Source organism: Capricornis sumatraensis, chromosome X (assembly GCF_032405125.1).
Source record: "Capricornis sumatraensis isolate serow.1 chromosome X, serow.2, whole genome shotgun sequence".
NCBI classification, from domain to species: Eukaryota; Metazoa; Chordata; class Mammalia; order Artiodactyla; family Bovidae; genus Capricornis; species Capricornis sumatraensis.
The window spans coordinates 32297987-32370075 of NC_091092.1; the positions used below are offsets into that span (position 1 = coordinate 32297987).

The 72089-nt window shown below is 36.1% G+C and overlaps 1 pseudogene; it reads left to right on the plus strand.

The window, feature by feature from the left end:
- The first annotated feature begins 51642 nt into the window (after window positions 1-51642).
- LOC138071624 (putative divalent cation/proton antiporter TMEM165 pseudogene) lies at window positions 51643-52768 on the plus strand (annotated as a pseudogene).
- Window positions 52769-72089: the final 19321 nt, after the last annotated feature.

Here is a 72089-nt window from a genome sequence, read left to right on the forward strand (position 1 = left end):
CATGTGGTTTGTTCCCCATGTGTTTGTGTTTCTTACAGTTTTTGTTTTTTTCTTGTACTTGATATCTAGTCTCATAGTGTTGTGGTTGGAAAAGATGCTTGATATAATTTCAATTTTCTTAAATTTACTGGGGTTTGGTTTGTGACCCAAGATGTGGTCTATCCTGGAGAATGTTCCATGTGCCCTTGAGAAGAAGGTATATTCTTCTACACTTGGATGGAATGTCCAGAAGATATCAATGAGATCCATCTCATCTAATGTATCATTTAAGACTTGCATTTCCTTATTAATTTTCTGTTTTTATGATCTGTCCGTTGGTGTGAGTGGGGTATTAAAGTCTCCTACTCTTATTCTGTTACTGTCAATTTCTCCTTTTATGTCTATTAGTGTTTGTCTTATGTATTGGGGTACTCCTAGGATGGATGCATAGATATTTACAATTGTTATGTTTTCTTCTTGGATTGATCCCATGATCATTATGTAGTGTCTTTCCTTACCTCTTGTAAACTTCTTTATTTTCAGGTCTATTTTGTCTGATATGAGGATTGCTACTCCAGCTTTCTTTTGCTCCCCATTTGCATGGAATATATTTTTTCCATCCTCTCACTTTCAATCTATATGTGTCTTGAGGTCTGAAGCAGGTTTCTTGTAGACAGCGTATATATGGGTCTTGTTTGTGTATCCATTCAACCAGTCTGTGTCTTTCGGTTGGAGAATTTAATCCACTTACACTTAAAGTAATTATTGATATATATGTTTTTATTGCCATTTTCTTAATTGTTTGTGGTTGATTTTGTAGATCTTTTTTTCTTCTCATGTATTTCTTGACTATATAAGCCCCTTTAACATTCGTTGTTGGAGAAGGAAATGGCAACCCACTCCACTATTCTTGCCTAGAGAATCCTGTGGATGGAGGAGCCTGGTAGGCTGCCATCTATGAGGTCACATGGAGTCGGACATGACTGAAGCAACTTAGCAGCAGCAGCAGCAACAACATTCATTGTAAAGCTGGTTTGGTGGTACTGAATTCCTTTAACTTTTTCTTTTCTGAAAAGATTTTATTTCTCCATCAATTTTGAATGAGATCCTTGCCAGGTACTGTAATCTTGGTTGTAGATTTTTTTTTTCCCTTTCAATACTTTAAATATATCCTGCCATTCCCTTCTGGCCTGCAGAGTTTCTGCTGAAAGATCAGCTGTTAAGCATATGGAGTTTCCCTTGTATGTTACTTGTTGCTTCTCCCTTGCTGCTTTTAATATTCTTTCTTTGTGCTATTTTTTGTTAGTTTGATTAGTATGCATCTTAGCGTGTTTCTCCTTGGGTTTATCCTGTATGGGACTCTTTGTGCCTCTTGGACTTGATTGACTATTTCCATGTTGGGGAAATTTTCAACTATAATCTCTTCAAAAGTTTTCTCATACCCTTTCTTTTTCTATTCTTCTTCTGGGGCCCCTATAATTCGAATGTTGGTGCAATTGATATTGTCCCAAAGTCTCTGAGTCTATCCTCAATTCTTTTCATTCTTTTTACTTTATTCTGCTCTTCAGAAGTTATTTCCATCATTTTATCTTTCAGCTCACTGATTTGTTCTTCTGCTTCAGATATTCTCCTATTGATTCCTTTTAGAGTATTTTTAATTTCAGTAATTGTATTGTTTGTCACTGTATGTTTACTCTTTAATTCCTCAAGGTCTTTGTTAATTGACCCTTGCATTTTCTCCATTTTGTTTTCAAGGTTTTTGATTATCTCTACTATTATTATTCTGAATTCTTTTTCAGGTAGTTTGTCTATTTCCTCTTGATTCTTTTGCACTTTTGTGTTTCGAGTTTGTTCCTTAATTTGTGTAGTATTTCTCTGCCTTTTCATTATTATTATTATTTTTTTTAACTTATTGTGTTTGAGGGCTCCTTTTCTCAGGCTTCAAGGTTGAATTACTTTTTTTAAATTTAAATTTATTTATTTTAATTGGAGGCTAATTACTTCTTTTTGATTTCTGCCCTCCTAAGGTTGATCCAGTGGTTTGTGTAAACTTTGTATAGGGTGAGATTTATGCTGAGTTTTTGTTTGTTTCTTTGAGCCACTTTTTAGGGGTCCGTTGCGGGGGGGGGGGATGGTGTTAATAGTATGGGAGTGGGTTGCCATTCCCTTCTCCAGGAGACCTTCCCCACCCAGGGATTGAACCCGAGTCTCCCACATTGCAGGCAGATGCTTTAGCGTCTGAACCACCAGGGTGGCTCACGGTAAAGCATCTGCCTACAATGTGAGAGACCTGGCTTCGATCCCTGGTTTGGGAAGATTCACTGGAGAAGGAAATGGCAACCCACTCCAGTACTCTTGCCTTGAAAATCCCATGGAAGGAGGAGCTTGGTGCAGGCTACTATCCATGGGGTCGCAAAGAGTCGGGCATGACTGAGCGACTTTCTTTGTTTTCCTCTGATGGGCAAGGCTGAGTGAGGTGATAATCTTGTCTGCTGCTGATTGGGTTTGTATTTTTGTTTGTTGTTTAGATGCACAGGGTGCTACTGGTGGTTGGGTGATGCCAGGTTTTGTATTCAAGTGGTTTCCTTTGTGTGAGTTCTCACTATTTGATATTCCCCAGGGTTAGTTCTCTGTTTGTCTAGGGTCTTGGAGTCAGTGCTCCCACTCCAAAGGCTCAGGGCTTGATATATCTCCAAAGACCAGCCTAGGTCCAATCTACCAAGAGGAATTTCACCCAAAATGAAAGGGCCTTTACTTGAGGTCCAAAAGCCAGTGCACAAGAACACAACAGAGATCTCTGACTCAGCGGAAACTCAGTATTGCTTTCTACCTGGACAGGCCTCCTTGGATTGCAACAGATGTCTAGAGGGTCTGACCTTCACAGTGGTCAGCAGTACTCTGCCATGACTTCTTAGTGAACCTTTAATGGTTAAGGTGATCATCACATTTTTAAAAAACGTTTAACATCTATAAACCATAGTTAAGCTATTTTACAACTTTATTTTTGCCAGAAATATGTTTTAAACAAGTAAGTCTTTAGATATCAGTATCTATCTTTTCCCATTTTAGGGAATTGGGTTTGAGCTGTCTCTGACATCTATTTTCCAGGATTTCTCCATTATTGATCCTGACCTTATAATTATATCCAAGCATGATAGAAATAGTTTCTTCCTCAAAGCAGCTTACTCAGGTTAAGTTTAAACAAGATGAATGTTGTCCAGAGTTGAAAATCCCCAGTAGAGTTTCTGGGCCATTTTCAAAGCCTCTGGCAAAAATGTTAAAGCTTTTACAATTTCTTTTTTTTTTTTTTTTGGCTATGCCATGTGATCTGAGTCCCCTGACTAGGAATTGAACTTGTGTCCCCTGCAATGGGAGCTCAGAGTCTTAACCATTGGATCACCAGGGAAATTTCTTAAGTTTGTACTATTTTAACAAGCATCTTTTATTTATGTTTAAGCAACTTTAGTGAAGGGAAATGTGTGGGTCATTAAATTATAACTGCATTACAGGTATGTTTTCAAAAGATTCTTGGCTTTTTATTCAGTAATCAAATTAAATAGCAGATTTATGATTGGATCCAAAATCATTAAAATCATGCGGTTTCTTCCAGACTAATAAATTATATAGACTATCGTACATAAAAATGGTTTATTATGCACACATATATTCCTTAATGTGACTTTTGGTGAGAGAAAACTGGTATTTTTTTCATAGGTGGTTTTTCCTCAAAGATGATTCTTACCTACTTTCAGGTGAAAATTGCTAGATGAACTTGCATAATCTGTTTTAAATCAGACTGGCTACACTTCATTTTTGAAACATTCTCTGCAGGGGTCCCCCAAATCTCCTGAATAAGTCCTATTTTCTTTTTCTTGGCATTTTACTTCATTAGTTAAAATGATAATATCTTCCTAAAGTATGAGTGATTACAATTGGTGTCATTTTGGTGAAGATTTGTGTCCTACTTTGTATCTGGGAGCATTATTCTGAATACATTTATTACACACCAGTATTGTCCCTTCTAGGATCTCCAGGCATTTTTCCCTTTACACATTTGCATACTAAAAAGTTTAATTATGATAATAAAAAATTACATTATTACCTTTTGGAATAACAGTGCAATTTTTTCCTTTGATGGAGTAAGAATAGTCGACCAACTCTTCCACCTTATCACATTTTAAGAATCATTCCTCTGTATTCTTTTTGCTTCACTGAAGTTGTAATAGATGTTAGATATAAATACATATGCAAAATCTGTGTCTATTTTTGACAGATTACCTTTTACAAAACGTACATGCTCACAAATCATGTGGTACATTGGAACTTTAATGATATACTGATATACTATATGCTTCTTTATATATTTATATTCAGTTTCAGTAGATTTGAGGAATGTGTCACATTGTGGCAATTACGATCCTTGATTAAAAAAATCTACAGCAAATAACATTAAGATGTCAAGATGTCTGTTAATGAGTAAGTCACATGCAAGCAGCTGTTACATTGGTTACAGAATCCTGTTAGGTTTGATGCATGTTTGCTATCCTAAAATACACTTTCCACCATTCATGAGAGACATCCAGGCCAGTATTTCACAGGTATTCATTAATTATTCCGTGTATATCAGTATTATTTTAATGTGAGAGAAACATTTTTTTGAAGTAATACATTGGAGTCCATGAATCCTAAAGTCATTGTTTTCTGTAGTATGCTTTACAAGATTATTTACAGTTTTGATTCTTTGTTTCATATGTTTAGGGAAACTGTCCCCTACATTAGTTGGAAAAATAAAGATTGAAACTTGCTCTGTCACTTACTGTTCTCTATGGGGAGATTTTTCTTTTTCTTTCAATTTCATCCACTGATAGGATAGTGTCAGAACGTTGGGTCTATGCACTATGTGAGGGTTTCTCATCAGACCTCCCCCCATCTTCTCTTAAATCTACCCCATTAAAACCCAGTCTCTAGGCAAATGACAGTCTTCATGCACCCTCAGGGTAAACACTTGTTCTAGAGTTTGACTGTCTCTATGTATTAGAACTATTTTGCCATTTCTAGCTTTCTTAAACTTAGCTATGCTGTTTAATAAAAAGAAACCATCTACAAACACACATAGAGAACATTTTAAAGTATTCTATACTAGAAAGGATATCTCTGAACATCCATCCTATATTGATAGAAATCAAAATTATTTTTAAATTTAAAAAATCCTTTATCCATGACACATATGATCAACATTTTGAGTTAGCAGGGACAATCAATAATCTTGGGGCATGTGTTATCCTCTCATACTGAGCAATATCACTACAATATTATTAACATTTGTGTTTAAGTATACTCTCAGATTATTAAATAAGCAGCTGAAAATATAAGTACCAAATATTATATATATCTAGATTTCCTGTGAAAATCTCCCATATCAACTGAAAATGGCCCATGCAATTATATCATAAGGAAGACTGTGCAAAATGAACTAGAAGAAATAAACAGCTGTGTGTTTTTAAAGTAAATAAACAGTATTCATAAATCTAACTTCCTAGTCATTGAAACATTAGGAAGCAAGCTCATGCATATGTCTTTGCATAAAACCTTGTATAATACTATTTTGTAACTATCCAAGTCACTAGTCTTCTGTTTATCAAAGATGATACTTGCTTAAAGGTTGACTTTCAGAGGCACGATACTGTGTTACACAGAATGTATGCAGTGGTTAATGGCGGATTAGCATTCATTAAATGTAAAAATTGGTGAATGAAAAAGACAAAAGACCTATGCTTGAGAAAATTCTTTAGTCACTATTATATGGCTATAGTTTCCATGAGGAAAAAGACAATGATTAGCAAAGCACTGACTATTTACAAAACACCTGCAGTCTGTTATGGTGAGGAAATGTATTTTTAAAGATATGTTCTTCATAAAAGCATTTGAAGTTTTGTAATTTGTTATAAACTCTGGTGAAAGTGCAAAAATATAGAAGGGAAAAGAATGACATTATTCTTACCCATTTTATTGTAGTATAATATATACTTCATGCATAAATATATATATATATACACAAAAGTACATGCAATATAAGCATGCATCTTGCTTAATTTTCACAAACTTGACACAGTTATGTAAGTAGCATGGAGATTAAGAAACAGAAAATTACTAGCTCCCCACAAAATGACCAATTCTCTTCTAGCTACCAACCTCCTAGAGAAACTTCTAATTTGACTTTTAATAGAATAGGCTAGTAGAGAAGAGATCTTCTTGAATTAGAGATACCAAGGAAGCATTTCATGCAAAGACAGGCACAATAAAGGACAGAAATGGTATGAACCTAATAGAAGCAGAAGGTATTAAGAAGAGGTGGCAAGAATACACAGAAGAACTGTACAAAACAGATCTTAATAACCCGGATAACACAATGGTTTGATCACTCACGTAGAGCTAGACAGCCTGGAGTGTGAAGTCAAGTGGGCCTTAGGAAGCATCACTATGAAAAAAAGTTAGTGGAGGTGATAGAATACCAGCTGAGCTATTTCAAATTCTAAAAGATGATGCTGTTAAAGTTCTGCACTCATTATTTCAGCAAATTTGGAAAACTCCTTGGCAGTGGCCACAGGATCAGAAAAGGTCAGTTTTCATTTCAATCCCAAAGAAGGGCAGTGCCAACTACCAGACACTGCACTCATCTCATGTGTACACAAAGTAATGTTCAAAATCCTTGAAGCTAGGCTTCAATATTATGTGAACAGAGAAATTCCAGAAGTAGAAGCTGGATTTAAAAAAGGCAGAGGAACCAGAGATCAAATTGCCAACTTCCACTGGATCATGGAAAAGGCTAGAGAATTCCAGAAAAACATCTACTCCTGCTTCATTGACTGCATAAAAGCCTTTGACTGTGTAGTTCACAACAAACTGTGGAAAATTCTTAACAAGATAGGAATATGAGATGACATCTTCTGCCTCCCGAGAAAACTGTATGTAGGTCAAGAAGCAACAGTTAGAAATGAACATGGAACAGACTGGTTCCAAATTGGGAAAGGAGTATGTCAAGGCTGTATATTGTAACCCTACTTATTTATATCATATGCAGAGTACATCATGCAAAATACCAGACTGGATGCAGCACAAGCTGGAGTAAAGCTTGTGGGGAGAAATATCAATAACCTCAGATATGCAGATAGCACCACCCTTAAGGCATAAAGTGAAGAGGAATTAAAGAGTCTCTTGATGAAGGTGAAAGAAGAGAGTGAGTTTTAAGTGAGTTTTAAACTCAACGGTCAAAAAATGAAGATCATGGCATCCAGTCCCATCACTTCCTGACAAATAGATGGGGAAATACTGGAAACAGTGACAGACTTTATTTTCTTGGACTCCAAAATCATTGTGGATGGTGACTCTAGCCATGAAATTAAAAGATGTTCCTTGGAAGAAAACCAATGACAAACCTAGACAGCATATTAAAAAGCAGAGATGTTACTTTGCCGACAAAGGTCCGTCTAGTCAAATCTCTAGGGTTTTTTCAGTAGTCATGTACGAATGTGAGAGCTGGACAATAAAAAAAGGCTGAGCACAGAAAAATTGATGCCTTGGAACTGTGGTGTTGGAGAAGACTCTTGAGAGTCCCTTGGACAGCCAGGAGATCAAACCAGTCAATCCTAAAGGAAATCAACCATGAATATTCATTGGAAGGACTGAAACTGAAGCTCCAATAATTTGGCCACCTGATATGAAGAACCAATTGATTGGAAAAGACCATGATTGCTGGGAAAAATTGAAGGCAGAATGAGAAGGGATTGACAGAGGATGAGATGGTTGGATGGCATCACCATCTCAAAGGACATGAGTTTGAGCAAACTCCGGCAGATGATAAAGGACAGGGAAGTCTGGTGTACTGACATCCATGGGGTTGCAAAGAGTCAGACATGACTGAGTGACTGAGCAAAAAGAATAGACTAGCATTGCCTATTTTGGTGTGTGTGCTAAGTTGATTAAGTCCTCTCTGACTCTGCAACCCTCAGACTGTAGCTCACAAGGCTCTTCTGTCCATGGGATTCTCCAGGAAAGAATACTGGAGTGGGTTGCCATTTCCTCTTCCAAAGTATCTTCTTGATTCAGAGATCAAACCCATGTCTCTTAAGTCTCTTGCATTGGCAAGCAGGTTCTTTACCACTAGCACCACCTGGGAAGCTGCCTAGTTTTGTACTTTATATTAATCATAAAGTATGAACTCTTTTTTTGCTATAAATTATTTTCTTCAACAATATTATTGAGACATTTCCCCATATTATTCAGTTTTGTTGTACATTGTTCATTTTCATTGCTATATAGTATTCCACCATGTAAAAATACCACACTTTACCCATTCTACTCTTTAAGAACATTTGAGTGGTTTCCAGACTGGGGGCTTTTGTGAATAATGTTGCTATAAGCATCCCAGTACATGACTTTTAGTAAGCAAATACCCACCTCTCTTTTGGGTATATACTTGGAGTGAAATTTTTGGGAAATGGAACTTATATATGTTCTACAAGTAGATCATGTCAAACAGATTTCCAAATTGATCATACCAATTTCCGCTTCACCACCAGCAATTTACAGGGTTTCAATTGTTCAACATCAATATCATAACTTGGTATTTTTAATCTTTTCTGTTTTAATGCCTATTAACATTCACATTTAGATTTGCAATCGACCTGGACTTGATATTTGGATATAGTATGAGGTAGGATTGAGATACATTGAATTTTTTATGGGTTTTTAATAGAACAAACCATTTATTGAAAAGACCATTTCCCCCCTCCCCATTTCACAAAATTGTCACCTTTGTCATAATATATATGTGTGCCTATAAAGTATGTGGCTACATAACTGAACACAGTTATGTAAGTAGGACCCAGATTAAGAAACAGAAAATTCTCTGCTGGCTCAGCAGTAGAGAATCTGCCTGTAATGCAGGAGATGCGACTTCAATACTTGGGTCAGGAAGATCCCCTGGAGAAGGAAATGGCAACCCACTCCAGTATTCTCGCCTGGAAAATCCCATGGGCAGAGGAGCCTGGCAGGCTACAGTCCATGGGGTTGCAAAAGAGTCAGACACAATTAAAAAACAACAGCAAAAACAGTATAGTATGTAAGTACGTAACATAGCACATATGTGTGTCCCTTACTGAACTCTCTATCCTATTTCATCATTCATTTTTTCTATCATCAGACTAATACTAATTACTATTTTCTTAATTTCTGCCCTCTCTCCACTTTTGTCCCTTGCTATCTGATGATCTTTTGAAAATTTCAGAAATATGTTCTTTAATAAATGAAAATAGAGATTGTCCAAAATTATAATTTTTAAAGAGGTCTTAATTAAGGATTACTCATAAGTACTGTGCTTAAAACTAACCTACTGCCTTCATTCCCACATTCACCCTACTATATTTAGTTTTATGATGTAAGAGCTATGATTCTGCAATTTATATTCACCATTTGTCAGCTGATTCACTGTTAAATTCAAAGAATGGAGTTGAAGGCTGACAGGCTATTAGAGAGAGACTGGAAAACAAGAGATGGGTAAAGGGGGCTTGAACATTCTTGTTTTCTTTGCTGTTTCATGCTATGGAAATAGAGCCTCACCATGACAGCAGTTATTTCTTCTAGTATCTAACTACTTTTTGGCACTTCCAGATCTCAGTTTTTTTTTTTTTTTTTTCCCAGACATCAGGTAGCTCTAACTAAACAGCAGCCACTCACCAGAACTCCAAATCAGTTCTGAGAGCCCTTTCTCCAAGCTTCTAAATTCTAATAAACTAGCCTCTTCCCTTCTTTCTTAGAAATGGCAGCTACTTCCTGCATTTATTATATCTGTGTTAGCTCAGTGTTACCTTTTTGCCCACTAAGTCCTCCAATACCTGTGTATCAACCTCCCATATTAAATTATAAATGTTGAAATCCTTACTGTGATTTTGTTTTTCTGACAGGACTTGAATACAAATATAGGTATCCCATGATATAAAACATACTTGGTAGCTGGGCCATAGTTTTTTAAGTTTAACTGTCTTATGTTAAACCTTTATTTCCCATCTCCACAATATTATAAATTGCATTCTAATACTGAAAATAAAATATCATACTATGGAATATAAAATTAATTATGAATATAATTTAAATAAACCTAGCACACAGAAAGTATTAATAATAAAAAATGTTGCTTAAGATAATCCTTTTGGAAAGGACAGCTTGCATAGTAAATGTCACTTAATTGGCTTGGTTGTCAAATGTCTGATCCTGATATTACATATCAGCATAGTTATCATGTTTGATTTGTTTGGATTAAGGTTGTAAGAAGCAAAAGTAAAGCAGTATGTCAGGATTGACCTACACTGTTGAATAGTAACTTAAAAGAAACTGACTATATTCATAGGTAGACTTGAAGATCAACTTTTAAGTATGAATGGAAAAGCAGGAATATGTCAGTCTTAAAATCTTCAATTGTATCCACTCTTAAAGCTTCATCATTAGAAATGAATGCCTCTGTTTTAAAGTGTTACCCCTGTTCAATGACAGATGACCTTGTGATGAGAAAATAGTTTAGTGAGCAGAAATAGTTATTTAATCTCACTGGACTCAGTTTCTCATCCATAAGACAAGGATAATTGGTACTTATAGAGCTGTTTTAAGGATTAAATTGGAAAATTGGAAAAGTGCTCTGTATAGTAGTTTATAGACATGAAACACTCATTAAATCTCAGATACTATGATAGCTATGATTTTCAGCCATTAACTCCTTAAATATAAGATCTGACTTCAACTTTGGAATTACCAGTGCAAATATTCTGATCACTAGAGCACAAGTGAGAGGATAGCTCATCTGGTAAAGAATCTGCCTGCAATGCAGGAAACCTCAGTTCGATTCCGGGGTCAGGAAGATCCCCTGGAGAAGGGATATGCTACCCACTCCCGTATTCTTGGGCTTCCCTTGTGGCTCAGCTAGTAAAGATTCTGCCTGCAATGTGAGATACCTGGGTTTAATCCCTGGGTTGGGAAGATCCCCTGGGGAAGGGAAAGGCTCCCCATCCAGTATTCTGGCATGGAGAATTCCATGGACTACAGTCCATGGGATCACAAAGAGTCAGACACGACTGAACAAATTTCACAAGTGATGGGACGTTACAGATGGGATTGCACTGTTTAAACTTCTTCAAATCACTGCTGTGGGTAAGTGAGGAGGTTCTCAGAGAGGATCAGATGAGTGTTTGGATGAGGCTGTATAGGTTAACAATAACCTATTCATGAAGGTTCCTGTTGGTAAGTCTGTAGTTTTCCTGTAGGTAATGAGGAACTTTTGACAAATTTAGATCAGTGTGTATGATCAAATTGACACTTTAGAAATATCACTTTGATAGTTATATGAATGATACTATAACAAGGTTTGAGAATAAGGCCTGACTATTACATAACTCATTTTACATATTAATAGATTCCTAATAGATCCTATTAATAAATTTAAGTAATAGGTTACTGTTAACCTATACAGCCTCATCCAAACACTCATCTGATCCTCTCTGAGAACCTCCTCACTCATTTTACATGTTAATAGATTCCTACATAACTTATAGGAATCTATTAATATGTAAAATTGAAATTACATGATAGATTGAACCAAGAAGTTATGCTTAGGGCTTATTCATAACAAAACTGGAAAGTAGAAAGTGCTGAATAAATTTCTGTAATGAATTTTATATTTTTTATTGTTTTCAGAGCTTTATGCCATTTGCAAATCCAGTTAACATGCTATTACATAGTCTAGGAGTTATGTAATAATGTTTTTGGATGCTCTAAACTCATTTCCATTTCCCTAAACCTTACCATTATGTATTCTAGGCTCCTTATCAATTATAGTACAGTAAATTCTCAAAGATATCATTTTCACATCATTATAGTTCAAGTAATAATTCTTAAAAATAAATTGAGGCGCTAAAACATCATATAAATTTCAAATAAAAATACTACATTACATAAAATAGTTTTCAAACTAAATGCTTGTTTTATATTACAATTTTTAAAACTTGAAAAATATACTATGTTTTATTTAATCACTAGAGTACTATCTAACTTGGTTACCTTGGAAAGTTATTTAACTTTTCTGATTTTCATTTTCCTGAAATATAAAAAGAAGGAAATGAACACTCTATTACCTAATCATAGCAAATAGCCATAATCAAGCTATATGACTTGGGGTCATATTTTAATCATCTCTGTATCCTAAGTAACAAACTATGTGGAATATAATCATACACAGATGAAAAAGCAGCTTACTGAATGGGAACAGTTATCTGCAAATGATATTCTGATATGTGGTTAATGTCTAAAATACATAGATAACTCAAATAACTTAATATAAAAATAATCCAATTGAAAAATGAGCAAAGGATCTGCATAGGCATGTTTCCAAAGAAGACATACAGATGGCCAGCAGACACATGAAAAGTGCTCAACATTAGTAATAGTCAGGGAAATGCAACTCAAAACCACAGTGAGATATCACCTCTCACCTGACAGAATGGCTATCATCAAAAATACAAGAGATAACAAGTGTCATTGAGGATGTAGAGAAAAGGGAACAGCAGTGGCACACTATTGATGGAAAAGCAAATTGGTGTAGCCACGATCGAAAACAGTATGGAAGTTGCTCAAAGAGTAAAAAAAAAAAAAAAAAAGAGAGAGAGAGAGAATGAGAGAGAAGAGAGAAGGCAATGGCACCCACTCCAGTACTCCTGCCTGGAAAATCCCTTGGATGGAGGAGCCTGGTAGGCTGCAGTCCATGGGGTCGCGAAGAGTCAGACACGACTGAGCTACTTCACTTTCACTTTTCATTTTCATGCATTGGAGAAGGAAATGGCAACCCACTCCAGTGTTCTTGCCTAGAGAATCCCAGGGACAGAGGACCCTGGTGGGCTGCCGTCTATGGGGTCACACAGAGTCAGACACGACTGAAGCGACTTAGTAGCACCATACAATCCACCAACTCTACTCCTAGATATTTATCTAAAGAAAATGAAAACTCCAGTTGGAAAACAGACATGCATCCCACTGTTCATAGCAGCATTATTTACATTGGTCAGATATAGATGTTCTAATATGTTCATCAATGTATGAATGGATAATTAAGATATGAGATATATATATATATATTTACACACACATATGTATATACACATACACACACAAATATACTTACACATACACACATACATACACACAATGGAATATTATCCAATCATTCTTGCTATTTGCTTCAACATGGATGGGCCTGGAGGGTATTATGCTTAATTAAATGTCAGACAAAGACAAATATTGTATGTTTTCATTTGTATGTGGAATCTAAAACAGAACAAAAGAGCCAACGTGACAAAACAGAAAGAGAATCACAAAGAAAAATTTAGTAATTGCCAGAGAGTAGATAGGTGGAGGAAGAAGCAAAATAGGTGAAGGGGATTATGAGGTACAAACTATCAGTTATAAAATAAATAAGTCACAGGATGTAATATAGAGCATAAGAAACACAGACAATAATAACAATGTATAGAGAGATTATTGGAGAAGGAAATGGGAACCCACTCCAGTATTCTTACCTGGGAAATCCCATGGACAGAGGAGCCTGGTGGGCTACAGTCCATGGGATCGCAAGAGTCAGACACGACTTAGCAACTCAACAACAACACTGAGAGATTATAGACTATAGGTAATTGAAATAAATGATAGTAAACTCAAAGGAAATGAGAAAGAGGAATTGGGAAAATTCTTTTGTGAGGTAGTTGTAATACCCATAGTGTGGCATAGTGTTATTTGAAAGTGGACGTAGATTAGTAATAAAAGTGTATTGTAAATTTTACAGAAACCACTAATAATTTTAATGATAAGTGTAATTCATATGCTAAGAGAAGAAAACCCTAAAAATCATAAAGTCAAACTATAAAATTGTTCAAGTAAAGCCAGATAAGGCAGAAAAAACAGAGGTGAAAAAATGAAAAATAAATGGAATGGATAGAAAATAAATACAAGTATGCTAGATATTGATCCAACTATATTAATAATTTTAACTGTGAATGTTTTAAATACAATAAAAATACACAGATTTTGGGAATTCATTAAAAAACAATGTCTAACTATAGGCTTTCTGTAAGAAATATACTTTAAATATAAAAACACATATAGGTTAAAAGTGAAAAGATGAATGAAATCATACTTTTTTAATACTAACCAAAAGAAACTGGAGCAATTACTAATAATTTTGGACCAAGCTGACTTCATAAGAAGAATTATTATTAAGGATAAAAAAGGAACACACATAGTGTTAAAGGGATGTAAATCTCCAAGACTATGCAACAATCCGAAGTGTGTAAGCACTTAACAATAGAGTCCCAAACTAGATGAGGCAAAAGACAACAGAACTGAAAGAAAAGATGGAAAAATCCACTATTATAATTGAAGACTTCAACACCCCTCCATAATTAATTGATACATCAAATTGGCACAAAATCAGTAAAGACATAGATGACCAAATAGCAGTACCTATCAAGTCGATCTTAATAACATTTATTGAATACTCCATTCAACAACAGTAGAATACACATTTTTCTTAATCTCGCATGGGACATTCAAGATAAACCACATATTGGGCCATGAAACACACTTTAACAAATTTAACACTTTAACAAATGTTATGAGATCACAATAGAATTAAGTTAGAAATCAATAACAGAAAGTTAGCTGTATAATATACAATTATTTGGTAACAGACACACACACGTACAAGTAATCCATGGGTCAAAGAGGAAATCTCAAGAGAAATTTTTTAAAAATATTTTGAACTAAATCAAAATGAAAACATAACTATTCAAAATTTGTTAGTTTCCATAAAAGCAGAGTTTACAAGAAGTCATAAAATTAATGCATATATGTGAAAAGAAGAAATATCTAAACTTAGTAACCTAAATATACCATTCTAAGAAATGAGACAAGAAAGAGAAATTTAAGTATAAAGTAAGCAGAAGCAAATATATATTAATAATTATAGCAGAAATCCACAAAATTGAAAATAGAAACAATAGAGAAAATCATTGTAAATAAAAGCTGGGTTTTGGAAAAGATCAATAGAATTGATAAGCCTTTAGCCAGGCTAAGATTATAAAAGGGAAAGATACAAATTATTAATATGAGAAATGAAGATAGGTCATCACTACAGATCTCATAAGCATGAAAAACATATTCATGAAGAATATATCATTGTATTATGCTTTCCTTTATTGAGCTTCACAGACACTGTTTTCACAAATTGAAGGCTTTATGGCAACCTGCATCAAAAATATTTATCAGTGCCAGCTTTTCATCTGCATTTGTTACTTGCTGTCTCTGTGTCACATTTTTGGTAATTCTTGCAATATTTCAAACCATCCCCCAGGAAAAAGATTACTACATGTTGAAGGCTCAGTGATGGTTAGCCTATTTGAGTAACAAAGTATTTTTTTAATTAAGGTATGTACATTTAAAAAAAAATAATGCTATTGCACATCTAATAGACTATAGTATGGCATAAACATTAACTTTCACATACACTGGGAAATCAAAAAATTCATGTGATGTGCTTTATTGAGAAATTCGCTTTATTGCAGTGGTCTGGAACCAAACCTGGAATCTCTGAGGCATGTCTATTAAGGAATACTATGAACAATTCTATACCCACAAATTTGATAACTCAGATGAAATAGACCAAATCCTTGAAAGACACAAATCATCAAAATTCATACAAGGAGAAATTGATAATCTGAAGAGTCCTATATCACATAAATAAATTGAATAATTAATTAATAACCTTCTAAAAATAAAGCAACAGGTTCAAATAATTTCACTGGTTAATTCCACCAAACAGTTAAGGAAGAAATGATGGCAACGCTCCAAATCTCTTCCAGAGAGTAGCCTTCTCAGCCCTTTTTTTGTTTGTTTTTTTTTTGGCCCCACGGGATGTGGGATCTTAGCTCCCCAACCAGAGGTGGGACGGGGGTTCATGTTTGGGAACGCATGTACACCCTTGGTGGATTCATGTCAATGTATGGCAAAACCTATACAGTATTGTAAAGTAAAATAAAGTAAAAATAAAAATTAAAAAAAAAAAAAAGAACCTGCATTGGAAGCCTAGAGTCTTAATCAATGGACTGTCAGGAAATACTACAACTCATTTTTTAAGACCAGTATTACCTTATTATCCAAACCAGAAAAAGATAGTACAAGAAATATAATCTTCAGACCTCATGAATCTCTCATGAATTTAGATGTGAAAATCCTCAAAAAAATTGAATCCAATAATATCTGAAAATAAGCATATCCCCAAATCAAGTGGGGTTTATTCAAGGGATCAAAGCTGGTTCACCATTTGAAAATCAACCAATATCCACCATATCAAGAGGTTAAAGAAGAAAAATCATTTGGTCATATAAATTGGTATAGAAAAGGCTTTTGATAGAATCCAAGACCTATTCATGATGAAAACTTCCAGTAAACTGGGAATAGAGAAAACAAGGCTCCAAAGAAGCTCCCGGCTGAGTAGCCTGAGGCCCATATGTCTAAAACCAAGGAAGACTGGCTCCAGGCCAAGGAGCAGGAAATCAAGACCCTGTCCAAGGTAGAGACCAAGAAATAAAGCTCCCCTTTTCCTGTGTGAGCAAGATAGCCTCAGCATTTACACAGATAAATCAACAAAATGAACCCTATCTCCCTGCAACAAACACATGAATTTAAGTAAATCTGAATAACATGTGGACTTTAGTAAATAATGTATTCGTTGTACCAAATGTACCATACTAATGTTATGTTATTAAAGGGAGAAAATGGCAAATGGCTGTGAGATATATGGAGACTCTCCGTACCATAATCACAAATACAAAGTTCAGAGGTAGTTTACTGTGTGCATGCTCAGTCACTAAGTTGTGTCCAACAGTTTGTGACCCCATGGACTGTAGCCTGCCAAGCTGCTCTCTTCATGGGATTTCCCAGGCATGAATACTGGAGTGGGTTGCCATTTCCTTCTCCAAGGGGTAAAAACTATTACTGGTTGAGTTTGTGAACTGGAGTTTTGGTATTTAAAAGCCTGCAATATTCTACAAATCATTTCAATTAATCTTGTTCCTTTTGTTGTATTTTCCTTACCTATTGGGAGTAATACTGAATGACTGCTTCAAAAATAGAATTATCATTTCTATTTCCTTATACTAAATAAAATTATTTTATTTGATTATGCACTGAATAAAATATTGCAGTCATTCAAATAACTTGCTATCGGTATAATACACAAACATGCACACATGTTTATGCCTATTTTTCTCTAGTTTATTGCGGTCAATATCAGTCCATCCTTTTGAGGTTTATTTTTCTAAGTCTATTCTAGCACAGTGATATAGTAAAAAGAAAATTAAACTGGGTGTCAGAAGAATGGGGTCTGAGACTTGGATTTGCCACACTAACTCTATGACATTTGCAATTTGCTTAATCCTATGAGCCTCATATTATTCAAATATAAAATGAGGAGATTAAAGTAGAAGATTTCCAAGGTCCCCTTCTAGATCTAATATTCTATCAGTTGATAATTCTAATATATTTAATAACTATAGATTTATTTGTTACATTTAACTCCTTTATCATATATTTAGAAAGATGGGATAAGAAAGAAAGAGAGCATGAAAATAGGTGCCCTTTTTGATGCACCTTGTCCTGAACAATATGTCATTTAATTGTTACTCCTTTCTACTGTTCACAAAAATGTGATAAAGATATTAATTTCCTGAAGGACCCAGTGTTTGTTGACAGACACCAGAACAATAGGGAGAATGTATACATAAGAAGTTGGTAAAGGAAAGAAACTTAAAAGGGAGATTTGAATTGATACTGATCTATTCAAGTGAAGGACAGGGTCAGCAGTTCAAGCAAGGCGTTCAGATACTGCAGGAGGAGCTTCTTTCAGCAAGCCAAGACAATACATAAGAAGAAACAGATGATGGAACCTATCTTAGGCATTAGTGGGTTCAGGGAAAGGCTTATAAAAATCGAATCCAGAGCAGAAGCTACTTCAGAGTTCCAATAAATGAGGAAATTAGAACAAACCAGTCTGAAAGTGTTATTCATTAGTCCTGTACATTACGTAAAACTAGATTCCAAGTGCAGCTAAGGTCCTAGAATTTATCTGTTTATCCTATAATTTATTTATATATCTTCTAGAATCCTGAAATTCATCATATTCTATGTATCTTATTAAGCCAGGATGATGTCCTACTATGGAAGACCTCACACACACACATTTCCACACATGTCTGCGGTGCCAAGGTCACAGTTTAATTATATTTATTCACCTGGGTGGAGGTGGCAGAAATGATGAAAGCCAAACAGAACTTTTCCCTGAAGCAGTGATTATTTTGCAGTTAGGAAGTGGAATAGAAACCTGTTCTAATATTCTTACTTAGGGACCCATAATTTGAGCACACACCATTACCAGGATCCATTTCCTTGACTTTATAGGAATATATAGTCCACAATATTAAATTATTATCTCCTTTATAGATTTCTAAAATGAGATGACTCAGATGTTACAGGCATAATAACCTACATAACAACATGGGCCATCATTTGTGTTGTTCTTTTCTTCACAATAGGGACATATTAGCAGTTGTGTAACATTTAACCTCCAACTTCTAAAGTATTATTGAATAACACTTCCCATTTCACAGAAAATGTAATTTCAAGCATCCAACAGTGGAAGCTTCCTTGATTCTTTATTTTCACAGAACCTGCACTAAGCCGATCTCCAAATATGTTTACATGGTATTCACTACATCAACAAATTTGCTTTAACACCAATCCTTCCATATTTGTGAACATTGTACATAGCAGACAGAAGTACTTCATACTTTCAACTATGTAATGATTTCTGATGTTACTGGAAAATACTGTATGAAGCATATAGGAACTTATACTAATAGCAATGTGAACACTTATTACATATACATCTAACTAGTGTGTGATTCATAAGTATGTATCCATTAGTCCTCTGGCCTCTGAATTCACACTTTCTTTAATATTCAAATGCAGCAGCTTCGTCATAATACTACTCCCTATGTCTCTAAATTTGCTTGGGCGACCTGGGAAGTGGAAGGCTGATGCTTTTCCTGGGTACATCATATCCTCCTATCCCTGTTTCTTCATTCCCTACATTCAGTCTCAACCAAACAATGCTTATCCAGTGTTTTACATATATCACGTTTATATTGAAGGTTTGTAATAATACAGTGGGATTATCAGTTCAGTTCAGTCGCTCAGTCATGTCCGACTCTTTGCGACCCCATGAATCACAGCACGCCAGGCTTCCCTGTCCACCACCAACTCCTGGAGTTCACTCAGACTCACAGTGGGATTACAGCACAGCAGAAAACAAGCAAGAAATCCAAAATAGAAAGATTATGTGTAAACATATAGCTAATTCACTCTGCTGTACAGCAGAAACAAATACAACAATATTGTAAAGCAACTATACTCCAGTAAAAATAACTCAAGAAAAAGGAATGAGAGATGAAAATAAAACACCTTTTCCTTAAAAATAAAATAGCTATACAAAATTTCAAAAGAAAAAAGAAAACTTAAAATTCAGCATCAAATATCACTGCCTTAAACTTTTACTGGGCCTTCCTTACCACCAAGAGCTTCTTGGTGGCTCTATCCCTTCCTTAGGCTATCACCTTTTCAGGTTTCTTTTTCTCTTTCAAGACTTGTTTTCCTCACTTTCATCTCCACCCTGGTGTCCTTTTGCCCTTTCTTTCAAGCTACATGCATGAACTCACAATGTTTTTTACGCTCTTAGGTAGCACTATAAAGTTGGCTCTCAGTGCTCTGGATTCTAACTTTTTCAACCAATAAGCCTCCTCAAAGTACATTGCAGTTCTTTGGTCCTGAAAAAAAAGAAAAGACAAAGGTGATATTCACCATTAAGGAAATTGTTGACTTTCCTCTAGAATGCAGGAGAAAAGTAGACATTTTGCTTTTTAAATAGCACTTTTCCCATTTGACTACATATAAAGGAAGCCTTTATGGCCCAGAAATTCACAGGTGTACCACAATGCCCCCATCTCCATGGATATGGTATGTCAGACTATTTATCTAGCTTACAAGATTGTAGGGAGTTTCATCCTTAGTGTTCAGTCTCTCCAATTCCTATGAACATCAATAATCCCATGTCTTGTTGCTCACAAAAGGCCCTTCTTTTTCTCCCTGCTGCCCTAGTCATCTACCTTTTCACACCGTTTTTAAAGGATTGCTTTCCACCTTATTCCCTCAGGAACTTCTTGGCTGAGTGGTGATTTTAAATAGGATGCTGTTATCAAGAAAAAGCACATTTAGAAAAAATAGTCAAAAGCTTGTATGTATAACTTTGAATGCTTCAAACTACATAATGAAAAGACAATATACATGAATGTCCCCAAGAAGGAAAAAGAAAGTTTAAACAAAGTACAATTATACCTTACTTCATGTAGTGATTATATTTTGGGACAACTACATGTGAACCGTGGCGGATTCATGTTGATGTATGGAAAACCAATACAATATTGTAAAGTAATTAGCCACCAATTAAAATAAGTAAATTTATAATGAAAAAAATAAAAATAAAGCATATGTGGCAACTCAAGAATAAAGCATTACTTAAATGGGACTCTGTAATAAATTCCTTTAAAAAGTGAACTTTTATTGAAGTACTGACTTGTTTCTATCTGAATATTATAAACTTGGTTATACTTGATTAATATAACAGTCCTGTTGGGAAATTTAACAGACAAACAAGCTTCCTTTGTGAAAGAGGACTCAGTTCAGTTCAGTCACTCAGCCATGTCTGACTCTTTGCAACCCCGTGGGGTGCAGCACACCAGACTTCCCTGTCCATCACCATCTCCTGGAGCTTGCTCAAACTCATGTCCATCGAGTTGGTGATGCCATCCAACCATCTCACCCTCTGTTGTTCCCTTCTCCTCCTGCCTTCCATCTTTCCTAGCATCAGGGTCTTTTCTAATTAGTCAGCTCTTTGCATCAGGTTCAAGTATTGGAGCTTCAGCTTTAGCATCAGTCCTTCCAATGAATATTCAGGACTGGTTTCCTTTAGGATTGACTGGTTTGAGCTCCTTGATATCTAAGGGACTCTCAAGAGTCTTCTCCAACACTACAGCTCAAAAGCATCAATTTTTTGGTGCTCAGCTTTCTTTATGGTCCAACTCTCACATCTGTATATGATTACTGGGAAAACTACAGTTTTGACTATATGGACCCTTGTCGGCAAAGTAATGTCTCTTCTTTTTAATATGCTGTCTAGGCTTAGAAATGGAGAAGGCAATGGCACCCCACTCCAGTACTCTTGACTGGAAAATCCCATGGATGGAGGAGCCTGGTGGGCTGCAGTCCATGGGGCCCCTGGGAATCGGACACGACTGAGCGACTTCACTTTCACTTTTCACTTTCATGTATTGGAGAAGGAAATGGCAACCCACTCCAGTATTCTTGCCTGGAGAATCCCACGGATGGAGGAGCCTAGTGGGCTGCCGCCTATGGGGTCACATAGAGTCGGACACGACTGAAGTGACTTAGCAGCAGCAGCAGGCTTAGAAAGAAGACTATGCTTTGTCAAAAGTCCTTCTCTACCTTGTAATGTAGATGAAGCTTACTTGAATTCATTCTGTTCCACAAATGAAAAGGAGAAGAGGGTGAAAATTCTCTGAGAAAGATTTCTGTATTGATTCCCCAGTCTTACTTGATTAGTTTACAGATGGAACTAAATTTAAGAAGAAATTTGATTTATAATTTATTAGTATGATACATCAAAAACATACTGTATAGACTTTAAGTGTTCAGGTTTATATTTTCCCAATTATAGTCACAGTCCAACTCTCACATCCATACATGACTACTGGAAAAACCATAGCCTTGACTAGACGGACCTTAGTCGGCAAAGTAATGTCTCTGCTTTTGAATATGCTATCTAGGTTGGTCATAACTTTTCTTTCAAGGAGTAAGCATCTTTTAATTTCATGGCTGCAGTCAGTGAAGAAGGCTGAGCGCTGAAGAATTGATGCTTTTGAACTGTGGTGTTGGAGAAGACTCTTGAGAGTCCCTTGGACTGCAAGGAGATCCAACCAGTCCATTCTGAAGGAGATCAGCCCTGGGATTTCTTTGGAAGGAATGATGCTAAAGCTGAAACTCCAGTACTTTGGCCACCTCATGCGAAGAGTTGACTCATTGGAAAAGACTCTGATGCTGGGAGGGATTGGGGGCAGGAGGAAAAGGGGACGACCGAGGATGAGATGGCTGGATGGCATCACTGACTCGATGGACGTGAGTCTGAGTGAACTCCGGGAGTTGGTGATGGACAGGGAGGCCTGGCGTGCTGCGATTCATGGGGTCGCAAAGACTCGGACACGACTGAGCGACTGGACTGAACTGGACTGAACTGATTTATAGTCACCCATGTCATGAGTATATCTTACTTCGAAACCTGCAGAACAATAGATCTCCCTTAAAAAGTACTATTTCACACTTTTCCTTATCATTGAGGGCAGTAGTAATTGTAGTTAAGATAAGAGTTTGAATCCTAATTCTAACATTTACAAGTTATATGATCTTGGAAAAATTGTTAATGATTTTCTGTATTTCTGTATATGTCATAAAGTACTAATGATAAAGCAAAAATTAAATGAGATAATATACCTAAAGGGTTCCACTCAATGTCCTAGACATAAATATTTGATAGCTATTTGCTATGAGTGCTCTTACTGCTTGTAAAAACCATAATATAAATGCTAAGTTAGAAATGTTCAATATTGTAGACAGACATGCTTTGTGTTAACAAACAGTAAAATATTCATTCTTTGAGTATATTTCAAATCCACTACATTTCATGTGTACTTTATGCTACTATATATCATGATTTATGGTAAAATTCAGCCACCTTGGCAGTTGACACTGAGATAAAGGCAGACTTTCAGAAATTTAGCTCTTCTGAAAAGATAATGGACAGAAGAGATTAAAATGAATAAAGTATACTGTGTCCAATGTATATAGAAAGAAATATCTTGTGTCATGATGATGCACAGTTTGAAGCAGTTAAGATTCACAATAAAATCTGAATGCCAAGACTTGGGTTACTTGAGCAGTTTTGCCTTGGCAGACTTGACTTGTGTAATGTTACTTCCCCCAACTAAATACCTAGACTACTTGAATGTAGAATTCTGGATCACCAGAATAAATTTAACTGATTCTTTATTAAAAAATCAATGTTATATTATTGTTTTTATAAAATGATTCAACAACAGGGAATGGAAGAGAGATTAAAGGAAAAGATAAGTTTAATTCTACTATCAAATCCTCTCCATTTAATCTTTAGAAAATTTAACAATAAAGTTTGTGGTTAAAATTTTAAAATTTAGAATCATTTTCTTTCAGCTTAAAGTATTATATCTGAGATTCTAGTACAGCAAATGCTATTTTTACTACTTTCACAGTATGAATTTTAGTGAACTTTATTACAGCCATTCAAATAAAAAGCTGTCAGGAGAGATAAAAGGATGTAGATCTGGGGTTTAAGGGCCTTTAATTAGATTTAAAGGTCAGCATTGCAGAGAAAAGCAATGTATATAAATAAAGCATAAAATTCTATGAGAGAATATACTAATATTTCATGTAAAGTACTTGTCAGACTGATCATGGCACCTATTCCCAAGAGTTAACTACTTTCTGTGATGTAACTTTAACATGGTAGTCCCTGGTTAATTTGCTTTCCAAGTACATGGTGTTTGCTTGTTTTTACACATGGTTGAGTTTAACTTGTAGATCATTCAATTACACTACATGATGCTTTCCCTCAAAATAAGGACTTTGGCTAGGAATCTTCAGTTCACTATTGTCTTTGTTTTCTTTCCTATACACAGTTAAATATTGATGGGATTTTTAAAAGACAAATGTTTCGGGCATTATAAATTACTCTTTACTACACTTTAATTAGTATACTCCTAGAGATGCTCAATTATAATAGCTGTTAATATTTCTGAAACTTAAATCAAGATTCTACACTGTTAGTGAGCAAACTCATTAAAGACATGAAAGGATGACAAGATGAAAAAGGATTTACATTTGTAGAATCTCCTGTAAAATTATTAGAAGTGACAGGTTCCATTTTTTGATGCTGAAATCAAGGTTGCATGTCTAAACCATAGTGACACCATGGTTACATTTTGCATAGCTGAGAACTAATAGGAAATTAATAGAGTGTAATACAGGCCTATTGAATTTGGTATAACGGTGCTGCTTTGATGCGCAAGAACAGAAGGCATAATTTCAATCTTTGTTTAGTGTCTTGGACAGCCAACCTCAGTAGCATCTAAGTATGGTCAGGATTAAAAATGTGATGGATAGTACCACAGCACCTTCTTGACAGCTTTTCTGTTCAAATACAAATTTCTGTCACAGCTCCAGAAAGTTTGAAGGAGAATTCGGAGATGAAATATCGTAGCTGCAACAAGCCCACTGTGAAGCTATTATGTTTTGAAAGGAAAATAATTACAAATTGTACATCTCCTAGGCACATATCTGTATTAATAATTCAGAGTAATAAATACACTGGAGTATACTAATGAAATGTTATTGAACATTAAAGTTTTGGAAACTATAGGGTTATGAATCTGTCAAGAAAATGTCAATGCATATGTTGTGTTTGGATTTCTGTACCTGTTTTAGGCAAATAAATATTTGGGAGAGTTGTGAAAAACCATGATTTATTCCACCTTTCATACTGCCTCTTCAGTACATTTTTTAAAAGAAATTGAGGTACCTCTAAGCTGTTTAAAATCTAAATGATCAATACATCCATCCCCCATGAAAATTTTATGTTCATCTACCAAAATCATTTTTAACTGCATGAAAGATTATCTTTCTAAGAACTGTGGTTTTCATGAGGTATTATAGCATTGTTCTATCAAATATTTTTCCTTAAAAAAATTGAAGGGATCCTCCTGAAAATAAACATTAAATAACCTACAACCTCAAATCCCACATTTATTTCATAATAGAAATACATTCTGCAACAACTTCGAATTTTTCTATTGTGATATATGTCTTCCTCTATTGTTTCCCCAAGTAAATTTGTTTTCATAGCAATAAATCAAAAGTGTTAGTGTTAGGAGTTTTCAGCACCCTAGAATATTAAGTTCTACTCTGTCTCGAAGAAGGAAATGAGTAGAGTTGAACTGAAATGAGCATAAAATCATTTACAGAATTCTTCTTTTGTGAACCAAGAATAATCTGCCATCCTTCCTGACAAATTGTCTTTCAGTCTGGGAACAAAGCATTGCACAAGGACATTGCATACTACAGATCATTGGTTCATCAAGCATCTATTTTTGATAATTTTTGCAATGAACATTTTCACTGTAATGAAATAGTGGTCCCCTATGTCAGAGTTAACACATAATTAAGATTAATCATTCAATTAATGTGCAATGCTTACTGTGATTAATATAGAAATATGAGTCAAGGTATCTTACACTGGCCTAAAATTTTCTCATAGAAATATAACTCATAAAGATAATAATATGTGCTTGAAAGAGAGTCAGACAGAAAATTTGAAGGCTAAGAAACTAATTTGCTTATTGCTCAATCTATTCTCAATATTTTTGTGTTGGTTTCTAGGGATACTTCTGCATTTATTTACTCAGTATTCAGATTATGTTCATTAAATATCTACGTATGCATGGTACTATGCTGAGGTTTTGAATATGAATATGACACAGACTCTTCCATGAAAAAGCATAGAAAGGAAAAGTTTATAGAGTACACCAAAAACCATAATCTAATATGTAATATGGTAAGTGTCAAGGAAGCTATTTACACCCATGGTGGATTCATGTCAATGTATGGCAAAACCAATACAGTATTGTAAAGTAAAATAAAGTAAAAATAAAATTTTAATAAAAGAAAAAAAAAAATAAAAGGAGGAAAGATTACCAAGAAAGCTTTCATGGAAAAGATGGGCCTAGAAGTATGGCTAGACTATGGACAGGCATGCTTCATCCAGGAGGAGCTCATGCTATTTAGAGATACAATGTGAATTATGTTACAGAAGCAGGCAAGTTCTCATCATGGTCATGGTGCAGTGAGTATTCCAAGTCCTTAAAGAGTAGAAGTGAAGGAGCCAAAGAAATGCTTGTGGGAAAAGTAGGCTGGACACAGTTTACAGAATTTTTCTGAGTGCAGTACTGGTAAGTTTATGCATACTAATAGGGATTGGATAACCATTAATGCTTTCTTAATATTTTTATTTTATCTCTGTTACTTTGAAAATGATGAAAGTTCCTCTTGAAACTGTTTCCTCACCATTAAATGCTGTTTTCTTCTTACCTCTCTGTCTGTTCTTTCTTAGAATTCACAGTCTTTTCCCCATTCACCCCTTAAATGTTGTTGTTGCTTCATATTCTTCGTTGAGCATCTCACTTATTCCTTTATATACAATTACCACCACTATCCTTAGAATTTCACAGTATCCATTTCCAACCCAATTTTCTCTTGAGTTTTATATCTGAAAATCCCATAGTTACTTCACTTGTCCATCTTTCTTACTAGACTATGAGCACTTTGAGTCTTATACATTTTTTATCCTCATTGTCTAGGTAGCCTAATACTTGACAGATATTCAAGACACATTTTGGAAGGCAGGAATGAATGAATGAAGGAATGAATAGTAACACTGTGATCATAATTATATTTTGAGAAAATGAATCTTTTAGTAGTTTCAGAGTGTATCAGAGTTGGCTTGATAAATAGCTTGAACTTTTCTACTATTGTGTTTCATTGTCCATATTACTTGTTCTTAGACCTACACAGAGATAGAACCCTATTAATTTACATACTCTTACAGAGGCACAGATGACATTTACTTACACAAATATGCATTTATGATGCTCATCCATTATAATTATTCTTATGGGTACCTTGAAGAAACTATGCAATTTACAGGCCCTTGCATCATTTCTACTTTTTGCTGTCTTCCACACCCAAGAAAAACTTATTTGCCATGTCTGTGTGTTACTTAATATTCACATGACAACTATCACAATTATAACTCTATTGTCTAAGAAGGTATTTTCTTAAAAGTTAAGTTTTATGTAAGACTCAAGTTGAATGATGACAAACATAGAGGTATATTTTCTGATTTACAGTATCAGAAAAGTTCTAGGATAAGTTTTACATTGGATTGTTTTATCTTTTCCTTTCCTTGGTGCTTTTTGGTTCCAAACTTATTTTATTGAAAAATAAATTTCTGTTGTTTACTACTAAACAACAATCAAGAATGTTACTTTGCAATACATATCTAAAATTGAAGCTCATTGATTCATTTGATAAACATTTATTACACATTTGCTAAGTATAAGATACTGTGCCGTGCTGTTGTGAGGTATAAAGAACTTCCTTAATACAATATACATAGGTCAGATTCCTGGTTCAAGCCTCTGCCCTAAAGTACAAAGATGAAAAATCTTGACATATTTAGCACTGCTCTCATCAATATTATTGTAATTCAACAAGTATTTGAACATCTAGAATGTGCAACACATTGCACTAATAAAGTAGAGAAAGAACAAAGGTAACAAAACCATTTCCCATCCTTTAAGAGCTTAAAACCAAACATATTTATGCTCAGTCACTTCCAATTATTTGCGACCCAATGGACTGTAGCCCTCCAGACTCCTTTGTTCATGGGATTTCCCAGGCAAGAATACTGGAGTGGGTTGTCATTTCCTTCTTCAGGGGACCTTCCTGACCCGGGGATTGAACCCGCGTCTCTTACGTTTCCTGCATTGACAGGCAGGTTCTTTACCACTAGTTCCACCTGGGAAGCCAAGCACATTTTACATTTATTGAGACTTTACTATGCTTCACATACTTTCTGGCACTTAACTTACATTTATTAGCACAACCTACATGAAATAGCAACTTTTTTATCTGTATCAAGACATTTTAGGTGAAGAAACCCAGGCAGAGGTTTCTCATCTGAAGTCGTACACCTAGAGGATCTAGGATGTGCATTCAGGTCTTTCTGACATCAGAGACAGAGTTTTTAATGACTATTACTACACTATATTTCCTGGTTTAAGAAAGAAAGATGCGTATACAAGTAACCATAGTTCAGGAATGATTGTGAGATATCAGTCATAAAGATGTCAACAAAGTACTGTGGAAACAGCGCAAGGATATGGGAAGATTTCATGGAAAAAGGCTTCATTTAAATCAAGTCTGTAATAGCAGTAACAGCTATGACTTTTAGCAAATACAGTTTGCCAGATATTTGTGATGCTCTTGATATACACAACTTATATTCTAACAATAATGCTGTCAAGTTATTTTAGACTTGAAACAAGTGCTCACAGTGACCAAAACCCTAGCCAATGGTCATGCACCTACAAGTAGTAGATCTACCATTAAGAAATTGGCCTGCACAGATTGCCCTTCCCCCTCCCCAACCCCTTCATTTTCACTTCCCTACACTGCTACTCATAAATATAGTTTCAACTTACTTAAGCAGTGGTCATAGGGAAAGGCAGGAAATTGGGGAAATTTAAGGGAATTTTTGGGAACGAAGAGTCACTATTATTTGCAGTATGAAGGAATATTGTGCAGAAGCGTAGAAGAGTAGTAAGGGATATAGCTAAAAGTTCATTTAGATTACATTGTGGCAGGAAGAAAACATCCAAGTTAGAATTTTGCCAGTCAAGATACATTTATAGCCAAGTATTAGATAAGTTGATATATGGACAGAGAGTGATATCTGTAAATATTTTACCATGATAATTCAGGCAAGGGATAAGGAATGCCAGAATTAGGTGATGAAGGTGGGAACCGCAATAAAGAGAACAAAGACATACTGTCAAGAGAGCATTGACAGGATTTGTCTCCAGTAGCTCACCTGGTAAAGAATCCATCTGCAATGTAGGAGATACCAGTCCGATTCCTGGGTCAGGAAGATCCCCTGGAGAAGGGACAGGCTACCCATACCAGTATTCATGGGCTTCCCTGGTAGCTCATTCAGTAAAGCGTATGCCTGAAATGTGGGAGACATGGGCTCGATCCCTGGGCTGGGAAGATCCCCTGGAGGAGGGCATGGCAACCCACTCTAGTATTCTTGCCTGGAGAATCCCTATGGACAAAGAGTCAGACATGACTGATCAACTCAGAACAGCACAACATCCCCTGAAACCCCATGTGTTCAAGTCTTTGCGACTTCATGGACTATACAGTCCATGGAACTCTCCAGGCCAGAATACTGGAGTGGGTAGCCTTTCCCTTCTCTAGGGGATCTTCCCAACCCAGGGACTGAATCCAGGTCTCCTGCATTACCAGTAGATTCTTTACCAGATGAGCCACAAGGGAAGCCCTTTTATAAGATTGAAAAGTGAAAGTGAAAGTGAAGTCACTCAGTCGTATCCTACTCTTTGCGACTGGTGGACTGTAGCCCGCCAGGCTCCTCCATCCATGGGATTCTCCAGGCAAGAATACTGGAGTGGGTTGCCATTTCCTTCTCCAGGGGATCTTCCTGACCCAGGGATCGAACCCAGGTCTCCCACATTGCAGGCTTTAACCTCTGCACCACCAGGGAAGCCCATTGTAAGACTTCCAATTGGTAAGTTTTCTGATAAAAACATTTTCCAGTAGATTGTACCTTCCTCACTATATATTCATGTTTTTTTCTAATCATATGTTATTTTTTGTTGAACTTTGGAATATTTAAGGTAAGGTAACAGATTCTTGTAGTTTTGACTACTTCTAACTTCACCTTTATAATATGTATGAAAGTGCCAATCACTCAGTTGTGTCCAACTCTTTGAGACCCCATGGATTATCACCTGCCAGAATGTTCTGTCCATGGAATTCTCCAGGCAAGAACACTGTAGTTAGTAGCCATTCCCTTCTCCAGGGGATCTTCCTGACTCAGGAATTGAACCCACATCTCCTGCATTGCAGGCAGATTCTTTACCATCTGAGCCACGAGGAAAGCCCCTAAAATATGTATATAAATTCAAATATACATTTAAAATATTAGCTACAATGTTAAAATCACTTTATAATGATTACCTAGATTGATTTAGCACAAATTAATTCTTTCTTACCTTTACCATAAAGAAGTACCATATTTCAAAATTATTTACCTACCTCCACATATCCTCAGCTGTCTCCATTTTTTGATTCCATTCATAAAAAAATTCTCCAGAAGAATCCAATTCAAAAATCTGAAGACAGATTTTTATCCCCATCAGTTAAATAAAGCCATTCTTTTCAAAGTCAACAACTTCCAAATTCCCCAAAACGTGTCAATTCAAATCTTTGTTTTACTAGGTCTATTAATGATATTTGACACAATTGATCACTGACTGCTTTCTTAACTTAAACTCCAGAACATAAAATTTTTCTTGAAGTTTTCCTGTCCTCTTTATCTCATTGGCTGCTCCTTCTCAGTATCATTTGTTCAATTCCCTTCCTCTTCCCAACCTCTAAACATTGAAGTTCTCCAGGAGTGTCATCATGTGTTCTCTTGCTTTCTCTATTTAGACTGCATTCCTTGATGATCTCATACAGTCCTAATGATTTCAAATATCATCTGGATTTTGAAAATTTATGTATTACAGCCATGAGCAATCCATTTAACTCCAGGCTTCTAGATCCAGTTGCCACTTGGATATCTAATAGGTATCTCAACCTTTACATGATGAATAACTAAAGTGTTGATTTCTACTCCCCCATTCTGGAACTTGTTATTCCTGCAATATTTCACATAAGGTTAAAAGCACTCAGTTTCTTAGGCTTAACCTTGGACATAATCCTTGATTTCTCTTTTTTCCTTACATTGTTCCCATTGGATTCCCATCAGTCCTATCTTCAAACTGTACCTAAAGGTCAAAGACACCATCTTTCACCTGAATCACTAGTAATAGCCTTCTGATTACCCTCCCTATCTCTGCCCTCTCTCTGTTATAGTCTTTTTTTCTATACAGCATTCAGAGTTATCCTTTTAAACCTAAGTCATATTGGGCTGATCCCCTGATCAAAACACCCCAATAAATTTGTGTTAGCTTCAAAGCATACTGCAAAATCTTTAACACTTCTCCCATCAAGTAGTCAGATACATGTCTTCTCACTTTGAGTTGGGTTCTGTCTCTTTGATCAGTAGAGTAACTGCAGAATGCTGCTGTGTGACTTCCAAAGGTAGGTCATGAAAGATTATGCAGCTTTCACCTTGTTCACTAGAATAGTTTCTCATAGCTCTGAGCTGCCATGTAAGAAACTCAACTGCCCTGAGTTTGCTGTGCTATGGTTGAAGGTCTCAGCTCAGACTAGCATTCCACTCCTCGCCACTAAGGTGCCAAACGTGACGGAAGCTTTCATGGAACCTTCAAACCATTGCATCTGCCAGCTGAATGCCAACAAGTGACGTTCATCAATGCCACATGGACCAGAAAAATCATTCAGCCAAGCCTCATTTGTGGTCCTGACCCAGAAAATCATAAAATACAGTTAAATGGTTGTTGTTGTAAGTTGCTGTTTGAATATTGATTGTGATGCAGATAGATGGAATATGCTCATCTTATTCAAATTAAAACTGATCTCTTTTCCAACTTAACATGACAAAAACTAAGCTCCATATCAACATCCTTAAGCCTGCTCCTCCATTAGGATTTCCTAACTTTCTTAGTGCTAACTCCATTTTTTAAATCTCTTAACCCCAAAACTTGGAGTTATCCTTGATTCATTTTTCTTCCATATTCCACCTAAGATCTAATAGCAAATATTTTGATTCTACCTTCATATTATGTTCAGAATGTGACCGCTTCTTACCATTTCCAGTGCTACCACTCTGATCCAAGCCAATCATTTACCATCCATATTACCGCTATAGTCTCAACTCAAAGCCATCCCCAATTCTTCTTAATAAAAATCTAAAACATTAGTATTTATTTTGAAAACAATTAAGTTCCAGTTATAATCTACTTCTTTATCTCCAAATTTTACTGGAATTGTATTTTTCTTCAATCATCCTTCACTTCTCTTTCTGAAACCTTTGCAGAGCTGGTAGTATGTATGGCATGCTCAGCTCTGAGACTGGTTCATGCCTAGATATCTCTAGATCACACAAAGACATCTGTTGTTTTCCTCAAGATGAGCATTACATTCAATGGCACTGCTTTAGACTTGATCATGAACAAACTATTGAATGAGGGTGATGATATAGGAACTCTATTAGAATCTCCTGATGAGCCTTTTCAAAGTACACACACACACACACAGTCACTCACTTAGGGGATGATAACTCTGAAGTGTACTCCTTTCCCCAACTTGGCCTCTTTCTAGACGAGAATTGACATTGTAGTATATATAGAGAGTTGAAATCTATATAGAGCGCTTCTTCTGAATAACACAGCATATTTCCCTAGCTAAAATAAAATATTTTGAAGGGAAGTGACCAGGTAAATGATACAGATTGAGTACCCAGAAAAACTAGTAGAAAAAGATGAAATGCAGAGAGTCCCTTGGACTGCAAGGAGATCCAACCAGTCCATTCCGAAGGAGATCAGCCCTGGGATTTCTTTGGAAGGAATGATGCTAAAGCTGAAACTCTGGTACTTTGGCCACCTCATGCGAAGAGTTGACTCATTGGAAAAGACTCTGATGCTGGGAGGGATTGGGGGCAGGAGGAGAAGGGGACGACAGAGGATGAAATGGCTGGATGGCATCACTGACTCGATGGACGTGAGTCTGAGTGAACTCCAGGAGTTGGTGATGGACAGGGAGGCCTGGCGTGCTGCAATTCATGGGGTCACAAAGAGTTGGACACGACTGAGCGACTGAACTGAACTGAACTAGAGAGAATGGCACCCTTGTTCTCTCATGGTCATACTGGACACTGCTGCAATTTAGTCCTTACATTTTCATTTTACTTGAACTGTTTTAGAACACATACAAAAAGAACAAATACTACACAGAATACACACTGAATCTGTTATTTATCTCATATAACTTAGATGCAGTTGCAAATATTGCACTTGAGCATTTCATATAGCATTTCATAAAGAAACAAAACCAAAATCTAACTTCAGGTAGAGCTGACATGATAATTTTATGCCCCAAACAAGATATTTTTATGTGTCTTATTTTGTTTTGCTGCTTTTGGAACATAGATTTGGATAGGGGAAAATCAAGTTGAAGAAAAAGATACAGGAAAGGGCAATGAATGATTCAGAAAATAATTTTAGAAAATAATTGTTGGCATCTACTGGTCCTCGACAATGGGTTAAAGTTAACATTAGTGTTTTTGTTCCCTGAGCTAATTGAGACTGCACTTTAAAAGTCACACTTGATGTAATAAAGAATGAGGTCAAGTTGTGCTATGTCTGGGTGACATACAGCACAATACAATGTCTAGACTGTGGGGTCCTTAGGTCCTTGCGGAACTTTGGAAACTTTATGGAACATGAATAATTTCTATGTACTTTTTGCATTAGGAACAGTTGTACTTCTGCATTTCCAAGTGATCTCTGTCCTTGAATAGCAAATTCTTCATACTTCAGAATATGCTGTTGCCCTCTCTCCTTATGTGTTTCCTGCACTATGAACTTTTTATGTCAACATGATGTATTTTACAAGTAAATAATTTAGGGGGAGTTGGGGAGGAGGAAGAATGGAGGGTTAACTGCTTACAAAAAACTGTGCTCTTGAGGTTTATTATCTATGGACCTTTTAGATAGAATTATAGTCTTATATTCACTGAGTGACCTAAAAAGAATCAGGTGAATACTAAAGGGCTTTTTCTTCATATTCGCAACTATAAAAGTAAATTATATAAAAAATAAAAGAGAAAGACAAGTTTAATCAGATGCCTTCATTGAACATCAAAACATATTCTAATGAAGCCAGTTCATATTATCCTTTTGAGAAAATTGATATTTGTCATCATGATGTGACTTTTTAGTTTCCAAGGCCAGCATACTCCTGAAGCAGTTATTTTATCCCATTAAGCTACTAAGACTACACCTCAGGGGACCTTGTATTCTGAATCTCTAGACTTTCCATAAACTTAACCTGAATCAAAGATTATAGCATGATCCTTCTTTTAATTATGCTTTTCCCAATAAAAAAAGTTGCTAGTGAACAGAACTACTTATAAACATTAAAGAGCTCTATGGATCAAATTGCATACAACTTGGAGTAACATTTAATAAATGCACAGTCAAAATAAAATAAATACAATTAAAATCAAATCACTTTTTTGATTAATATTTATTTATTTATTTATTTTTGGATTTATTTCATCAAGTCTCTTTTGAAAATCTATGTGTTAGTATAATTGCCATTTGGTCTGATTATTGTCATGTTGTCTGGTCTTAGTACAGTGCATAATTTATCGTTGATTTAATTATGACCTACTAAGTTCCTACCATGTGCCATACACTGTTCTAGGAATTGGGATGCAAAGATTATGAAGTTATGTATCAAAACTTCAAAGTGCTAATAGTGCTAACTCAATAAAAAAAGATGAATGTTTAAATATTGGGAGTATGGGCTTCCCTCATGGCTCAATAGTAAAGAATCTGCTTGCCAAAGCAAGAGAGATAGGTTTGATCCCTGGTTGTGGAACATCCCACATACTGTGGAGCAGGTAAGCCCGTGTGCCACAACAACTGAGCCTGTGTTCTAGAGCCTGGGAGCTGTAATTGCTGAGCCCACAATTACTGAAGCCAGCATGCCCTAGAGCCTGTGGTCAGCATCAAGAGGACCCATCGCAATGAGAAGCCTGCGAAGCACAACTAGAGAGTAGTCTCTGCTCCCTGCAACTAGAGAAAGCCCACACAGCAATGAAGAGCCAGTACAGTCAGAAATAAATATATCAATACATAAAATTATTTTAAAAAATAAAATAAATATTGGGGAAAGTACAATAAGTTCTTCAATGGAACGGACTTGCATATGGACAAAATATCTCTGTAAAGGTTCATAAGAAGCTAGTTAAGTGGTCGTCCTTAAGGAGCTGGGGAAAGGGCAGGCAGTGAGAGAGATTCACTTTTCACTGTATATATTTTCCATTTTGGAACTTTGTATGAACTACACTTATTATATTGAGAAAGAAGAATGGAACTGGAGGAATCAACCTGCCTGACTTCAGGCTATACTACAAAGCCACTGTCATCAAGACAGTATGGTACTGGCACAAAGACAGAAATATAGATCAATGGAACAAAATAGAAAGCCCAGAGATAAATCCCCACACCTATGGACACCTTATCTTCAACAAAGGAGGCAAGAATATACAATGGATTAAAGACAATCTCTTTAACAAGTGGTGCTGGGAAAACTGGTCAACCACTTGTAAAAGACTGAAACTAGATCACTTTATAACACCACACACAAAAATAAACTCAAAATGGATTAAAGATCTAAACATAAGAGCAGAAACTATAAAACTCCTAGAGGAGAACATAGGCAAAACACTCTCTGACATAAATCACAGCAGGATCCTCTATGATCCACCTCCAAGAATACTGGAAATAAAAGCAAAAATAAACAAATGGGACCAAATTCAAATTAAAAGCTTCTGGAAAACAAAGGAAACTATAAGCAAGGTGAAAAGACAGCCTTCTGAATGGGACAAAATAATAGCAAATGAAGCAACTGACAAACAACTAATCTCAAAAATATACAAGCAACTTATGCAGCTCAATTCCAGAAAAATAAATGACCTAATCAAAAAATGGGCCAAAGAACTAAATAGACATTTCTCCAAAGAAGACATATGGATGGCTAACAAACACATGAAAAGATGCTCAACATCACTCATTATCAGAGAAATGCAAATCAAAACCACAATGAGGTACCACTTCACACCAGTCAGAATGGCAGTGATCCAAAAGTCTACAAGCAATAAATGCTGGAGAGGGTGTGGAGAAAAGGGAACACTCCTACACTGTTGGTAGGAATGCAAACTAGTACAGCCACTCTGGAGAACAGTGTGGAGATTCCTTAAAAAATTGCAAATAGAACTGCCTTATGACCCAGCAATCCCATTGCTGGGCATACACATTGAGGAAACCAGAATTGAAAGAGACATGTGTACCCCAATGTTCATCGCAGCACTGTTTCTAATAGCCAGGACATGGAAACAACCTAGATGTCCATCAGCAGATGAATGGATAAGAAAGCTGTGGTACATATACACAATGGAGTATTACTCAGCCATTAAAAGAATACATTTGAATCAGTTCTAATGAGATAGATGAAACTGGAGCCGATTATACAGAGTGAAGTAAGCCAGAAAGAAAAACATCAATATAGTATACTAACACATATATATGGAATTTAGAAAGATGGTAATGATAACCTTGTATGTGAGACAGCAAAAGAGACACAGATGTATAGAATGGACTTTTGGACTCTGTGGGAGAGGGAGAGGGTGGGATGATTTGGGAGAATGGCATTGAAACATGTATACTATCATGTAAGAAACGAATCGCTAGTCTATGTTCGATACACGATTCAGGATGCTTGGGGCTGGTGCATGGGGATGATCCAGAGAGATGATATGGGGTGGGAGGTGGGAGGGAGGTTCAGGATTGGGAACTCATGTACACCCATGGCTGATTCATGTCAATGTATGGCAAAACCAATACAGTATTGTAAAGCAAAATAAAGTAAAAATAAAAATTTTAAAAAATAAAAAAAAAGAAAAGAAAATATAAAATAATTGATTTAAAAGCATTTTTCAAATACTTGTACTTGGCATTCATAGTCCAATCTTATCAAACTGGGCTTGTTAAAGTGGCAGGTAACTTGAGATTTCAGTGACTGATTAAAAAGCAGGTGAACAGGGTATTAAGTAGATAAAGATATTGGTCAGGAATTCAGGAGAACCATTTCTGGGGAAGAGATATAGAAACCATTCAAGTGGATAAGATTAACCAAACTGAGATAAGGTATAGACCCCCCAAAGAATGCTATATGGAGAGAAGCAGGAACCAGCAAAGCAATTTGAGAAACAGTATGGTGAATATGAAATTTACAGAAATAGGATGGAGTGTGATAAGAGAGCAATGCAGAACAACAAAGGACAACACTCAAATGTTGTTAAGGGATGAAAAAAAGAGCTAGAAAGTGTTTATTACGTGTAATAACAAGAAAGTTTTTGTTGTTGGGTTGTTAAAGTCATGTCTGACTCAGCAACTCCAAGGACTGCAGGACACCAGGCTTCCCTGTCCTTCACTATCTCCGGAAGTCTGCTCAAATTTACTGAGTCAGTGATGCTATCTCACCATCTCATTCTTAGCCGCCCTCTTCTCCTTTTGACTTCAACCTTTCCCAGCATCAGGATCTCTTTTCCAATAAGTCGGCTCTTCGCATCAGGTGGCCAAAGTATTGGAACTTCAGTTTCAGCATCAGTCCTTCCAATGAATATCCAGGGTTGATTTCCTTTAGGATTGACTGATTTGATCTCCTTGCTGTCAAAAGCACTCTCGAGCGTCTTCTCCATCACCACAATTTGAAAGCATTAATTCTTCAGCGCTCAGCTTTCTTTATGGGCCAACTCTCACACCCATACATGACTATTGGAAAAACCATAGCTTTGACTATATGGGCCTTTGTCAGCAAAGTGATGTCTTTACTTTTGAATAAGGTGTCTAGGTTTGTTATAGCTTTCCTTCCAAGGATCAAGCATCTTTTAATTTCATGGCTGCAGTCACTGTCCACAGTGATTTTGGAGCCCCCAAAATAAAATCTGTTACTATTTCCACTTTTCTCCCTTCTATTTGCCACGAAGTGATGGGACTGGATGTCATGGTCTTAATTTTTTGAATGTCGAGTTTTAAGCCAGCTTTTTCACTCTCTTGTTTCAGCTTCATCAAGAGGCTCTTTAGTTCCTCTTAACTTTCTGCCATTGAACTGGTATCATCTGCATATCTGAGGTTGTTTGTATTTCTCCCAGTAACCTTAATTCCAGTTTGTATTTCATCCAACCTGGCATTTTGCCTGATGTACTCTGCATATAAGTTAAATAAACAGGGTGACAATATACAGACTTGACATATTCCTTTCCCAATTTTGAACCAGTTCATTGTTCCTTGTACAGTTATAACTGTTGCTTCTTGACCTGCATACAGGTTTCTGAGAAGATAGATAATGTGATCTGGTATACCCATATCTTTAAGAATTTTCCACAGTTTGTTGTGATCCACACAAAGGCTTTAGCATAGTCAATGAAGCAGAAGTAGATGTTTTTCTGGAATTCTCTTTCTTTCTCTGTGATCCAGTGAATGTTGGCAATTTGATCTCTGGTTCCTCTGCCTTTTCTAAACCCAGCTTGTACATCTGAAAGTTCCCGTTCATGTACTGTTATAACCTAGCTTGAAGGATTTTGAGCATAACCTTACTAGTGTGTGACATGAGCACAATTATACGGTAGTATGAACATTCTTTGACACTGCTCTTCTTTGGGATTAGAATGAAACCTATCTTTTCCAGTCCTGTGGCCATTGTTGACTTTTCCAAATTTGCTGACATATTGAGTACAGAACTTTAACAGCATCATCTTTTGGATTTGAAATAGCTCAGCTGGAATTCCATCACTTCCAGTAACTTTGTTTGCAGTAATGCTTCCCAAGGTTAGACTATTTACTAGAGTACTTTCAGTGGTATCCTTAAAGAGACAGGGAGATTGGAATGGCTGGAGGAATGTGGCTATAACACATAGAGAAATCTCTTTTGAAAGATTAGCTATATAAAGAAAAATATTACCAGCTTGAGAAGTTATTTTTTATATTTTTAATTGAAGTGTAGGTGATATACAATGCTATATTAGTTCCAACATAATGATTTTATATTTTTATAAATTATACTGAATATAAAGTTATTATAAAATATTGACTGTATCCACTGTGCTGTTCATTATATCCTTGAATCTTTATTTTATACCTGAAATGAAGTCGCTCAGTCGTGTCCAACTCTTTGCGACCCTGTGGACTGTAGCCCACCAGGCTCCTCTGTCCATGGGATTCTCCAGGCAAGAACACTGGAGTGGGTTGCCATTTCCTTCTCCAGGGGATCTTGCCGACCCAGGGATCGAACCCAGGTCTCCTGCATTGCAGGCAGACACTTTAAACCTCTGAGCCACCAGGGAAGCTATTTTATACCTAGTAGTCCATACTTCTTAATATCCTTTTTTATCTTGCTTCTCCCCCCATTCTTGTCTCCGCTGATAATCACTAGGTTGTTCTCTGTATCCGTCAGTCTGTTTCTGTTTTGTTATGTTCATTCATTTGTTTCATTTTCCACATATAAGTGAAAAAGAGTATTTATCTTTGTCTGACTTACTTCATTAAGCATGATATCCTGAACACCCATCCATGTTGTTGCAAATGGCCAGTTTCATTCTTTTTTGTGGCTAATATTCCATTGTGCATATATATACCACATCTCCTTTATCCATTCTTTAGTTGACAGACATTTAAGTTGCTTACATATCTTTGTTATTTTAAATAATGCTTCTGTGAACAATGGGGTGTATATATCTTTTCAAATTAGTATTTTCATTTTCTTTGAAATGTACAAATTTACATTCCCACCAACAGTGTCTTAAGGTTCCTTTTTTCCCGTAGTATCATCAATATTTATCATTTGTAGTCTTCTTAACAACAGTCATTCTGACAGGTGTGAGGTGATATCTCATTCTGGTTTTTATTTGCATTTATCCCTTCCTATAATTTCCTATTTCTGGAGTGGGTTGCCATTTCCTTCTCCAGGGGATCTCCTCAACCCAGGGATTGAATCTGGGTCTCCTGCACTGCAGGCAGATTCTTTATGGACTGAGCCACCAGGGAAGTCCAAGGTAGCTTTAGTGTTGATGAAATCTTAGCTTTTGCTTGTCTGAGAAGCTCTTTATCACTCCTTCACTTCTGAATGGTAACCTTGCTGGATAGACGATTTTATGTCACAGATATTTTTCCTGTCAGCACATGATGAATATACCATGCCACTTCCTTTGGGCCTGCAGAATTTCTGCTGAAAAATAAGCTGATAATCTTGTTCATGGTTTCCTTGTATGTAATAAACACTTTATTTTTTTCTTGCTCCCTTAGAATTTTCTCTTTACCTTTTGTCATTTTAATTATGATATATATTAGTGTGGGTCTCTTTGGAGTCATCTTGTGCTTCCTGTATCTGATATATATTTTCTTCTTCAGGTTCTGAAAGTTTTCAGCCATAATTTCATCAAATTTTACACCCCTTTGTCTCTCTTTTCAACCTTCTGGGACTCCCTATAATACACATTTATTATTCTTGATGTTGTCCCAGAGGCCAAATAAACTATTTCTTTTTTTTTTATTTGTTTAACTTTTTGATGTTCTGATTATTTGATTTCCTTTACTTTATTTTCCAGATCACTTATGTGTTCTTACATATCACCTAATCTATTCATTCCCTCTAGTGTATTTTTCATTTCAGTTATTGTATTCTTAAGCTCTGACTTTTTAATATTTTATATTTTCCAGTTCTTTGTTAAAATTCTCCATGTGTTCCTCTGTTCTTTCCCCCAGTTCAGTTAGAATTTTTATCACTATTGTTTTGAACTCTTTATTGGGTATATTATTTATCTCTGTTTCAGTAGCATTTCAGTGGGGCTTTTTTTCTTTTTCTTTCATTTTAAACATCTTCCTCTGTCTTCTTATTTTGTTTAACTCACTATTCTTCCTTCCTCTGTGAAATTAAGGGAAACAGTTACTTAACCCAGACTTGAAGGGAAAAGACTTCTAAAATTCAACTTGTTATAAGTCGTACTATCTTCCTCACTTTCCAAGATTACAGGGACCCCTTGACAACAGAGTTATCTGCTTCTATGCTTCACTATGTATACCATCACCTTTAGGTGCTGCTATGGAATATCGTTTTGGTCTATGCAGATTATGGGATTTAACAAACTTTGTCCCATTCCCAATTTCCAGGCATCTCTCATTCAGCTTGTCCAGCCTATATCAGTTAGATTTTGCAGTATATCAAATCAGCCCAAAATCTAGTGGTTTAACACAACAGCCATTTTATTTAGCTCCAGGTTTTGTGGGACAGCTGGATAATATTTCACATCCATTTCCCATTCATTTGTTTTTATCTTTGCTGAGCTCTATCACGTATCTGTGATCACCTAGTTGGTCAGCTAAGTAGTGTTTGATCTAAAATGACCTCATTCACATGTATGGTAGTTGACAAGCTACTGCTTAAAGCATACCGTAATTTTTTTCAATGCAATTTCTTCATTTCCAGAAGTCTAGTTCATGATTTTTCACAGTAATGTTAAAACATATCTCTATCACATGTAATTTTCTATTTGGCAGCAAGAAAGCTAGCCCTAATGCAACAGTACTTTTCAAGTTTCTGCTTATGTCATTTTTGCTAGCTTACTACTGGTTCATAGGAGGCATACGGTCATCACACATTCAAGGGGTTGGGAAATAGCTTCACTGTTTAACTTAGGAGTTGCAACTTTTGTACATGTTATTACAATTGGCCACAGAGTCATTAATGGTGATCCTTCTTTCTTCATCAGTGAAACTGTATTAGAAAAATTATTTAAAACATTTGAACAGGTAAGGCCAAGAAGGTGGGTCTCACTCTCCCCTTGGTTCCCAATAAAGAGCAACTCGCATAACTCCCTGGGAGGGGCAACCAGTCAGCATTTCCAATCCCCTAAAACTCCAACTTGAAGATGCTAAATCCCTGGAGGGTACAGCTGAGAGGTCACCGGCTCCCTTCATTCAAACAGCCTTTAACATAGGATGAAGTATTCCATGTGTGGCAGGTTGAAAATATTGGAGCCCTAATCTCCCTTGATCCATCTCATATGTTAGGCAGAGATTTCATGCCAGGAGAGGCAAGCCAAAAAGACAGCAAACTACCACCCAGCCCAGTGCACAGGGTAGTGGCTCAGAGATTTTCCTAAAGGGGAGAGTTGTTCCATAAGAAAAGAGGGCTCTGAAGCTTTATCCAAAGGAGAAATTCAAACCTCAAGGGCATTCTCAAAAACAATAGCTTCTCTTGATTAGGAGCAGCAAGCCAAAAGTAGGCCAACTGTTTTGCCAAAAAGACTAGGGGAAGAAACAATCAAGAAGAGCCCACCTGGATAAGAAAAAAAAGTTCAAAGATTGGCCTTAAAATTTGGATCTGTACAAAGTTAGTTGTATCAGATCACTGAGGAAATTTAGTTCTGGGGCATTGTCAAATACAACAGAGAAGAAATCAGACAGTAATCAGTGCAGTCTAATAAGTTTAATATAATACCAAATGAAGTAGCTTGCTTAAAAGAGAGATCAGAGATCAGAGAGATCTGTTTCAAAGAGAAAGAAAGTTTGGATAAAATCACTATCATACCAGTATGCCTGTGCACTCCTGCCAAGGAGCAATACCAAAGACACTGCACTCTGGGTAAACAGACTTTACTAAAGTAACAGCTGAGTCAAGAGACATAAACAGAACAAAATAAGCCCTGGAAATGAGGGAGAGAAACCACTACCCAGTTTTGCTGCAACACATTCAATATTACCAAAAATGCCTAGTGTTCAAACAAAACTACAGGAGACATCCATAGAAACAGTAAAATGTAACACATACATTGGAAAAAAAAAAAAAAAAGCAAGCAACAAAAACTGCCCGTGAAGGGGGCTGGATATCAAATATAACAAACAAAAATTTCATAGTAACCTTTATAAATATGTTCAAACACCTAAAGGGGATTGTGGGGAAAGAGGGAAAGAAAAGTATGAAGAAACTCTCTCATTAAATACAGAATATCAATAAAGAGAAATTAGTGTTGTTGTTTACTCACTGAGTCATATCCAACCCTTTTGTGACGCCATGGACTGTAGCCTGTCAGCTCCTCTGTCCACGGGATTTCCCAGGCAAGAGTACTGGAGTGGGTTGCCATTTCCTTATCCAGGGATCTTCCTAATATATGCTTTCTGATATATGACACCAAAAACACAAATAACAAAGGAAAAAATATGTGAATTTGACTTAAAAAATTTTGCACACTAGAGGACACTATCAAGAAAATGAAAGGGCTACCCATACAGTGAAATAAAATCTTTCCAAAGCATATATCTGAACAAGATTTAGTATTTAGAATATATAAAGTACTCTTACATCTCAACAATAAAGACAAATAATCCAATAATAAAACACAGGCAAAAGATCAGAATAAACTTTTCTCCAAAAAAGACAAAGAAATGGAGAATGTGTACATCAAAAGATGCTCAACATCAACAGTCATTAGGGAAATGCCAATGAAAGCCAAAGTGAGATACACTGCTTACCAACTGATATGGTTATCATTAAAGCATGGACAATAATAATTGTGGTGAGGATGCAAAGAAATTGGAACCTTTTTAATATATTGCTGAAAAGAATGTAAAATGGTACAGCCACTGTAGAAATTATTTTGGAAAATCCTCAAATAAAACATAGAATTATGAAATGACCCAGAAATTCTACTGCTAGGTATATTCCCCAAAGTAATGAAAATACATGTCTTCACAAAAATATGTACAGGAATGTGCACAGCAGCATTACTTGTAGTCACCAAAAAATGGCAATAATTCAAAAGTCCATCAACTGATGAATGGATAAACAAAATGTTATATTTCAATACAATGGGACATTTTTCAGCCACATAGAAGAATGAGGTACTCTTTCATGTTATGGTTGAACCTACAAAGCATTCTCAATTAAATAAGCCAGACACAAAAGGGCACACACTGTACAGTTTCATTTATATGAAATGTCCAAAATAAGCAAATCCATAGCAATAGAAAGAAGATTAGTAGTTGTAAGGAGTTGGGTGAAAGTAGCAACTAGGAGTGATGGCTAATAGATAAGGGGTTTCTTTTTGCGGAGATAAAAATATTCTAGAATGAAATAGTGGTGATGTTTGCACAACCTTGTAAATATACTGAAAACCACTGAATTGAACACTTTAAAATGGTAACTTGCATATGATGGGAATGATAATTAATCTCAATAAAAATCGCAAAAATCCAGACTCCTTCAGGTAATGATTTCTTTTATATCAAAGTAGAAAAAATTATGTGATTTTAGTTTAGTTTGCTTAATAGACATAGAGCAAAGGGAAAAATAAAGGGGAAAGTTGTTTGAAGATCCTGTTCCAATAGACTGTTTTCTTTTAAAGTAGACTTCCTCTAACCATAGCTTTGTTTTTAAGTTCTATGACTCTTATTTATTTTTTTTATAATGGGTAATCACTTCCATCTCAACAACAATATGATTACAGAGCTTTCATGAAATCTTTCTATACTTCATCATTGTTATTATGTTTTTAAAGTGTCAGTCTTTTTAAAGGGATAGTGTTTTTTAATAACTTTACCATTTACTTGGGAATAATGAATCTAATAAGATGGGTCATTCTCTGAATATGCAAACATGGTTATCTTCATATTCATTTTCACACGCCTTTTCAAATGAAAGAATTATTCCCTGATCAGTTTAATTACTATATTTCAAACTTGAGAGAATATTATCCATTTTATATTCAAATCAGGACTGAGTTATTCAATTTATATGCAGAAAATAACTACGTTTCTGAATATTCTGGAGAAGGCACAAGAGCAAATATTAGGAAGTACACCATTAGCACATCATATTTCCAATCTCTTCCCATTTGTTTCTACTTTCAGGGAAGAATCTCCAGATATAAATAGCTGGTAGACTTATGATGTCAGTCATTTAACTTTGGAACTCTCGATATACTTAGCAGGCATTTCTTTGCCTAAGGGGGTATGAGGGGAACTGGTTTCCATCATTTTATTTTATAATTTACAAGAGAAAAAAATAATCTATGTAAAAATACCTGACTAATGTTCTTCAAAATTGTCAAGGTACTGTAAGACATGGAATAAATGATGAACTGTGAAAGACTGGAGATAAAGCTCAAGAGGGAATCCTGAAAGACAAAAAGGTAGAACTTCACACTTTAGTTGAAACTTTAGTAAAACTGAAGTAAGTTCTGCAGCTTATTAACCACATTGTACCAATATTAACTGTTTGGTTTTGATAATTTTACTATTGTTATGTAAAATCTTCATATTAGGGGAAATTTGCTGTGGGAAATGCAGGACTTCTATATGATTTTATCACTTTTCTATAAACCTAAAATTCTTCCACTATAAAAAGGAAAACAGCAGCAACAATAGCAAACAGGAACAACAAAAACCTCTCAAAGTTTAGAATCACAGATTGAATAACCCAAAATTACTTTAAGGATTAACTTACTATATTTTTAAGCTAATTCCACGCTAATAATGCAAGACAGAAGTTTTTTTTTAATTTAATTGTTATTGTTTTACATTATGAAAGTATGATAACACATTTACAGGAGACTTGGAAAATACCAAAAAAAGGTTACATATAGTTCCATTATATATTACAATTATTTTTAAGTAGATAAATAATGATTTTTAGAGTTTCAATATCAAACTCTCAAAAACTAATAGAATGAATATACAGAGAAATAAGAAGGAAAAGCACTTGAAACTTGAAAAGCACTGTGAACCAATTCAATATAATTAAGATTTATACAATTTTCTCACAGTAGTAGGACATAAATTCTATTGAAGTTCCCATAGACTGTAAACTAGGAGACACTGGAGCATATCCAGGGACATAAGAAAAAAGTGCAAAAATTTCATGGCCTAAAGGTATTGAAATCATTCAGAGTCTGTTCTCTCATTACTGTTGAATTATGTTAGAAATCAATATCAAAAGATGTTTGAAAATAAAACACACATTTTCAAGTACCATGTGACATTTACGGAGAGATCTTTGATTTAGCCATAGAAAACCTCCATAAAGTTAGACTGAATAAAATACAGAAGGTGATTGCAGAGAAGAAAACATTTAAATGAGAAATTAGTTGAATGATATTTTTTAAAGTATATTTATATCATATTGTTTACCTTAACCATACCTACCAAAAATGCATAATACTTGTGTCTACAATGACTAATACTAATCACAGAACTGATCAAAACAGACTATATAGTCCAATAATGTAATTCACTGTTACAGGCATACATTCGTCTAAAAAAAAAAAAAAATCCCCTCTTTCCTTTTCCTAACTGTTATGTTCTTTAATAAGCTTTATGTTTCCTCCTTTGTCCCTCTGTATCTATCTCTCCCTTATTAATATCATTCATATTTATTCTGGAACATTTTTCAGTAATAATAGAGAACAATCACCATTTGTTTCTTTATATTTCTTAACATCAGCTATTGTATCTTCTCTTCCTTTTCCTTGTACTCATCCTCATAATCATTATAGCTCTTGTTTTCATTCTTATAAGAATTGTTGAAACAAAGTATATGTACTAATGCAATAGCTAATGATACTTGGAACTAAGAATACGAAGTATATTAAGCAAAATCAAGCAACTAAGTGGGAGAATGTAGGTAGTAATAGCAATCTAAAAGACAACTCAGTGTTAGGGATAAGGAAATGATAATTGAATTGGGCTTTTAGTGATTCATTTTGATGTAAAAATAATTTATGTCACTGAAATTTTTTTAATGAAATATTAAAAATAAAAATCATAAGTGCATAAAATATTAATAATACACAAGAATCAAGTTTGGTTAATTACAAAATTATAAAAATGGTTCATCATTTTAATCATTAAGAAATAGATGAACAAAGGTCATTAAACAAACAAGTTAAGTAAAGAAAACCATATGGCTATATTTTAAGGCCTGAAATGACATGTAATAGAATTCTAAAATTAATTTCATATGATTCAATAAAATAAAACTTGTAACTATGAAAATACTATTTATGAAAAGTAAATATCAAATATTATCTTAATTAAAGAATACTGGAACCAATTTCAATAAATTAGAAATAAGTCAAGAGATAATCTCATGTCAGTAAGATTTGTTTTAGCAATTTTATCCAATATAAGAGACTAAAATAATTAGCACAAATATTAGAAACCAATTAACATATTTTTCTTATTTTGGTTGATTTAATTATCAATCTAGACAACTTAGTTGGAGAAGGCAATGGCACTCCACTCCAGTACTCTTGCCTGGAAAATTCCATGGATGGAGGAACCTGGTGGGTTGCAGTCTATGGGGTCGCACAGAGTCGGACACGACTGAAGCGACTTAGCAGCAGATACAGCAGCAGCAGACAACCTAGGAAAGTCTATTTTTAAAAAAATTTCCAAAGCAGATAACATAATTTAGGAAGATTTCAGGGACAGGATAAATAAAAAGCATAATGGGTGGAAATACTTGCAAATCATATATATTAAAAGGGTTTAATGTCCAGAATATATAAAAAATTTATTAATTCAACAATAAAAAGTCTATACTCCAGTTTAAAAAGGGCAAAAGATTTTGAATATACATTTCTCCAAAGAAGGTATATATAAATGGTAATTAAGAAAATGAACAGACTTCAACATCATTAGCCATCAGGGCTGTCCAAATGAAAATCACCATGTGATACAACTTCATACCCACTAGGTGAGCAGATAAATAAGACAGATTATAATAAGTGCTGATGAAGATATGGGGAAATTGTAACACTCATACATTGGTGGTACAGGCTGTGTGAAAAAGTTTAGCATTTCCTCAAATGTTTAAACATAGAGTTACCCTGCAGCTCAGCAATTCTACTCCTACCCTAGACAAACGAGAACAAATGTCCACACAAAGACTCATACATGAATGTTCATAGCAAAATTATTGTTGTTGTTCAGTCACTAAGTCATGTCCGACTCTTTGTGACCCCATGAACTGCAGCACACTAGGCTTCCCTGTCCTTCAGCACCTCCTGAGCTTGTTCAAACTCATGTTCATTGAGTTGGTGATGCCATTCAGCCATTTCATCCTCTGTTGCCCCCTTCTTCTCTTGCGCTCAATCTTTCCCAGCGTCAGTCTTTTCCATTGAGTCAGCTCTTCGCATCAGGTGGCCAAAGTATTGGAGCTACAGCTTCAGCACCAGTCCTTCCAGTGAATATTCAGGGTTTATTTCCTTTAGGATTGACTGGTTTGATCTTCTTATTGTCCAAGGCATTCTCAAGTCTTCTCCAGCACCACAGTTTGAAAGCATCAATTTGACACTCAGCCTTCTTTATAGTCCAACTCTCACATCCATACATGACTATTAGGAAAACCATAGCTTTGACTAATAATAATAGCCAAAAAAAGGAAACAACTCAAATGCCCATCTACTGAACAATGGATAAGTAATGTATGGTAAAAGGGCTTCCCAGGTGGCACAGTGGTAAAGAATCTGCCTGCCAATGCAGTAGACTCAAGATGCTGGTTCAATCCCTGGGTTGGGAAGATCCTTTGAAGTAGGAAATGGCAACCTGCTCCGGTATTCTTGCCTGGAGAATTCAACAGACAGGGGAGACTGGTGGGCTACAGTCCATGCATGGAGTTGCAAGAGTCAGATGTGACTGAGCAGCCGAGCACACACATATCCACAAAATGCAATACTATTTATCAATAAAATATATGTGTTGCAATATGGATGGACTTTGAAAACATTACACTAAATGAAAGAAGCCAGTCTCAAAGTACAACATATTATTGTTGTTGTTGTTGTTGTTGTTCAGTTGCCCAGTCATCTTCAAATCTTTGTGACCCCATGGACTGCAGCATGCCAGGCGTCCCTGACCCTCACCACCTCCGAGGGTTTTCCCAAGTTCACGTTGGGCAAACAACATTTGCACTGGTGAGGCTGTCAAGCCATCTTATCCTCTGATGCCCTCCTCTCCTTCTGCCCTCAATCTTTCCCAGCATCAGGGACTTTTCCAATGAGTCAGCTGTTCACATCAGATGACCAAAATACTGGAGCTTCAGCTTCAGCATCAGTCCTTCCAGAGTTGATCTCCCTTAAGATTGACTGGTTTGATCTCCTTGCTGTGCAAGGGACTTTCAGGAGTCTTCTCCAGCACAACAGTTCAAAAGCATCAGTTCTTTCGCGTTCTGCCTTTTTTATGGTCTAGGTCTCACAACAGTACGTGACCATAACCTATTATGTGTTTGAATTTACATGAGATGTCCCAAATAGGCAAATCCATAAAGACAGAAATTAGATTAGTGGTTTTCAAGGAGTGAGGATGGAGAAGAATTGGAAATGATTGCTAATGGATACATGTTTTCTTTTGGAGGTAATGACTTATTTGTAATTAGTGGTTATGCCTGCACATCTTTGTTAATATAGTAAAAGTGCCAGAATTAATACTTTAAAGAGATAAATCTTAACAAAGTGAATATTATCTCAATAAGTATTATTCAATTGAATTAAAAACATATTTTGTAGAAAGACATAAAAATATCAGAACTAGTGGGAATGAGTAGCATTCCCTGCAGAGTGATGGCTAACAGCATGAACAGCTCAATTAATGCCAAGCAAATATATAAATTTACTCATTCCAGATTTTTAGAATTGGATTAATGATATAAAATTTTATATAGAATAGTAAAGATCATCAAACACCTAGAATATTATACCAAAACTGATAATGATTGTACTGATATAAGACCTTCTATACCAAATAGTAAACTTACTCTAAAGTCAGTTGGATAAGAATGGATGAATAGATTAGTTACAGAACATAACTGTCTGAATAGATCTAATATATATATATATATATATATATAATAAATTAAAATGTGTCAAAATGGGCATTAAATTCAGTTTACAAAGCATAGTTTATTTAATAAATGGTGTCGGAAAAAATGAACATTCATTTGAGAAAAAAGTTTACACCTTGACATAAAAAAATGAATTCTTTATAAAGATCCAAATGTAAAGATCTATATGTAAAAAGTAAAAAAAAGAGAAACACCACTTAGGAAATCACTTGCAATCACTTGGAAATGCCAAGAAATGGTAAATATCTTCTTAATACAGATGGGAAAATGGAGGACATCAGAAATGATTACTAAATTCAATTACCTAATTGGCAGTTAATATCATAAACAAAATCAAATATCTAACAGAAGATGGGCAGCCTTTCAATAAAAGAACCCTATTCAGTTAAATATGAATTTTAGATAAATAATCACTGAAAACTATAATCATGTCCCAAATATTTTCTAAATTTTCTATGGGTTAATGTGATTAATTAGCAAAAAATACTGTGCCTAATGAGGAAAGGACTGGTTATTAAATATAAATATGTATAAAGGTTTCAAATAACCAATTCAGAGTAAAGGAAATTTGAAATGCAAATATTCATATGAAAAGAGACTCAATCTCACCAGTGGTCAGGGAAATTCAAATTCAAATAAAAATGTAAGTACATTTTTTAATGCCCATCTGATGGTAAAATTAACAAGGATAATAATATCCAATATAGGCAGAGACATGAGAAAATGCACTCTCATTATTGATGTTGAGATTGTGAAATGCTGCAACTTTTTAAGAAAGTAATATTGCAGAGGGATTGTATCTGATAGAGAGAGTGCCCAAAGAACTATGGACGGAGGTTCATAACACTGTATAGGAGGTGGTGGTCAAAACCATCCCCAAGAGAAAAAAAAAAAAAAAAGCAAAATGGTTTTCTGAGGAGGCCTTACAAATACCTGAGAAAAGAAGAGAAGCAAAACGCAAAGGAGAAAGGAAAGACATACCCATCTGAATGCAGTGTTTCAAAGAATAGCAAGGAGAGGTAACAAAGCCTTATTAAGTGAACAGTGCAAAGAAATAGAGGAAAACAATGAAATGGGAAAGACTAGAGATCTCTTCAAGAAAATTAGAGATACCAAGGGACCATTTCATGGAAAGAGGGGCACAACAAAGGACAGAAATGGTCTGGACCTAACAGAAGCAGAAGATATTAAGAAGACAGGGCAAGAATACACAAGAACTGTACAAAAAAGATCTTCACAACCCAGATAATCATGATGGTTTGATCACTCACCTAGAGCCAGACATCCTGGAATGTGAAGTCAAGTGGGCCTTAGAAAGCATCACTACAAACAAAGCTAGTGCAGATGATGGAATTCCAGCTGAGCTATTTCTAATTCTAAAAGATGATGCTGTTAAAGTGCTGCACTCAATATGCCAGCAATTATGGAAAACTCAGCAGTGGCCACAGGACTGGAAAAGGTCAGTTTTCATTCCAATCCCAAAGAAGGGCAATGCCAAAGAATGTTCAAACTACCACACAATTGCACTCATTTCACATGCTAGCAAGGTCATGCTCAAAATCCTCCAAGTTAGGCTTCAACAGTATATGAACCAATAACTTCCAGATGTTCAAGGTGGATATAGAAAAGGCAGAAAACCATAAATCAAAGTGCCAAAATTGGTTGGATCATAAAAAAAAAGCAAGAGTATTGCAGAAAAAAAACATCTACTTCATTGACTACACTAAAGCCTTTGTGTGGTTCACAACAAACTGTGGAAAATCCTTAAAGAGATGGGACTATCAGACCACCTTACCTGCCTCCTGAGAAACTTGTATGCAGGTCACGAAGGAACAGTTAGAACAGAACATGGCTGAGACGCCGGTCCGCGGCCGTCTCGGCGGGCGGGATGGCGGCGGCGGCCTGGGTAGCGGCCGCGCATCTGCGCCCGGGCTGTTTCTGCTCCTGCTGGTTCCTCTGCTGTGGGCCCCGGCCGGGGTCCGGGCCATACCCGACGAAGCCCTCAGCCACCGGAACAAGGAACCGCCGGCGCCTGCCCAGCAGCTGCAGCCGCAGTCTGCGGCTGTGCAGGGCCCCGAGCCGGCCCCGGTCGAGGATTTACACCAGCTGCTCCAGTTCATACCAATAAAGAAGATCCAGCTACCCAAACTAATTTGGGATTTATCCATGCATTTGTGGCTGCCATATCAGTTATCATTGTATCTGAACTGGGTGATAAGACATTTTTTATAGCAGCCATCATGGCAATGCGCTATAACCGTTTGACAGTATTGGCTGGTGCTATGCTTGCCTTGGGCCTAATGACGTGTTTATCAGTTTTGTTTGGTTATGCCACCACTGTCATCCCCAGGGTGTATACATGCTATGTTTCAACTGCATTATTTGCGATTTTTGGCATTAGAATGCTTCGGGAAGGCTTAAAGATGAGTCCAGACGAAGGTCAAGAGGAACTAGAAGAAGTTCAAGCAGAATTAAAGAAAAAAGATGAAGAATTTCAACGAACCAAACTCTTAAACGGACCAGGAGATGTTGAAACTGGTACAAGCACAGCAATACCTCAGAAAAAGTGGCTGCATTTTATTTCACCCATCTTTGTTCAGGCTCTTACATTAACATTCTTAGCAGAATGGGGTGATCGCTCTCAACTGACTACAATTGTTTTGGCAGCTAGAGAGGGTCCCTATGGTGTAGCAGTGGGGGGAACAGTGGGACACTGCGTCTGCACTGGACTGGCCGTCACTGGAGGAAGAATGATAGCACAGAAAATCTCCGTCAGAACTGTGACAATCATAGGAGGCATTGTATTTTTGGCGTTTGCATTTTCTGCACTATTTATAAGTCCCGATTCTGGTTTTTAATGTGCTATTGTTCATTTGTATTTAGTTTAAGATAGGTAACTTTATGTACATAGTGTATATTATAACTAAAAGTGATGGAAAATACTGTATTTTGTAGCATTGATTTGTGAGTTTGACCCACTTAATGGAAGTATTATGTCCAAAAGAAATAATCACTGATTTTATTTGCGAAATGGAGTTTTAAAAGAAACCTGATACTTGTGTGAGTTTTTCCTTTTCTCCAGCATAATTATGTTACTATAAAGTCCATTTTTATTTTATTGGCTTTTCCTTTTTGGCTGGGGGTGAGGTGGGCGTAGTACTATAGAGAACCGTTGTTCAGGGGGGTCTGCCACTTGATTTTTTTTCAGCACTGACTGATCCCTTTGTAAAGAATATAAATTTTCTCCTGGATAACCGGGTGTTTTAAGATGTTTACCTTAAAATTCTTCCTGGGGGAAAGAATGAATTAATTTCTGTCTTTTAAAATATTTTCCTGAGCCAGTAAACAGTAGTTTAATCAGAAGTCTTTTCAAAATTTGTCTTTTAAGAGCAAGAGAAAGGTATTGCTGTTATTAATATGACAACTGTTTGCCAGGTCCTTTCTTCCTCTTTTTTAATTGGGTAGAAGACCCAATACAGTAACAGTCAATATTTGACCATGTGGAACTACCAAATTAAGAGAATACTGTGAGTGTATTCATATTTTTTCTATATTGAATAAACAATGTAACATACAAAAAAAAAAGAACAGAACATGGAACAACATACTGGTTCAAAATTGGGAAAGGAGTATGTCAAGGCTATATATTGTCACCCTGTTTATTTAACTTATATACAGAGTACATCATGAGAAATGCTGGAATGGATGAAGCACAAGTTGGCATCAAGATTGCTGGGAGAAATATCAATAACCTCAGATATTCAGATGACACCACCCTTCTGGCAGAAAGTGAAGAGGAACTAAAGAGCCTCTTGATGAAGGTGAAAGAGGAGAGTGAACAATCTGGCTTAAAACTCAACATTCAAAAAACTAAGATCAAGGCATCCTGTCCCATCACTTCATGGCATACAGATGGGGAAACAATGAAAGAGTGAAAAACTGTATTTTCCTGGGCTCCAAAATTACTGTGGATGGTGACTGTGGCCATCAAATTAAAACATGCTTGCTCCTTGGGAGAAAAGTGATGACAAACATGGGCAATGTATTAAAAAGCAGAGACATTACTTTACTAACAAAGTCTGTCTAGTAAAAGCTATGGTTTTTCCAGTAGTCATGAATGGATGTGAGTTGGACCATAAAGAAAGCTGAGCACCAAATTATTGATGCTTTTGAACTGTGGTGTTGGAGAAGACTCTTGAGAGTCCCTTGGACTGCAAGGAGATCAAACCAGTCAATCCTAAAGAAAATCAACCATGAATATTCTTTGGAAGGACTGATGCTGAAGATGAATCTCCAAAACTTTGGCCACCTGATGTGAAGAACTGACTCACTGGAAAAGATCCTGATTCTGGGAAAGATTGAATGCAGGAGAAGGGGAAGACAGAGGATGAGATGGTTGGATGGCATCACCTGTTCAATGGACATGAGTTTGAGTAAACTCCAGGAATTGGTGATGGACAGGGAGGCCTGGGGTGCTGCAGTCCACGGGGTCACAAAAAGTCGGATACAACTGATGGATTGAACAACAACAAAAATAGTGCAAAATCTATTAAAATAAATACAGGCATATTACTTGGCCTAACAATCACTCTTTTGAAAATTTCTCCTACAGGAAGACAAAAGGCACTAATATGTATGTAGGTACGCATGCATGTGTGTATGTATGTGTGTGTGTGAAAGAGAAAGAGAGAATAGAGAAAATTAGCAGATGTAAGGGTTACCATTGGAGAAGGCAATGGCAACCCACTCCAGTACTTTTGCCTGGAAAATCCCATGGACGGAGGAGCCTAGTAGGCTGCAGTCCATGGGGTCGCGAAGAGTTGGACATGACTGAGCGACTTCCATTTCACTTTTCACTTTCATGCATTGGAGAAGGAAATGGCAACCCACTCCAGTGTTCTTGCCTGGAGAATCCCAGGGACGGGGAAGCCTGGTGGGCTGTTGCTTATGGGGTCGCACAGAGTCAGACATGACTGAAGCGACTTAGCAGCAGCAGCAGCAGCAAAGGTTACCATTGGTTGCTTTAGGAGGAAGGAATTAGAGGGAGTGGAAGAGAGTATTTTATATGCACATGGAAATAAAATTTCAAAACTACAGAAGAGCATTAAATAAAAAATTTTTAAAAATCCACTCCATTCCGACGTAACCTGTCCCACTACTTAGGAGTAATTTGTTTCATTTTTCTGGGGATTAATTCAAGAACTCTAAATAATATACTTATATTCTTATTGTTTAAATTAAAATTTAAAAGTGTGTATTTAAATACAGTGAATTGAGCTCAATTATTAGAAACTTTTTCTCTAATGTTCCCAATAACTGTTAAATAGATTTTGTTTTTATAATCTTCTGTTGATTATTTTTACAAAATCCAATTTCTTAATTTATTGATTTTAAATTACAGCCATTGATGGTTCCACTAATTCAAAGAGAAAGTACAATCTTTTCTCTCCTCTTACATCCTAACTTGAATTACCATGACCTTATCTTTTCACATTGACATGATTTATGACATAAACTTGCACTTGAAATACAACTAAACTTTCCAAATTTATAGGTTTTTTTGTTTAAATTATGTAAATATGTATGCTGTACTTTTCAATATTGTAATTATGTGAATATTTTTCACTGTAAAGCCAAGGAGCATGACTGGATCTACAGAAAAATCATATACCTTCTTAAAGGAAGATGCTTCAAGCATCAAAGTCAAATACATTCTTCTATTTTATGCTCCATTTAATGTTCACAATTATGCCATATTTTAGTTTGCTTCGTATTTGGATCATTACAACCTTATAGAGCTTGTTTTTCCTAACATAACAGGTCAGGATTTTTTTTTTCTTTTTCCTTTTTGGTTGTTGACATAAGAAATGTATGCCTTATTTTCCTTATGACTAAGATCATACAGCTTCTTAAATTATGCTATTCTAAGACCTCCTTATCCATGTTTTTAAAAAAATCCTACTTAAAGTGAAAATGCTGAAAACCAGAACTAAAATTTCATACTCATGAAAATAGTGGAAAATAAAAGTTTTATTGAGAACTTGCCTGGATACAAATAAAATTAACATTTGTTTAATCTTACATTTAATAACATTTATATTTTAATTAAAACTTTGCACTAATTTTTTAAAATAAACAATGAATGAAAGAAGTATCAATTTTTAGGGGGTTCTGGGGAAGAATTTTCCCAATGAAATTTTAAGATAATATTCTACTGTATTCTTCTTTTTGCATTTAAATTTCACAGCATGAAAATAAAGGTCATTTTTGTAAAAATATTGGAAAACTTCATTAATTTTCCAAAAGAATTTCCCTAATATTTTGATATTTAAATTATTTTAATGTGAAACACCTTCCATATAATTATATTTATAAATTTTTCTCTTCCTTAAATTTTGAACTAATCTAATTTTACTAGGTATTCATTTACCAATGGCTCTGTCATGTGAGTCTGTTTGCCAGTAAAACTTACATCACCCTTGTGATATCCCATAGTTTTGCAATTTATTTTATATTTGATTTGAATTTATTCTGCTGACTCTAATTTTAATCAAATTTAAATTTTACTTTGGTTTCTGATTACTCTTCTGATAGTCATCTACTCTTATTTTCTAAGTGTGGGAACTTTCTGATTCTCTCAAGGATATTAATTACTACAATTTTTAAAATCTATTTTCTTCCAAATCCCTGGTTCTTCCAGAGTTAGCTGTGCTTCTTTTTATGATCCTCAAATAAAGTTTTTTCTCAAATATCTGCTGATGCTTGGTTTTCTATTCATACTTACCAATGAAGGACTAGGTGTATTATAGGTCACTACCAAGCAATTCTGCCATTCTTCAGGTCTTCTTCCAGTAGCCTATTTCCTAAAAGTCAGCTCTAACCTCAAATAAGTGGATATTTTAGTGCTTGGCAGAGAACAGGCACACGGTCACTCTTCTGTATACCAGAATAAGGATGGCTCTTCTTTGAGCTGTCAACTGCCATAACAAGAGCATTAAACCCTTCCTGGTAGATCAGTCATTTCTTTAGAAGATAGCACCTTGTCCTCTACCTGCACATAAAGGCCAGCATAGGGGTTTTGCAGGCTCCCACAGCTATCCTGATGACTTTATCAGTTACAAAAATGATATCCATTAATAATTATATATATGTCAAAATTATTTAATATATAAGTATAAATTCATACTTTAATTATATAGATAACTTAAATAATATATATTTAATGTATCAAAATATACATTACATATACTTCTTAATCACATGCACAGACCACTGTGTTTATAAATCTGTTTATTGATTTATATTGATAAGCATCATATATTTCTTATTTTTTGATAGACAATAAGTAGAAATGGAAATCATTTTTTATGTGTGCCACATGGAATAACCTCGTGCACACACAACCTTGGAAACCACTGCAACAGATCATCAATCCTGTTGCTGTATAGTTCTCTTCCTATTTCACCCCTCTGGTCAAAGCATCTCTAACATCTGCTGTAGCATTCTGTACATGCCCTGAGCTCTGGCTCTCACCATAATGTGTGTTACTCACTCAACCATGTCTGACTCTTTGCAGCCCTATAAACCGTAGCTCCCCAGGCTCCTCTGTCCATGGGATTTCCTAGGCAAGAATTCTGGAGGGGGTTGCAATTCCCTTCTCCATGGAATCTTTCCAACCCAGAGATCAAACTCAGGTCTCCTGCACTGCAGGCAGATTCTTTACCATCTGATCCACCTGGGAGTAGATTGTCTATTAATACTGTCTGACTTTTCTTCCATCTACTAGAATATGTATCAAAGCTCTATTTTCAGTGAATTTACACATTTACTATTTTTAATACTTCACTACTATTATCCAGAAGATTTTCCTATAAAGAGGATATAATGTGTGCTATCATCTTGAACCAGATACCATATCAAGGATTTTCATTCTTATTTCTCAGAATATAAGACTCTGTGTTACATTATAGATATCCAGTAATTTATCCAAAGGGAAAATTATTTTATATCGATTAATATTGGTAATACTCTCAAGTGCACTAGTATTACAACTCTGAATATAACAGGCCAAGTCCTTAAGTTGTGATTCGCCTGATGTTCAACAGATTATAAATTCTCAATTCAAGTAGCATTAAGATGAATGTAAGATGGTAGGGAATTTTGTTGGACATAAATAGCTTTAAAATGCAGCATTTCCAGTTTAAGATATAATATTAATGATTTAGACCCATGTTAGTCTCCTCTCTCAGTTACAGCCCCATAATGACAAGCTTCCTTTTTAATGTTCAGGGCCTGCTGTGCCAGCAGTACTTTTAACAAAATACAGTTGCTTTAGGCTTTCTGACATGGCATCACACTGAGATAAACACAATTAACAAGATCTATTTAAATTCTGGCTCTTTTGTAATTGTTTATTAATGAGATTTTAAAGACTTTTTTGATATTTCAAAATTTTTCAATCAAGGTTTTTATTTGCTATGTGTTTTCATTTTTAACACTTGGGTATTGTCTGTTGGTTCCATTTCTCAATTGCAAACAGAGAATCTCAACCCCCATAAAATGATCAAAGGATCATAGGCAGGATGATGGAGAAGCAATCTTAGTTATCATAGGCTTACAAGAGCAATGGATTAATAAATGAATTTAAAAATCAAGCAAATAATTTATTTTTGTTCTTGCTTAGAAAAAAGGAGCAGTGTATACCTTTTTGCTCTGATTTTAAACTGTGCCATCAGTTATCATCATGAACTCATAGTAAGTAGTAGCACACCATATTATCGACAATAGAAGCAACATGGGAAGACAAACGAATGATCTTTGGTTTTAAACATAGCTAAATCTCAGCTTCACCACTTTTAAGATATGTAACTTTGGGCAAAGCTTAACCTCTATGAGTCTAAGCTTTACATATGTAAAATTGGGGGTTATAACTATCCCAGAATTGCTCTGTTGGTTACATGGGATAACATGTACAAACTGATATAAAGTGATATAATTACCAGCACAGGGTACACAATGTATTTAAATTAACTCTCTTTTTTATACTTTAATTGGTGTACTTGATGAAAAAAAATTTTAAGCCATGCCACTATGTAGAGTTTCCAGGAACTCATGCTAATGCTATATCTATCATGTAAAATTTTACAGTTCTGAAAGTTTGGATTCCTAGATGTCACCTGGAAAAAATGTCTATAATATATCTTCTTGGGAGCCAAAGGAAAAAGAAACAAATGATAATAAAATACCACCAGGAAAACATAATACTTACAGGAGACATAAACATATTGATTGCATTCTGAGGAAACCCAGAGAATAAGGATGCCAAAGAGCCAACCAGATAAAGATATTTAAAAATACTTAGCTCCATCTCAACCATATTGAAATGGCATACTAGAGAATCAGAACCAAAAATGTATATTATTAAAGGTCTCCAGATTATTTTAACGAGTAGCAGAGATAAAGCCACTGAAATAAAGAAGGTACTAATTAGAACTTTATGCTGTAGCTTTCTATCAAATCAGAATGTCCGACTATTCATATTTAAATAATGCTATTATAGTTCCATAGAAATGCCTCAGCAAATACACAGTTTCATGTTTTCTCTTTAGTCTTACTCTTAGTCACTGCTGAAAAGCGTGTAAAGACTGTCCTTGTGCTTTTATTTTGTAAGATTATCCAAGACAATATTTCTTTGCCTAATACTTCTTACATGAATGGGATGTCAAAGATCACAGCAATACTTTAATCCCAAAGATGAGGGTTTTGACACAATTTGTTTTATCTGAAAATGTGTATTGTTTCTTTCTATTAGAGAATGAGAGTTAGTCCGTTAATTTTCCTTTCTTTACCTTGATTGCCTGGAAGCCAAGTATTTCTTCCACCTCCGTACCAACCTCTATCTATTATTGGTTGTTGCCAATTTTCATTGACTGTAATGATTATAAAGCATCTGTAGCTCTCATTAAAAACCAGTAGAAATCTTTTGTGGGGGGACAAGATATGGCAGAAATAAGAAAGTACATGTAATTGTTGGTACTCCTAAGCATCATAGACCTCATGAACTGAATTTTATTGCATAAAATCAGGACGTGGTATTGATTTTTTTATGGTTCACTGATTTTCCTCATAGGCTGCTTATAAGCAGATGCCCTAATAGAATTTTTGTTAATTTAGTATTTCTGATACCTGAATCTTATAGAACAGCACTAACATGTTTACCTGAGCCCATGTTCCTTTGCTCTAAAAGCTTCCTTATTAGCAATGTCATTTTAAAAAGAGAGAACTTTAAGACTTAGAGGAATTGCCCTCAGCATATTACGGTGCTAGCAAGTATGCAACCAAGAAAGCTTGGGGAAATGGTGTTAAATTCAAGAAGAAAAACGGGCATATTGAGTACTTTTGCATATGGAATCACTAGAAATCTTTTAACCTTGCTCTGTATCCAAGACTCCTTGACTACTTTGAAAAGGGTAAACCGGGTGGGTTTCATTTGACAGCTGAGGTCATGCTTGCTTATAATACCACACTTGAAGAATGCCAATGCTACTTTACTATTCTGCTGATTCCTCTCCCTCTCTTCTCTCGTGTTCTCCTTCCCTCCCTTTTCTTCTCTTCCCTCACTCCTTCTATTCTAACTACCCCTCACCCCACCACCATTTCTCTCACTCTCTCACTTCTTTTTCTTTTCCTTTGTACTTCACAAGATGCGTCCATCCTTGAATTAGGCTTAACAGAAACTTAAGGATAAAGAGATTCCTAAATAATTGTAAAAGAAAACTTGTAAATTGAAAACCCTCAAATTTCCCAGAAATAGTTCTGGCTCTATCTTAGATGTTGGGCCATTGCTGTTTCTCTTCATTGTTACATTTAAATACTTATACCAGAGACAGTTTGCCAAGTTTATAATAAGCACAAAAGAAAATAAATCCATTATGCTCAGGGTGATCAGTTTTACCACAAAGTCTATTATAGGGCAGCTGTTTGTTTTCAGTGTTCATTTTCTTGGATAAGTCAGGTAGACAGCTGGTTTTTAGGGCATTTCTGTTCATTTATGTTCCCTTGAATTGTAAATCTATCATCACATTTAAAAAAATTCAGTCTGCAGCTCACAATTCTATCATTAGAACATTCTTCAGATTACTAATTCAAAGAAGTATACATAGATATGTATATGTACATATACATATATATAACTACATATTTATATATTCTAGTCATTTTAACACATGTGAAAATTATGCACAATAAATTACCTTAATTCATTAGAACTTAGGTAAAACAAGATTCTGTTTTATGTCACTGCAGTGTGTCCTCATAATTCCTATGCAAGATAAAATATGTCTGCTGACATAACATCATAAAATTATACAGTGCGCTTCACTTTAGGCAAAGTGTGTATTACTGCTGTATGGGTGTGGCTAGGCATGTGATTTCCCACCCTCTGATACAATCATCTGATAGTAAGTGGTTGAATACTTAGGCAGTTGTCTACACAATGCTTAAAACATCTGGTCAATTCAATGGGGAAAATTCAAACTGCTAATTTGGCATCACGCAGTCTAAACAGTTAGGTTGACTGAACTTTTCATTTTGCTATGGGTTGTTTAGATTTTGTATAGACAGACTTAGAAGTAATACAAGACACATTTAAGTTTGCTTTTTAACTGGGTATTTGAAGCAGATCATTTTAACTAAGCCAACTAGTAATTTTAATAGAATGTTAAAGGAGAATTATATAGCATAAGTATCAATGACTACTTGGTGAATAATGTGCTAGTTTTGTTTGCTATTCTATTTTATTTTTTTAATGTGGATGATGAAGAAAGGTGTGGGGAAGGATGGCAACCATGCCATTTACATTTTCTGAGGAAGGTTAAAAAGCAGAAAATCATTTTTTTAGGTATCTGGATATCTCTCTTTCTGACAAATCAATAGCTGGACAGAATCTATCCCTTGGCCCTTCTTATCATCATATATAACACTCACAGTTTAGGGAACACAATCTCCAGAAGTCTCAATCTTAAAAAAACAAAATAAAATCCTTCTCTGTGTCAAAGTTCAGATATTTCTTACCTCATGACAATATGTGATCTTTTTATTTGATATGTAGTCATATTTTGCTATAATTTTGTAAATATTGGGCATTTTCTCATTGCTTTCTCACAGACTTCAGGGTTTGTTGTATTATTTTAGGAAGATTAGTCTATCAGTCATTAAAAGGAGGGAGAATGGGAAGAATATATAATACAAGAATCTTTTTTCACAGAATATATGTATATTATAAATGTTTATATGTACTAATTATTCAGAACTTCATCCAGATAATGTGACCTATTAACCAAATAACTTAGGAAAATATTGTAAACTATATTTCACCAATATACGCCATCTCAAACCAAGTGATAAATTTTATAGTCAAGAAAAATTCAAGAGAAAACAACTATTTGTGCATAATAGCGTTGCTTTATTTGTTTTTGTATTTTTAAGAGTTTGCTCCCTAGGAGAAAAAAATGTAAGAACATTTAATTCCATCAAAAAGCTAAACTTATCTAATCTGTTAAAAGAATGATGTTTTCTATAATAAAAATATAATTTGAACCAATCAGCAAAGTCTCAGTTGATTCCAAACTTGAAAGACAAAGAAATTATCTCTAATCACTAGATTCTGTCACTAATAGAGTCATCATTAGAATGGAAGTATCAATAATGGTTAATTTCAGAAATGAGATATAGTGTGTCACATAAGTTTTATATTTTCTTATTTATTCATTAATACACATTTTAGCTTTATCATTGATATTGAGTGATATCAATAGTTTGCTGTCTTTTCTTATCATCCGTTTTAGGTGTGTAAATCAGGTTCCCTAGGTGGTTCATAAACTCCCTGAGGGCAATGACCATATCAATGCATCTTTAGTTTTTTTCTAGTTCTGTGGTAGACATTCTACATCTACAGAAAAATTTTAAAGTTTAATAAATATTGCTGAATTGAATGACAGTGAAATATTTATGGGCTATTCTGTTATTTGTACTATTTAAAGAGAGGTGTAGCAAATATATAAAATCAAAAACAATAGATTTAGTTTTGTCAGTAATAAAGTTGATTATTTTTGTGATTCATAGGCATCAGCTACGACTGAGATAATCCAAAATATCCACTCAAAAATTAATTTCCAATCTCTTCCTACAGCTGCTTTTTGAGAACTGGTGATGAATAATAAAACAATCTGATTTATTTCGAATTATTTTCCTTGCTTTTCTTGTTCACTATCTGATAGATATGCTAATGAACAGTGAAATTGCCAAAGAATGAACAGTAGTAGGAAAAGAAAATAGAAGGCATGAATAAATTACCCCCCCCAAAATGGGGATGATAGATACCTAAGAATTATTATTACCATTTGAATGGGTATTATGCAGTGATGAATTTTATATTCTATGAGTCTCACCCTGTCCATCAGTTCTCTGAAATAAAAATGCTTAGGGAAAGAATTGATCAAACTTCCATTACATAAAGAATCCATGTAGGGCTTTACATGGAAATAACAGCTACTTTATAATAAACAATAGTAATGCTATGATTAAGATTTCTCTTTCATTAAAATAATTGCAAACATACAAAAGGATGAACATCCTAGAATCAAAGAACTGTAAGTGATTTACAGAAGTCATGTAATATATTGCCCTTCAAGTTAGTGCCACACCAAAACAAATATGAACAAATTCTCTTTCTTAAGCATTACAGGTGTTACAACTAGAGATAAACTAGAGCTTTACTATACAGATTCCTATATAAGAGCCCTCGACTCTTAAAGATCACTTATTGCCTCTATATTAGACAAATGAACTACACTCCATTTTCTTAATCCTCATGTTAGTAACACCTCTTAGCAGCTTTTAATATGGTTGGATACCATCCTTGAAATAAAGTATGCTGTGCTGTGCTAAGTCACTTCAGTCATGTCCAACTCTTTGCAACCTCATGGAGCCCTGCCAGGCTCCCCTGTCCATGGGATTCCCCAGGCAAGAATACTGGAGTGGGTTGCCATGCCCTCCTCCAGGGGATCTTCCCAACCCAAGGATCAAACTCACCTCTCATGTCTCCTTGGCAGGTTCTTTACATTAGTGCTACCAGGGAGGCCTGAAAGAGAGTATACTTCAGGCTTAATACCATTCAAAGGTGTTATATGATGCTTCACATAAAATATGGACTTCCCTTGTGACTCAACTGATAAAGAATCTGCCTGCAAAGGGGGAGACCTGGGTTTAGTCCCTGGGTTGGGAAGATCCCCTGGAGAAGGGAAAAGCTACTCACTCCAGTATTGTGACTTGGAGAATTCCATGAACTGTATATTCTTTGGGGTCGGATGGAGTCCATACGACTGAGTGACTTTCATTTTCACATAAAATATAGCTTACAAAGAGAATGATCTGACTCTTCCCTATCTCAAATATGTAATTTTGTACCACTTTTCCCCTTGCTCACTACAGAGCAGTAACATTGGCCACCCGTTTTCTCAAATACACCAGTCAGGGCCTTTGCATAAGCTTTGGATATGTTAACACATATAAATCACTCAGCACGGAATATAGCTCATAGTAAGTTTTTAGTAAAAATATTTACATTTGTATTACTTATTAATGTTTAATCCTCAAAAGCCCCATAAAATGAGTCATATCATTATTATTCTACTTTACAGTCAGGAAAAACTGGTGCCCAGAGAGGGTAAGTAACTTGCAAGATCACATAGCTGATAAGTGGTGAAATGGTGGGGCTGGAATAAAAACCTTGCAAGCTCAGCTTCAGAGCTTAGGCTTTTAATCAACAGCCTATAAAATAGGTATTATATTGATCTCTTTTTGTAGATGGAAACTACAAGGCTACAAAGCTAATAAGTAACTGATTTATAATCAGGTATGTTTGATTCAGAAACTTAGGCTTCTTAATTGGAACGAGAACGATGAACAATATTAACTAGAAAATTCTGTGTGGCCTACCCCGGTTGCACAAATGGAGTTTAGCCAGGAGGAAAGTTATTATTTAATAGCTATATAATAGCTCTGAAGCTAAATAAAAGGAAAATTGGTGGAATGAACCTAAAGTAAGCTAAGCCTTGGTGAGAAAGGAAAAGGAATTGTTTTTAAGAGCTTTCATACTACATCTCACCCTATTCCCACTCCCACTTTTGTGATTGCTTGGGAATTTTGAAAGTAGGAATGAACTCTTTATTTGGAGGAGGGATTAAGGAGATGATAGGTCTGTTGCTTATTAGCCTGTCTCTGCTTTTATAATCTGCTTCTATAATCCTTGATGAAGGCTACTTAGTTCTAACCAGTTGGCTGGCCATTCAGAAGTCAAAAATAACATAGCTGTATCATGTCCTTCTGGAGATTCATGGGATTGCTGCTTCCACATTTTTACTACCTGCCCCCAAATTTTGCTGAACTGACTGTGAATCTTATCAAAAATTTTGGGATTTACATAGCTCATATGCATCATTAGTATGTAAACACACACACACACACACACACATATGCAGAAATACCAGCAAGCAAAAATAATATTTAATGTCATCCCAATCTTTCTGATGTGAAGAGCCTCCTCATTAGAAAAGATCCTAATGATGGGAAAGATTGAAGGCAGGAGAAGGGGATGACAGAGGAAGAGATGGTTGGATGGCATCACTGACTCAATGGAAATGAGTTTGAGCAAGCTCCAGGAGATAGCGAAGGACAAGCCTAGTGTGCTGCAGTCCATGGGGTCACAAAGAGTCGGACGTGACTGAGTAACTGAATTGAACAGAAACTGATTCATTTATATTCAGCAGCTTTGATATTTGGATATGCATTTTGCTATTTTTTCTTTTTCTTACACATAAACACTTCTTTTTTTGTTAAACCACCCCAAAATAGGCTGCAGACACCATGTTACCTCACCACTCAACAAAGTAGTACCTCACCTAAGAAAGTCAACATTAATTCCAAAACATTATAGAGTCCCTATCTAAGTTCCCCAGTTGTCCATAAATGTACTTTATAGGTTTTCATTTACATTTTTCCATCAAGGTTCTGCACAAGTTTCACATATGGCATTTGACTATAATGTCTCTTTGTTTTCCCCCGATCTAGATAAAGTCCTTTGACTTCCTTCTGTTTCCCTCTCTCTCTCTCTCTTTTTTTTTTTTTTTTTTTTTTGGCTTAAACAATGGAAATTTATTTTCTCGAGGCTAGAAATCCAAGATCAAGGTGTCAACAAGGTTGATTTCTACTGAGACCTTTCTCCTTGTCTTGCAGATGGTTACCTTCTGGTTGTGTCCTCACATGGCCTTTTCCTCTGTGCTCCCATGGAGAGACAGATCTGGTTTATTATCTACTTTCTTTTTTCCTATATCTTTTTTGAGCATATACTAAAAACTCAAAAAAATTTAGTTCTATCTCTGGACTCTATTTAGTGTACCACACTGTTATAATTATTTAGTTTTACATTAGCTTTTAATATCAGGTATAGTCCCACCTCATTGCCTTTTCCTTCAGAGGTTTCCTGGCTATCCTAGATTGTGCATTTTTCATGTGAACTTTATTATTTTTTTATTTTGTTTACTTTACAATATTGTATTGGTTTTGCCATACATTGACATGAATCTGCCATGAGTGTACATGTGTTCCCCATCCTGAACCCCCCTCCCACCTGCCTCCCCATCAGATCCCTCTGGGTCATCAGTGCACCAGGACTGAGCACCCTGTATCATGCATCGAACCTGGACTGGCGATCCATTTCACATATGATAATTTATATGTTTCAATGCCATTCTCCCATATCATCGTGCCTTCGCCCTCTCCCACAGAGTCCAAAAGACTATTCAAGACATCCGTGTCTCTTTAGCTATCTCACATGCAGGGTTATCGTTACGGTCTTTCGAAATTCCATATATATGTGTTCAGTTCAGTTCAGTCCAGTCGCTCAGCTGTGTCCGACTCTTTGCGACCCCATGAATCGCAGCACGCCAGGCCTCCCTGTCCATCACCAACTCCCGGAGTTCACTCAGATTCACGTCCATCGAGTCAGTGATGCCATCCAGCCATCTCATCCTCTGTCGTCCCCTTCTCCTCCTGCCCCCAATCCCTCCCAGCATCAGAGTCTTTTCCAATGAGTCAACTCTTCGCATGAGGTGGCCAAAGTACTGGAGCTTCAGCTTTAGCATCATTCCTTCCAAAGAAATCCCAGGGCTGATCTCCTTCAGAATGGACTGGTTGGATCTCCTTGCAGTCCAAGGGACTCTCAAGAGTCTTCTCCAACACCACAGTTCAAAAGCATCAACTCTTTGGCACTCAGCCTTCTTCACAGTCCAACTCTCACATCCATACATGACCACAGGAAAAACCATAGCCTTGACTAAACGGACCTTAGTCGGCAAAGTAATGTCTCTGCTTTTGAATATCCTATCTAAGTTGGTCATAACTTTTCTTCCAAGGAGTAAGCGTCTTTTAATTTCATGGCTGCAGTCACCATATGCAGTGATTTTGGAGCCCTCAAAAATAAAGTCTGACACTGCTTCCGCTGTTTCCCCATCTATTTCCCATGAACTGATGGGACCAGATGTCATGATCTTCGTTTTCTGAATGTTGAGCTTTAAGCCAACTTTTTCACTCTCCTCTTTCACTTTCATCAAGAGGCTTTTCAGTTCCTCTTCACTTCTGCCATAAGGGTGGTGACATCTGCATATCTGAGGTTATTGATATTTCTCCTGATTCCAGCTTGTGCTTCTTCCAGCCCAGCATTTCTCATGATGTACTCTGCATAGAAGTTAAATAAGCAGGGTGACAATATACAGCCTTGACGTACTCCTTTTTCTATTTGGAAACAGTCTGTTGCTCCATGTCCAGTTCTAACTGTTGCTTCCTGTCCTGCATACAGATTTCTCAAGAGGCAGGTTAGGTGGTCTGGTATTCCCATCTCTCTCAGAATTTTCCACAGTTTATTGTGATCCACACAGTCAAAGGCTTTGGCATAGTCAATAAAGCAGAAATAGATGTTTTTCTGGAACTCTCTTGCTTTTTCCATGATCCAGTGGATGTTGGCAATTTGATCTCTAGTCCCTCTGCCTTTTCTAAAACCAGCTTGAATATCAGGAAGTTCACGGTTCACGTATTGCTGAAGCCTGGCTTGGAGAATTTTGAGCATTACTTTACTAGCATGTGAAATGAGTGCAATTGTGCAGTAGTTTGAGACTTCTTTGGCATTACCTTTCTTTGGGATTGGAATGAAAACTGACCTTTTGCAGTCATGTGGCCACTACTGAGTTTTCCAAATTTGGTGGCATATTGAGTGCAGCACTTTCACAGCATTATCTTATAGGATTTGAAATAGCTCTACTGGAATTCCATCACCTCCACTAGCTTTGTTCGTAGTGATGCTTTCTAAGGCCCACTTGAGTTCACATTCAAGAATGTCTGGCTCTAGGTGAGTGATCACACCATCGTGATTATCCGGGTTGTGAAGATCTTTTTTGTACAGTTCTTCTGTGTATTCTTGCCACCTCTTCTTAATATTTTCTGCTTCTGTTAGGTCCATACCACCATTTCTGTCCTTTATCGAGCCCATCTTTGCATGAAATGTTCCCTTAGTATCTCTAATTTTCTTGAAGCGATCTCTAGTCTTTCCCATTCTGTTCGTTTCCTCTATTTCTTTGCATTGATCTCTGAAGAAGGCTTTCTTATCTCTTCTTGCTATTCTTTGGAACTCTGCATTCAGTATTAGTGTTTTTCTTTCTGGCTTACTTCACTCTGTATAACAGGCTCCAGTTTCATCTACCTCATTAGAACTGACTCAAATGTATTCTTTTCAATGGCTGAGTAATATTCCATTGTGCATATGTACCACTACTTCCTTATCCATTAGTCTGCCAGTGGGCATCTAGGTTGCTTACATGTCCTGGATATTATAAACAGTGCTGCAATGAACATTGGAGTACACGTGTCTCTTTCAATTCTGGCTTCCTCGGTGTATATGCCCAGCAGTGGGATTGCTGGGTTATGTGGCAGTTCTATTTCCAGTGTTTTAAGGAATCTCCACACTGTTCTCCATAGTGGCTGTACTAGTTTGCATTCCCACCAACAGTGTAAGAGGGTTCCCTTTTCTCCACACCCTCTCCAGCATTTATTGCTTGTAGACTTTTGGATCGCGGCCATTCTGACTGGCGTGAAATGGTACCTCATTGTGGTTTTGATTTGCATTTCTCTGATAATGAGTGATGTTGAGCATCTTTTCATGTGTTTGCTAGCCATCTGTATGTCTTCTTTGGAGAAATGTCTGTTTAGTTCTTGGGCCCATTTTTTTATTTTGTCGTGACATGAGTGCAATTGTGAGGTATTTTGAGCATTCTTTGGCATTGACTTTCTTTGGGATTGGAATGAAAACTGACTTTTTCCAGTCCTGTAGCCACTGCTGAGTTTTCCAAATTTGCTGACATATTGAGTGTAGCACTTTCACAACATCATCTTTCAGGATTTGAAATAGCTCAACTGGAATTCCATCACCTCCACTAGCTTTGTTTGAATTGATGCTTCCTATGACCCACTTGACTTCACATTCCAGGATGTCTGGCTCTAGGTGAGTGATCAGACCATCGTGATTATCTGGGTTGTGAAGATCTTTTTTGTACAGTTCTTGTGTATTCTTGCCCTGTCTTCTTAATATCTTCTGCTTCTGTTAGGTCCATACCATTTCTGTCCTTTATCAAGCCCATCTTTGCATGAAATGTTCCCTTGGTATCTCTAATTTTCTTGAAGAGATCTCTAGTCTTTCCTATTCTATTGTCTTCCTCTATTTCTTTGCATTGATTGCTGAGGAAGGCTTTCTAACCTCTCTTTGCTATTCTTTGGAACTCTGCATTCAAATGGGTTTATCTTTCCTTTTCTCCTTTGCTTTTCACTTCTTTTTGCAGGTATTTGTAAGGCTTCTGCAGACATCCATTTTGCTTTTCTGCATTTCTTTTCTTGGGGATGGTCTGAATCCCTGTCTCCCATACAATGTCATGAACCTCCATCCATAGTTCATCAGGCACTCTGTCTATCAGATCTAGTCCTTTAAATCTATTTTTCACTTCCACTGTATAGTCATAAGGGGTTTAATTTAGGTCATACTGGAATAGTCTAGTGGTTTTCCCTACTTTCTTCAATTTAAGTCTGAATTTGGCAATAAGGAGTTCATGATCTGAGCCACAGTTAGCTCCCAGTCTTGTTTTTGCTGACTGTATAGAGCATCTCCATCTTTGGCTGCAAAGAATATAATCAATCTAATTTTGCATTTGACCATCCGGTGATATCCATATGTAGTCTTCTCTTGTGTTGTTGGAAGAGGGTGTTTACTATGACTAGTGCAGTCTCTTGGCAGAACTCTGTTAACCTTTGCCTTGCTTCATTCTGTACTCCAAGGCCAATTTTTCCTGTTACTCCAGGTGTTTCTTGACTTCCTAATTTTGCATTCCAGTCCCCTATAATGAAAAGGACATTTTTTTTGGATGTTAGTTCTAGAAGGTCTTGTAAGTCTTCATAGAACTATTCATCTTCAGCTTCCTCACCATTACTGGTTGGGGCATAGACTTGGGTTACTGTGATACTGAATATTTTGCCTTGGAAACGAACAGAGATCAGTCTGTCATTTTTGAGACTGCATCCAAGTACTGCATTTTGGACTCTTTTGTTGACTATGAGGGCTACTCCATTTCTTCTAAGGGATTCCTGCCTGCAGTAGTAGATATAATGGTCATCTGAGTTAAATTCACCCATTCCAGTCCATCTTAGTTCACTGATTCCTGGAATGTCGATGTTCACTCTTGTCGTCTCCTGTTTGACTACTTCCAATTTGCCTTGATTCATGGACCTAACATTCCAGGTTCCTATGCAATATTGTTCTTTACAGCATCAGACCTTGCTTCTATCACCAGTGACATCCACAACTCGGTGTTCTTTTTGCTTTGGCTCCATCTCTTCTTTCTTTCTGGAGTTATTTCTCCATTGATCTCCAGTAGCATATTGGGCACCTCCCGACCTGGGGAATTTATCTTTCAGTGACCTATCTTTTTGCCTTTTCATACTTTTCATAGGGTTCTCAAAATAAGAATACTGAAATGGTTTGCCATTCCCTTCTCCAGTGGACCACATTTTCTCAGACCTCTCCACCATGACTCGTCTGTCTTGGGTGGCCCCACACGGCATGGCTTAGTTTCACTGAGTTAGACAAGGCTGTGATCTGTGTGATCAGATTGGCTCATTGTCTGTGATTGTGGTTTCAGTCTGTCTGTCCTCTGAGAGGGCATCAGAGGACCAGCATGGAATTCCCCATAAGGTTGTTTTTTTTTTTTTTTTTAATTTAGATTAAATATAAATTCTAGTATTTTCTTCCTACATTCCAGCTGATCATCTTCACTGGGCCCTGAAATGCCTTCAAACCAAATAGAAACCCAAGGGGATATGTGTGTGTGTGTGTGTGTGTGTGTGTGTGTGTGTTCCCATCTTCCCCTTATCCCCCCATCCTCAGCAGCTTGCAGCTAACTCCCTCTTGTACACCCAGCCTGGTCAAAGCATTTCCTCCAAACTCTGCCCTTCCTCCCCTCCAATCCTTCATTTTGCAGTCTGTTTTCTCCTACTCTGATGATAATATACACCTCTACTCCAGTGCTACTAACTCATCCCCTACACTCTTTCAAGCCAAGTGTGCAGGCTTACACACTCAGAGCCCGCTGGTAGGCTTCACATCCCCCAGCTTCAGAGGTGAGCATACCTCCCCATTTCCTGAGTCTGTCAAGGCTAGGGTCCAGGCCAGACCTCCTTCAGGCTGCATCCCTTCCAGGGAATGAGGGAAGTTGCCTCCACATTCACTTGAGTCCTGACCGGGCCTTTGTTGGCATTATCCAGCATTGGAGACTTGAGGAAGCAGCTATACAGCATGCTCTGTTGGAGCATAGTGACAGTGTAGGCCAAGCACTCTGCCCCAGTGAGTGACTAGAGAGAGTCCTGGCATCTTGGCTCTCTTTCTGTAAGTCTCTCAGTCTGTTCCCAGGTAGTGGACCTAGAAAAGAAAAATAACTGGTAACTGTGACTCTCAGGCCTTTCAGACTAAGTCATATACTGGAATGGCTCTTCACAGGACTTGTTCCTATTGATATACCTTGACAATCTCCAAAAGCATGTGCATTTTAAAAAATCTGTTGTATCCAGGTTAGCCTTCCAAGATAACAGTTTTGAATGGGCTAACATTGTGTATCACTTGTATGTTTGAATTCTGTAGTGTTCTT